Raw genomic sequence first — 72,089 nt, forward strand, 5'->3', positions numbered from 1 at the left:
GACTTCCACTTTGTCTAACCTTTGATTAGGACTTACCTTTACTAGTCATCTAGTCCTGACTAGACTTCTCTCTCCTAAACATCAAGTCCTGTTTGGGACAACCTTTGGTCAAATTAACTAAACTTAGGTATATTGTCAAATATCGAAACCCTAGAGGTCGATTGGACCAACACTTTTTACTCTCTACTAGTTTTTGATATATATCAAAGGGGGAGATAATAAGGTTAAAAGTTAAGGTCCCCTAAGACGTTAATTTCATGGGAAGAGATTAAGTTAAGGGGAGCATTTCTTCTATTTAACTTATTTTCTTTATATATGCTTTATAATTACTTAAATTTAACTAGATTGTCATAATAAAAAAGGGAGAGATTGTTAGTGCTAGAAGCATCATATAATCGAACCTAGTTTTGATATTGGCATAGGGTTTAAAGTTAATTTGTGTTGGGATCTAATGAGCTAGACTAAGTATGCAAAAAGTCCTAGTTGAGGCTAAGTAAAGAAGTTCTGGTCGAGTAGATTTGGCAAGAAGTTATGGTCGAGTGGATTTTGCAAGAAGTCTTATTGAGTGGATTAGGTAAGGAAGTCATAGTAGAGGGGACTAAGTAAAAGTCTTAACAGATCGAGAACATCGGGCAGAAGGCCTAGGGGTTGAGGACCCTAGGCGAGAAGCCCTGGGGTCTTGAACGGCAAGAAAAAGTCTAGGCGGGTCAAAGATAGAACTTCTAGCAAAAAGTCTCAAAGGTTAAGATTAGATACTGAGAAAAAGAATAAATAGGTCAGGAGGACCACATGTTTGGTAATAGATAAACTCTCTTGAGAGAAATCGATGAGAACATATTCTCCATTAAAGGAACAGTAGGCATCAGTCTAAGCTAGGATTTTAGTGAAATTGGAAAGTCAAGACTAGACAATCCTGAGATTGTCTAAACATTTTTGTACTTATAGTTTAAATTATATATATTGTGTTAACTCTATAATGCAGGAAATCAAAGATGGAATTAAGGCATTCCGGTCGCCTAGAAAGGATCCAGGCACCCGGAGATTTGGGCGACCAAAAAGGATCTAGGCACCCAAAATGGCTTGAATCCAGCCACGCGAGTAGCTGAATTGGCACACCCTTGTTGTCTATCACACGTTAAACTCCAAGCACCTAGAAGGGATCCGGGCATCCAGAAATAGATAGAGGTGACTTGGATAGAGGTTCGTCGAGGTGTAGCTACGTTAGTAGTCTAGATGCCTGAAAGGAATACAAGTGCTCAAAGTTAGATAAGTCAGCGATGAAGGTGGATTAGATAAGCTTTCAGGCGCCTGGTACTAATCTAGGCACTTGGAAGAGGCTATAAAAGAATGGTTTGACCAGCAGCTTCAGACACATATTCTATACGACTTTCATACTCGTTCGCTACTCTGAAACTTACTCTACGACGCTGAAACGCTTCGACAACCAACGCTCAAGTTACTACATTTTTTATTTATTGATATCTTTTTTACATGTACTTTATATTTAATTTATCTATATTTAATTGAGCTTATAGTGAATTTTCCAATGAAAGTATTCAATAAGTATGGGCCTTGGATTAGCAATCACCGGATGATGAACCAAGTAAAAACAAAGGTGTTAGCCTTGTATGTATTTTCGCTTCTCTATTTTCGATGTGTGTTCTCATGTTTTCCAAAAAAAAAGTGAAAAAGTGATAAGCATTATTCACCCCCCCCCCCTTTCTAGCGCTATTTTCAATCCTACAAGTTGAAGTCCAGATAGGAGGGTCCACCTACAAGTTGAAGTCTAGTTGGGAGGGTCCATTCTTTATTACTAGCATTAGTCCTATAACGCAGCCAAAATACAAGATGTTACTTTGAGAGAACTTTCAAAGTTAATAGTCATCATCTAAAGCAATTTCATGAAGGCACTAAGGGAATAATGGTGGAGTGGACGGAGTTGTATGTTGTCATCTACACGACCTCAAAGGGAGTACATTCGTTTCTATTTCTTTTTATATATGCTTGTTTTGTTTTGTTTGTCTTGTTTCGTGCAGTTTTGAGTTGCATTTTCCCTATGTGCTCTTTCATAACACTTTGATAATCGTAAGAGCATGTTAAATTTGATTGTTGAATTGTTAGATCATTTGTCATAAAAGAATACATTGCTTGCATAGAGTTGCTAGTGTGGTGATGAATTCTATTTTAATATATCAAGTTTAATAATTTGTTTACACCTAGTAAGGATTTAAGCCATTCTTACTCTTCATCCTCTTGTTGTATGGATTGCACTCATGATGTTTAATACTCTAAAACTTGCTTTATTTCTTTTTGAGTCAATAATACCATAGGTGTGCATGATGGTGATGAAGGCCATCTTTCTTATTTGCCTTTGGTTTCCTTTATTGATGCATGGCTAGTTGAATAACCCACCTAACATTCTTATTGTTCATTGTATTTCCTTTCCCCTACTTCCATTGATTTTTCTTCGTCATTCTTTAGAAAATGAGATTATGGTTGTTCTCATGATGAGTTCATTGCCCAAGATAGTCAAGCTTTAAGTATGGGGAAGAAGTTTGGCATGGAGAGAAGAATACAAAGACTCAGAATTGAACACAGCCTGGTCGTGGTGAGTGTCACAACCATGCTTCTTTCTAGGAATTTTGGGAGTTGGAAAAATTTTCAATGCAGAGAAACACATCATGGCCAGGACATGCTTTGCCTTTCTATGTGAATTCCATGTTTAAGTAGCCTCATGCTCCTAGTCTATTAAAGAAGTGCACGTCATGTTGGGAAAAAAATTGATAAGAGAAAGAAAAAAAATTGGCGCCAAATAAGAAATAAAAAAAGAGAAAGAGATTTTTTTTTGGATATATCATGCATTTTTTAGTTGAAACATGATAACTTGTTGGTAAACCTTGATGTGGCAATCATTAGAAGATTCTTATAAACCAAGAGTTTTATAAAGATTTACATTATGGAGGAGTGATAGGCGGTTTATTACAAGAGGAAGCAGAGTGTTGGAAAGTTTGGATGAAATATTTGTGGGGTATTGCTTGGTTATACTCATCATGTGTAACATTCCAATAGTCTCATGGTCTCTTTCGTTTATTGTCCTACACATATACCATTCTTTTCTCTATTTTGGTTCTTGTTGTTCCATTGCAATTCTAATGAGTCCTTTAGAGTTATGCATTCTATTAGGACCAAAGAATTCACACATCTCTATAATAGTATGATAGTACCAACTTTGGATTTAGACCCTCATAAATTTATTTTAGGTTCTACCCAATTGACCTCATACTAATGCAGATATCTTTCATCTTTTAAACTCATGATCTTTTTCATGTATTTTCAATGTGGGGCTTTGATTATATTTCCAATAATCCTCTCCTCAAATGAAGGACCATAATGTAGGATCGAAAGCGCTAGAGGAGGTGAATAACGCTTATGTATTTTACATTTATTTTTGGGAAAACAGTTGGAGTAAAGTGCGACAGAATAAATAAAGGAGAAAGCAATGCTGACACTTTTTGCTTTACTTGGTTCAGAGCCTTTGACGACTCCTACTCCAAGGCCAACGATTGTTGATCGCTTTCATTGGGCAATCAGTAATAGCTCGAACAAGATTACAAATTTTAAGTACAATAATAGCTATAAAATAAAATTATCGACAATAATAGAATTAGTAGTTGTTTGTCGATTATTGGAGTAGTGTTTGGGCATTGTCAAATCATTCTAGAATAATGTGCAAGAGTGAAAGTTGTTCTGAATGATTGTGTTTTGAAGTTGCTAGTCGAACTCTTTTTAAAGCCGAGTTGAACCTGATCCAGATCTACTAATCTCGGGATCACTATTTTACTAGACGTTGATCGATTGATCTATCTAGCCGTTCGGTCGATCGAACCTTCTAAATCTGCCGAGCTTTCTGTCCAAATTAGGAATGTAATCGAACCAAGCCAAGCCGAACTCTTAAATGTTTGAGTTTGACTCATTTATAATCAAGCCGAGCTCGAGCTTTATTTAACAAATATATTCATGGCTCACGAGCTTATTCAAGCTTTTATCGAACATAAATGAGCTTAATAAATATAAATTATAAATTTAAATATTCATTAAAAATTAAATTATATATTTAGAAAAAATGAATATTCTTATTAAAATCTATAATTTTATTATAATAAAGAAATTTAATATATTTGTCTATATGTTTCATAAGTAGAGTATAAAATCTATAAATTCAATATCAAAACTATTATTTTTTATTTAAAATTTAATTCATGAGCTTAATGAACATGTTCACGAGCTAATGAGTCGAATATTCTGAAGATTGAGCTTGCTTTGTTTATCTTAACGAGCCTCATTAAATGAGCCCAAACGAGCTTTTATCAAATCAAGCTTCGAATAGCTCATGAGCGGCTTGGCTCATTTACACCCCTAGTTCAGATATTGCCGCTTCGGATAAGAGGCTTCATTCGGGCGACTAATCCTTCCATTCAGTTGACTAATCTGTTGATGATCTCCATCTTATCTGATCTAATCAACTTGTTGTTTATCTACTATTCGATCGACTGAACCTCCATGTTCGATTGACCGATCTCTCAGTCAAAATCTCATCACAAGATAAAATTTGATCCTTCTATTTGGGGGTTTCGTCAACCAATCTAGGCATTCGGTTGATCGAACAAGGCAAATTCTGGCCCTACAAAATGTTAGTCTTCCTGTAAAACAAAATTAGAATAATAGTATATAAGAAGAATTAACTTTTGATAGCCACTGGACTGTTCAGTCCTAACTTTGAATTTTTGCTAAAACTATAGGTTAGACAGATGTCTACTGTTCCCTCTTCGGGAAACGTGTCCTTACCTACTCCTCTCAAGAGAAATTACTTTTGCCAGATTGATCATTCAAACCGTCTGAACTTTTGCTCAGCATTCGAGACTCCGAGACTTCATGCTGAACGCCCACTCTATGACCTGTCTAGTCTTCCACTTCGTGTTCGTGACCCCCAAGACTTTTACCTAGAGTCTTTTGTAGGTCCCTTTGGAGGCCGACAAGAGGGGAGGGGTGAATTGCCCTACAAATTAAAACACGAACCTTTCTCAGATTTCAACTATATAATGAACACTTGTAATAAATAAATAAAAGAGACTAAGTAAAGAAAAGCAGACACCAGAGTTTTACTTGGTTTGCAATCAGGGGATTGCTAATCCAAGGAATGTAAGCACACTATCTGATTCTCCTCTGGGCGGAGTAGCCTCTTTACAACGTTGACAGCACAAATGAAAAGAACAGAATTGAAAGCACAGAAGGAATTGATTACAAGTGAATTGTTTTAAGCTTTTGGACCAAGACTATAGTTATAACCTTGGTCGGGGCGCCTGGAAGGGTTCCGAACGCCCTGGGGGGATAAAATTTATCCCCCAACGTTCAGATCGAGTCAAAACTCGATCTAGTCAAATTTACTACTCAGGGCGCCCCGGAGGGCTCCGGGCGCCCCGGACTGCTCCGGGCGCCCTGGAGCCCAAAGTCAACAACGTTGACTTTTTCGCTTCCGGTTCAGCTCGTCTCGGTCCGGGTCTTGTTCGCTCCGGCTCCGCTAGCTTGGGTGATCTCGGCCATCCGGAATAGGGCTCACTCAAACCCAAGTTTTGGCCTTCTCCTCGAGCAGCCTTCCTTCCCGGTTTCTCGTCCCTCGAACGCCGCGCACGTTCTTCTCGTCCACCGGTGTACTCTTCCGCGGTCACCTCGTCCCTCGGACGCACCGAGCCCGTCGGCTCTCTCCCCGTGACGTCCTTTTCGCTAGCCGCGTCTTCCGCTCGACTTCCTGTGTTCCTAAGCTCCTGCACACTTAGACACAAGGGTTAAACAAACGCAGGACCTAACTTAGCTTGTTTAATCACATCAAAACACCTTGGGGTTCCAACAATCTCCCCTTTTTGATGTGAGCAACCCAAGTTAAGTTAGGGTAACCATATGCAATAAAAACAATTTATATTCAAATAAGTCCAAATATTTTTCAATTGAAAAATTATAGTACATCCCACTAGACTTAACATACTTCTCCCCCTTTGATCACATAAAAATTGGGGTTATAAACAAGTCTAAGGTAAATTCAAACAAAAAACTTTAAGTATAAAATATTTAATAATGTCTAAGTAAAGACATTCTTCTTTCGAAAAAAAAAATTAAGTAAAAACAATTTTCAGATAAAACAATCATAAGTGTTTGAAAAAAAAAATTAAGCTTGACACTTATTTCAACATTCCCAATTTTGTTTTTAAATAAGATTCTAAGTTAATATTCATAAGAAACAATTCTACGTCAATTTTAAAAAAAATTATAAGGCAATATTATCATAAAAAAATTATTAGTCAAAATTTTTTTTTAAAAAAATATTTTAAGTCAAGTTAAAAGAAATAGATATTTTCTAACACAAATTGAATAACTATTTTAAAGCATTAAGTAATTTAAATTAATGCTTTTTCAGTTAGTCAATTAAACTTTTCATTTCGATACTTGGCTTCCAGGTCGTGGCGAGGCACTAGGCCTTCTTGGTTATTGGAGCAACAACCACTTCCTTAGACAAAGCCTTATAAAAGAAATTAGTTGTTTAATTTCCTTGCTGAAAATGCTAAGTCTGATTTTAATTTTAAATTAAATAGGTTTTTGGAACCCAATAGACGTTCCTACCTACAGGATTAACCAAGTATTTCCTAGGTATATAGATTTTTGATATATTTCTAATTTGACTTTGATGAAATCTATAATACCAATTTAAACCTCTATAATTCCTAAAAGTAGAAATATTTGAACCATTAGATTTTTTCAATCTTTCTATTTCTTCTTTTAATTTTTAATTTTCAATTTTTAATTTTCAATTTTTAATTTTTCAAAATCCTCTATAAGACATGATTTTGCCAAAATTCTCTTTGTTTCTAAAATTTCATTTTCTAATTTGGCATTTTTATTTTATAATTTATACATGGATTTAGTCATAGCTTTGATACCAAAGTAAAGTTTATTAGGGGGTAAGAGGCATACCTCACTTACCATATCAGACTTGAAGCCTGAATCTCCCCCTGCTTCGCTACTTCCATCTGAGGTCGCTCCCCCTTCATCGATGCTGGGTTCTGATGTATTTTGTCCTTCGTAGCTTGCCATCAGTGCTATCCCGACATATTCTTGAGCTTCTGATTCGGATGAAGAAGTGTCGTCCCAAGTTGCTTTTAGGTTGTGTCTCTTGGGTGTCTTCATTTTGACCTTCTTGATTTCTAGGCAGTCTTCCCTTAGGTGTCTCTCCTTCTGACACTAGTAGCACCGCACCTTTCTTCTACCTTTTTGATTCTTTTTGTTCTGCATTTTAAATTTATTAGATCTAAAAAACTTTTTAAAGTTTCTTACCATGTACGCTTCTTGATCGTCTTCGGAGTCTGACTCGGGTTCATCCTTATTGGTTGCATTCAGTGCCATAGACTGGGTTGTGTCCTTTGATATCTCTGCACATCTAGTTTTGTGTAATTCAAGGGTAGAAAAACATTCCTCTAATGTACTTACCTCCAAGTCCTTTGAGATGTAGTAGGCGTCGATGATTGACGTCCACTCCAGAGTTCTGGGAAACGCATTGAATGCGTAGCGTAAGCTGTCCATTTTGTTATCTTTTCTCCGAGATTCTCGAGATCAGTAATCAGTTCTTTTACCTTTGCGTGTAGGTTGGCTACCTTCTCACCTTTTTCCAGACGAATGTTCATCAACTTGTTCCGGAGGATGTCTCTTTTAGCGAGCTTCGCTTCGGACGTGCCTTCGTGGAGTTCCAAGAACTTCTCCCAAAGTTCTTTAGCAGATAAATAGTTTCTGATGCGGTTGACCTCTTGAGACGGTAACACGCTCAGCAGGTGATGTTCCGCACGGCTGTTTGCTACCGACTCATTCTGCTCCTTCTTTGTCCAATCGCTCTCTTCTTTTTCTTTTCTATCTTTATATATTGGAGCTACAAAACCGTATTTCATAATAAACCGAATTTCAAAATCTGTTTTTAGGAATACCTCCATACGACGCTTCCAGTCTGCGAAGTTCCCCTCGAATTTTGGTGGGACGATGCTTGGTCCGGCCATCTTGTTGCTTCGATCGGCGGTTAGTCCTCCTGAAGCGTCTTGCTCTGATACCACTTGTAGGTCCCTTTGGAGGCCGGCAAGAGGGGAGGGGTGAATTGCCCAACAAATTAAAACACGAACCTTTTTCGGATTTCAATTATATAATAAACACTTGTAATAAATAAATAAAAGAGACTAAGTAAAGAAAAGCAGACACCAGAGTTTTACTTGGTTTGCAATCAGGGGATTGCTAATCCAAGGAATGTAAGCGCACTATCTGATTCTCCTCTGGGCGGAGTAGCCTCTTTACAACGTTGACAACACAAATGAAAAGAACAGAATTGAAAGCACAGAAGGAATTGATTACAAGTGAGTTGTTTTAAGCTTCTGGACCAAGGCTATATTTATAACCTTAGTTGGGGCGCCTGGAAGGGTTCCGGGCGCCCTAGGGGGGATAAAATTTATCCCCCAATGTTCAGATCGAGTCAAAACTCGATCTGGTCAAATTTACTGCTCAGGGCGCCCTGGAGGGTTCCGGGCACCCCGGAGGGCTCCGGGCGCCCCGGACTGCTCCGGGCGCCCTGGAGCCCAAAGTCAACAACGTTGACTTTTTCGCTTCCGGTTCAGCTCGTCTCGGTCCGGGTCTTGTTCGCTCCGGCTCCGCTAGCTTGGGTGATCTCGGCCATCCGGAATAGGGCTCACCCGAACCCAAGTTCCGGCCTTTTTCTCGAGCAGCCTTCCTTCCCGGTTTCTCGTCCCTCGAACGCCGCGCACGTTCTTCTCGTCCACCGGTGTACTCTTCCGTGGTCACCTCATCCCTTGGACACACCGAGCCCGTCGGCTCTCTCCCCGTGACATCCTTCTCGCTAGCCGCGTCTTCCGCTCGACTTCCTGTGTTCCTAAGCTCCTGCACACTTAGACACAAGGGTTAAACAAACGCAGGACCTAACTTAGCTTGTTTGATCACATCAAAACACCTTGGGGTTCCAACATCTTTGACTTTAGGATTTCATCCAAATTCCTCGACTTGCCAAGACTTTGCTCAGTTCTCCAGACTAAGGCTTCATTGTCCAACCGCAGCTAAGACTTTCCACTTGCCTAGCCGTTGCTAGGACTTTCCTCTTACCTAGCCTCAACTAGGATTTTTCTTTACCTAAGATAACTTAGGACTTTCCTACATACTCAATTCCACTTGTTAGACAAATAAGAAACCTTAACTTTGAACCCTTTACCATAATCAAAACTTAGGTTTAATTGTCTGATGTTTTCTGCACCAACAATCTCTCCCTTTCTGATTATGACAGTCTAGTTCAAAGTTAAGTAAAACATAACACAATTTAATATAATATAAGGAATTTAAGCATGAGCATAAGTAAAATAATTTGATAATTTTTTTTAAAAAAATGCTCCCCCTTATCAAAAAATGATGTTTTGACTTAAGTTAACTTTGTTGGACCCTGTGGTTGTTTTGATGTGATCAACCAAGTTAGTTAGGTCCTGTTGGTTTTTTATCCCTGTGTCTAAGTGTGCAGGAGCTTAGAAGCACAGGAAGTCGAGTGGAAGACGCAGCTAGCGAGAAGGATGGCACGGGAAGGGAGTCGACGGACTCGGTGTGTCCGAAGGACGAGAGAGCTGCAGAAGAGTACACCGGTGGGTGAGAAGAACATGCGCGACGTTCGAAGGACGTAAAGCGGGGTCGGAAGACTGCTCGAGGAAAAGGTCGGGAATTGGGTTTGGGTGAGCCATATTTCGGTTGGCCGCAATCACCCAAGTTATCGGAGCATTGAAAGCTAAAATGAAGACTAAAGGAGCTGGAACGCTAGCTTGAGGCGCCCTCAATGGAGTACTAAAGGCGCTTGCGCTGACCTCAACCTTGGAGGCGCCTCCAAAAAGTGTTGAAGGTGCCTTAAACAATGGAGGCACCTTCAATATTGCTTGAGGCGCCTCCAAGCTGGTCAACTCGACCGTTTGAGCGCGGATAGAGTTTTATCCGCTTGACTTGGTTAGAGGCGCCTTGAACCTTTGTTAGAGGTGCCTTGGACCTTCAAGATAGAATTTCCAGGAGCTATTTAAAGGCCCCTGAAGCTAGGAAATGATCATTCAATCAAGCATTCAATTCCTAGCAACTTGTGAACTCTTATAGTGTGTAAAAAGGTTGTTCCGCCTACAGTGAAGGAGACATTCTAGTGGAGCTATTTAACCGCCTTGGATTAACAATCATCTTGGTTGTAACCAAGTTAATTTCTTATCTCTTATTTTAATTCTGTCTTTTTCTTTAATTGTTGCTATTTATTTTGAGTTAAAAAACCAAGAAGGGTATACTTTTATTTTACAGGCAATTCACCCCCACTCTTGCCGGCCCCGCTGCACCTACAATTGATATCAGAGCCCGACCGCCTCAGAAGGACTAACCGCCAACTGAAGCACAAAGATCAAGACGATGGTCGGAGTGAGCATTCATCCCCTGAAGTTTGACGGAGACTTCGCTATGCGGAAACGCAAAATGGAGATATTTTTTAAGACCGAATTTGATATTCTTTTAATAATGAAATATAGATATACCACGTCAAAAGACAAAGAAGAATGCAGCTGGACGAAGAAGGAGCAGACCGATTTCGTGGCCCACGGAAAGACGGAATTTCACCTGCTAGTGTTCTGCCGCCCCAGGAGGTAAGTCAAATTAGAAGCTACGACTCCACCAAAAACCTCTAGGATAAATTCCTGGACTTCCATAAAGGCACCTCAGAAGCAAAGCTAGAGAGGCATGACATCCTCCGGACTCAGCTGACGAATCTTCGGATGAACACCGGTGAGAAGGTAGCACAACTCCAAGTGAGAATCAAGGAGCTGATAATGCAACTAACAAATCTTGGCAAATCAGTAATAAACTGAGATTCCATTCGGTATGCACTCAATGCCTTCCCAAGGACTCTAGAGTGAGCTTTCTTAGTAGATGATTACTACATCTCTAAGGACTTTGAGGTAAGTAGTTTAGAAAGTTTATTCTCTACCTTCAAACTTCACGAGTCTCGACTTGTAGAGCCTCAACAAGTAGAAAAATTGAACCTCAACATTGCCCTACAAGCCGAAAAGGATGATCCTGACTCCGAAGCATTGATTGACGAAACCGAAGCGACACTACTGGTAAAACGTTTCAATAAATTTTTTAAAACTAATAAATTTCGATCACAGTCGAGAAAGCATCAACACAACAGAAGAATGGTCCGGTGCTACAATTGCAACGAAGAAGGGCATATCAAAGATGACTGCCCAAAAACAAAACAAAAGACAAAAGATAAGGTAAAGTACAAGTCAAATTCCTCCAAGCACAAAATCCTGAAGGCCATGTGGGACAATTCGACGTCCTTCGAATATGAAGCCGAAGCCTTCTCGGGACTAGCACTGATCGCAACCATCTGCTAGAAGAAGAGTCAAGCTCAGAAATGAGCATAGATGAAGGGGGAGGAACATCAGAAGAGGAAAGCTATGATGAAGGGGGAGCATCACAAAATAAGGTAAGTAAGGTACGTGCTCTAAACCCTAAAGCTCTTTCTAAAGACTTAGCTGAATCAGAAAAAGAAATTGCTAACTTAAATAAAATGTTAGATAATTTGAAATCTGAAAATGGTAAATTGAAACTCCAAATTGAAAAGTTAAAATCTGATGGATGTTTAAATGCTAATGTCTTTCAAAAATAAAAAATTTAAGGTTTATGGAAAATAAAATTGGTATATAAGAAAACATCAGGGTCAACTTAGAAGAATACCTAAAGGCTATATACCCCCTAAGTTTTTAACTAACCTTGTAGCAAGGAATCTACACTAGGTTCCAAAATCTTTACTGGATTAAAATCTCTTTAAGTTAAGGCTTTCAGAAGAAAATTAAACATTAAAATTTCTTTATGAGGTTTTGACTAAGGAAGTGGTTGTTGCTCCAATAACCAAGAAAGCTTAGTGCATCGCCACGACCTGGAAGCCAAAATATGGAAAATAAAATGTTTAATTAACTTTCTGATAAAAGTATTAAAATTAAAAATAAATAATACTTTGAAAAGTTTTTAAATATTTTTTTTGAAATTCTTCAAAAACATTTTTTTCTAGAAAAATGTTTCTTAGAAAAATTCTCAATTAGAATTTTTTTTCTGAAACTATCTTAACTAAATTTTTCTGAAAAAGATTTGTTATTACTTAGCAAATGTTTTAAATTTTTTTTTTGGTACTTAAAATATTTTAGTCAGATCTTGTACTTAAAATACTTGAATTTTTCTCTTACTTAGAAAATTTTTAACTTAGAATATTTTTCTCTTTTTGCTGTGATCAAAGGGGGAGATAGTTATACAAGTTTAAGTTTAGGGGGAGTTAGGAAAATTATAAAAAAAATTTCTAACTTATGTTGCAAATTCTATTATTTCAATTTTTGTACTTAAAATGTTAGTTTAGTAATTTTCTTAAAATTACTATTTGGTTGTTTTTTTCCTAACTTGAACTTGGATTGATACACATCAAAAAGGGGGAGATTGTTGGACCCTGTGGTTGTTTTAATGTGATCAACCAAGTTAGTTAGGTCATGTTTGTTTTTGATCCCTATGTCTAAGTGTGCAGGAGCTTAGGAGCGCAGGAAGTCGAGCGGAAGACCCAACTAGAGAGAAGGACGGCACAAGAAGGGAGCCGATGGGCTCAGTGCGTCCGAAGGACGAGAGAGCTGCGGAAGAGTACACCGGTGGACAAGAAGAACATGCACGATGTTCGAGGGACGTAAAGTCGGGTCGGAAGACTGCTCGAGGAAAAGGTCGGGAATCAGGTTCAGGTGAGCCCTATTCTGGTTGGCCGCAATCACCCAAGTTATCAAAAGCTAAAATGAAGGTTAAAGGAGCTGGAACGCTAGCTTGAGGCGCTCTCAATGGAGTACTAAAGGCGCTTGCGCTAACCTCAACCTTGGAGGCGCCTCCAACAAGTGTTGAAGGCTCCTTAAATAATGGAGGCGCCTTCAACACTGCTTGAGGCGCCTCCAAGCTGGTCAACTCGATCGTTTGAGCGCGGATAGAGTTTTATCCGCTTGACTTGGTTAGAGGCGCCTTGGACCTTTGTTAGAGGTGCCTTGGACCTTGAGATAGAATTTCCAGGAGCTATTTAAAGGCCCCTGGAGCTAGGAAATGATCATTCAATCAAGCATTCAATTCCTAACAACTTGTGAACTCTTTTAGTGTATAAAAAGGCTTCTCTGCCTACAGTGAAGGAGACATTCTAGTGAAGTTGTTTAACCGCTTTGGATTAACAACCGTCTTGGTTGTAACCAAGTTAATTTCTTGTCTCTTATTTTAATTCTGCCTTTTTCTTTAATAGTTGCTATTTATTTTGAATTAAAAAACTGAGGAGGGTATACTTTTATTTTGCAGGCAATTCACCTCCCTCTTGTCGGCCCGCCACACCTACAAACTTAACTTTAATCTTTCTCTCTCCCTTTAGACATATATAAAAAATAATACTAAATAGAGAGAGAAAAAATAATTAAAAAAAAATTAAATTTAAGAATCTAACTTCTAATCTTTTTCCCTTAAGCTCCCCTGAACGGGTCACTTAACTTTCATTTGAAAAAAATATTTAGCTTTAAATGAGCTTCTTTAAAAACCTAGCTAAATATATAGCTCTGAAAAGATTTTTCTTAAAACTTAACTTTGAAGAAGTAACTTATTTTCTAAAATGTACTTACTTTTTTTTTAAAAAAATACTTTAACTAAGAAAACTAAACTTTAAAAAATTTAACTTGAGATTTAAAAAAAACTTTAACTTTGAGAAAACATTTAACTCTTTTTTTTACAAAAGAAATGTTTAGCTTAACTCCCTTTTTCTCCCCCTTATTAATGCTTCAAAAAAAATTTAAGTTAATTATTTAAGTTTAAGGATCAACGTGAGAGAAAAAAAATAGGATTAAGAACATCTTTAAAATAATTATTTATTTATTTTATTTTCTATCTCATCTTTTATAAGTTATCACACATATTAAGCTTATAAATTTATGTGAGATGGAGTTCATATTGAAGTTAATTTTAAGTTTGAGAACATCATTTCTAAATTTAAAGAAGAAAAAAATTAATTTTGAACCTCAAAATATTTAAGTTTGAATTTTAAAAATTTAAGTTTGAACTTTAATTTTAAAAATATAAATTTGAATAATTAAATTTGAGTGGGTGTGATAAGTCTAGTTCTCTTAATGAGTTTATATCAAAATTATTTAAGGTTGTACATATTTTAAAAACTTACAAGATACATTCTAGACTTTGAAATTTAAGTTTGAGAGCATGACCAGACTTAGGAGGATGAAAAGAATAGACTAGTCTTAGTTTGAGTCAGTTTTGAGGCGGGTAGGACCATCAATGAATTTTAGTCAAAACTCACTAATGCCTGTACATAATAAAAAATGTTGGTTTCCATTCTCCAGCATCACACACACATCAGCATCATCCTTGCCGTCTCCAAGTAAGAAAGTATTTAAATTCTTTCTTTATTCTGCTTTCCTTATTAGTAACTGCAGTATAGAGTATTTGTTTTTGAATGTTTAAGTAAGATAGAAGATTTTGTTTTCCCTTTTCTATATTCATATATAAGTATGATTAGAAGGGTTAGAGAAGCTATCAAACCTTTTCCTCTGCATAATTAGAGGTCAAGAAGAGGACGTCCCTGTACCGTTCGTACTGAGGACCGAGTTCAGGAGAACGAAGAGCCCAGAACCCCTGGGCCTACTCTCTCTGAAGTTGTTACTCAACTTCAGAGACAAGTAGCGAGTAGCAGCAAGTGATTGCCAATCTAATGGCCAATCAGAAGCCAGCTCCTCCCACTCCCCCAACCATTAATGTGGAGACCCCAGTGGTGACTGAAGTCCCATTAGTTGCCCTGGAAGTCGCCACAACACCTAGAAGACAAGAAGCATACCTCAGCCAGTGGCTGAAGCAGAAACCAGAAAGCTGAGCCCTAGGGTGCCCAGGCTTGGTTCAAGACACTTGAGAGCACAATGGAGCTTCTTGACTGACCAGAAGTCGAAAAGGGTAAGTGTGCCTCTTTCTTCCTATCTGGAGGTGCTCGTATGTAGTAGGAGCGAGTTAAGAGTAAGAGAGCAATCAACCAGATGAGCTGGGTTGACTTCGAGATAGAGTTTTACGAAGAATTCTTCCGTCAACGGGTCATTGGAATAAACAGTATGAGGAGCTTATATAATTCAGACAAGGTGACCTAGCAGTAGAAGAAGCGGTCAAAAGATTCAACAGGCTAGTTCGTCTTTGCCTAGAGTTAGTAAGTACAGAGAAAGAACGAATCAGATTGATGCTTCGAATGCTGAGACCAGAAATAACACTTAATGTGAGTAGTGAAACTCACCGACCATAGATTGGTGAAAAGTTGGTCAGCATAGCATTAGTGAGCACTATCTGAACAACATCAAAGCACAATGAGCGCAACACAAGCCAGTCAAGATAGAAGACAAGACAGTGGGGAAACAAAGACCCCAATCAAGTAATCAGAACTGGAAGGACAAAGATAACAAGAAAGACCCAAGCAGGAAGATGTTCGAGTAGTCTGTGAGTACCCAAAGGTATTTCAAAAAGGGCCACCTGGACTACCTCACAACAGAGAAGCGGAATTTGAAATTGAATTGGTTCCTGACGCCAGGCCAATTTCAAAAGCTCTGTATCAAATTTTTCTAGCAGAGCTAAAAGAGTTACAAGAACAATTTCAAGAGTTACTTGACAAGGGTTTCATCCTCCCTAGTCATTCACTCAAGGGAGCTCCTGTGTTGTTTGCCAAGAAGAAAGATGGATCTATGTGAATGTGCATAGATTACAGAGCTCTAAATCAAGTGGCCATCAAGAACAAGTACCCCCTTCCCAGGATCGATGACTTATTTGATCAGCTGAGAGGGGCAACAGTGTTCTCAAAGATAGACCTGCGCTCTGGGTACCATCAGCTGAAGGTGAAAGAAAGATATATACCCAGAACGACGTTCAGGATCAGATATGGACACTACGAGTTTGTGGTCATGCCTTTTGGAGTGACTAATGCACCTGCGGTCTTCATGGACTTAATGAACAGAGTGTTCAGAGAATATCTTGACGAATTTGTCATCGTATTCATCGACGACATTCTAGTCTATTCCAAAACCCTAGAGGAGCATGACACACACTTGAGAATAGTCCTGCAGACCTTACAGCAGAAACAGCTTTATGCTAAATTCTCAAAGTGCGAGTTCTGGTTAAGTCAGGTGGCGTTTTTTAGGCCACATCATTTCTAAGGAGGGTATCCAAGTGGATTCTGCCAAGATAGAAGTAGTCAACGATCGGCATAGACCCAAGAACGTCAGGCAGATCAGAAGCTCCCTTGGTCTAGCCGGGTATTACAGAAAATTCGGAGTTTCGAATATCAAACAGTGGAATTCTTTATCAGGGGAGCCGCCTTTGTGTCCTCAATGATGAAGAACTAAGAAAGAAGATTTTAGAGGAAGCTTATAGTACACCTTATTCCATGCATCCTGGTTCTACCAAGATGTATCAAGACGTGAAACAGAGATTCTGGTGGTCTGGACTCAAAAGAGATGTAGCTAAATATGTCAGTACCTGCCTGACATGTTAGAGGGTCAAAGTAGAACAACAGAAACCAGGAGGAGTTCTACAGCCTCTTCCTATACCAGAGTGGAAGTGGGAAGACATATCCATGGACTTCATAACAGGTCTTCCAAGAACCACAAATGGATACGACGCAATATGGGTAATAGTGGACGGATTGACCAAGTCTGCGCATTTTCTATTCATCAAGGTGTCCCACTCTATAGAGCAGTTGGCACAAATGTACGTTAAGGAAGTGATCAGACTTCTTGGAGTTTCGAAGTCTATTGTTTCCGGTAGAGATGGACGCTTCACCTCTCACTTTTGGGAGTGTGTTCAGACTTCACTAGGCATCATACTCAAGTTCAGTACAGTCTTCCCTCGGACCGATGGACAGACAGAGCGAGTAAATCAGATCTTAGAAGATATACTCAGGGCTTGTGCACTAGATTTTAAGGGAAGTTGGTGCAAGTATATGTGCTTAGTTGAATTTGCCTACAACAATAGCTATCAAGCCACTATCAAGATGACACCTTATGAGGCGTTGTATGGCAGAAAGTGCAGATCACCCATTTGCTGGCAAGAAGTAGGTGAGAGAAAAAATGGAAGTAGACGGGCATTCGGATGGGCGATAGATGAGACTACTCGGTATCGGAAGATCGACAGAGAATCGGGGCGCGGAGTGAGCGGAAGAGTTATCTTGACACATGGATCTTGAATTCAAGTAGGGATTCGGTTTTCTCAAGTCGCTCTATGAAGGGAGTGATGAGATTTGCAAGAAGGCAAATTAAGTCCTCGTTATGTAGGACCTTACCTGATCAGAAAGGATTGGGAAAGTAGCTTACTGTTGGATTTACCACAAGACATGTCAATGATACACAATGTATTTCATGTCTCCATGCTAAAGAAGTGTCTCCATGACCCGAGCCAAGTGATTCGACCTCGGTCGGTGCGGATCAAGAGGATCTTAGTTATGAGCGGACTACGGATAGTGGACAGGCGATCGAGACTAAGAAATAAAGAAGTGCCACTAGTGAAGGTTATCTGGCAGAACCAGAAGCACGAGGAAGTCACTTGGGAGCGGGAGGATAGTATGAGACAGAAGTATCCAGAGCTATTCTAAGTTCGAGGACGAACTTTTTATAAGGTATGGGGAATTGTAACGACCCAATTTTCCCTATTTCAGGTTTTAAAAGTCCATAAAAATATTTGGAAATACTTTTAAAATATTTTAGAGATTTTTAGGAATTTTTAGAGTATTTTTACGTAATTTTTGGAGGTCGTTTAGTATGTTTACAAAAAGAAAAAAATTTTGACAAAAAATTATTAAAAGTGAGACTCGAACCTATGACCTCGGGTCGAACCCGACCTAACCGGGTGCAGCCAACCAACTGAGCTACGCGGGTTTTGTTAATCAAATAAGTAGAGATAGGTATTTAAGCTATAATTGTAACATTTAAAATAAATTGGAGAAAAAGAGGCGCGGCTGAGAATCGAAGCACAGATCTGTGGCTTCGAGCAAAACCCAACGAACCAACTGCGCCAGCGGTGGGTCTTAGTCAGATATGCAGCGACAAATATTTAATCTATAGCTAGTTATAGGAAACCTAGTTATAAAGGGATTAAGTTTTCCCTTTCTCGCGGAAAAACCCTCGTTTCTTTCTCCCAACGTGTGCGACGGCGCTGTGTACGGGCGAAACCGCAGCCGCAGCTAGGGTTCCCTCCCTCCGGTGGCCGGCGAAGGCTTCTTCCGGCAAACCTTGCGGATCCGACCTCCTCCCGTCGAAGAGAGCCCGCGGACACAGAAGAAGCGCCGAGATTTGAGCTCATCCGAAACCCTAGAGGTTTCCTTCGGTTGTAAGTCCAAGAACAGCGATGTAAGTGCTTCTCACCTGCAGTAGGAGTAGTTCCGAATTTTCGTTCTTCTTGTTTTCGAGTTTTCTTCTCGATTTCGAAGCGTGCGGTGAAGATTGGTGTATTAAAACTTGCTGCCGTGAGTCTTATGAAGAAAAAGGGAATTGTTTAAATGGGCTAGAATTGTTGTGGTTCTGGGAGGGTTCAGTGGATTGCAGTGCTTCATCTAGACCTGACGTTTTTTTTATTGGTCAACCTGCTGTTAGAATCTTGTGTGGTTGGTCCTGTACATACGGTTTTAGATCCATTGATAGTGTAGATTAGTATTTCAATTTTGAGATTCCTTTATTAAATCTGAGCATGAAACCAATAGAAAGATTGTTAACCTACTATCATGCACAAATAGATTTTATGCTCTAGATATCACAGGCCATAGATGAATGTAGTTAGTGAAAGAATCGGATAGTAGATTTGATATTCTATTCCACTTGTTAGTTGTAGATTCTGAAGTTTAGATTGTATTTATCTGCTGTTAGATGTACAGCTTTCGGTTTCTATTAGTTGAACAGTTTTAGTTTCATTGCTATCAGTTGAGCATGTGTAGCAAATTTAGTTTATATGGATACTCATGAGCAGTAGCAAATTTAGTTCGTATAGAATAGCATGAGCATGATTCACTTGCAGTAGTTGATCTTGTAATTGAATTTAATTTCCAAGATGTATTAGTTCTTAATTCTTTAGTTTTCAGCCTTTAGTTATTTACAGTTTCAGATTTCATTAAAGCATTTAGCTTTAGTTTTCTCTATATATGCAGAATTTTGTTAGCTTGATATGCAGAATTTTGATTAGTATAGTTAGCATTTCAGATTTGATGTATTTTAGCATGAAGAATTGATATACATGTGTTAGTTAGCTTTTAATAGTTCTCTAATCTAAAGCATACCGTTAGATGTCTTTGCTATTTCAATGAACCTGAACAGCCATTAACTTAAGCATGCACGGTTTAGCTTTCCTTGCTACTTAATGAGCATGCACAATTTGGTACCTGGCATGTTTGGTTAGATCTTTTATGCTATGCATAGGGCAAGAACAACCCTCATTTTTAAAGTATGCAATTTAGATTTAAGTTTCTTTACTACCTCATTTAGCATGAACAGATCTACTTTTGGATTTAGTTATGATTCTCTACTGAATTACCAAAAGATAAGTAAAAGAAAGATAAAGAAAAGAAAGGAAAAAGGCTAAGGCCTTAAGTAAAATCTCGAAGTCAAGACTTTAGGGATTTTGGCACACAAGGTGCTGATTTACTCGCTCTGTCTTATCATTTAAATGATAAGACATATAGTCATGCTCAAATAAACTCATAAGGAAGCAAATGAAAACTGATACTGCATGCTTCAAATAACAAGAAGCTAAACTTTCTAATTCTAAACATATTTGATGTTTGTTTCATTTGTTTCCAAAAACTTTTACTTTTATACTTCAAAATAATAATCAACTTCTCCTGGGCCCGGCATTGTACCACTTTGGTATTTTACCAATTTGCGCGCATCCTTAATAAGAGTCGAGGTAGCTAATCCCGAAACTACTAAGGTACTTCTAGGCCTTGTGCCTAGGGACATCTTAAGTATGAATTAAAATTATTGTGTTATCATTCTAACACATAAAATGACATCATGGCATTAGACGTCTTTCTCGTAGAAAGAAATATATCAATTGAAATTATTGTACTATGGCAATAATTTCATAACTAACTACGTAGCAAGCAGTGCTCTCTTTGCTTCCAACATTTTTACTAGAAAACACAAATAACTAAACACCAACAATGAGCAATAAAATTTTTGGTTGAGTATAAATTTGATTCTGAAAATGGCATAACCATGCATAGATACTTTAGTGCCTCAGGTGTAAAACAGGATACTGAGACAGTACTTCCTACAATAAGAAATTGTGACCTAAAAAAGTTTGGAATGGTAAGGGAAACCTCTTCTCCAACTCCTCCTCAGCTTTCTTCTTCTTCATGGGTGCATGCTCTGCTTCCAAGGACTTGTCGACCACCATTTCTCTGCTATGCACTTTGAGAATTGTCCCTGAAAAGATTCTCCTTCTTATGACTGGATACTGATGCTGCAAAGGGATTCGAGGAAGGCAGAGACCGTGATGCTCGCTATATCTGCGATTCTCGTTCTTGACAATAACTTGATCCCAAACAACAACAACAACAAAGAAACGATTGATCAATCCCCAGACCTCCCCAATAAAAACACAAGCTCCTACAGAAGAGAGCGATCCTGAAGAGGAGAATCGAGCGCCAGCGAAGAAGGGGAATCGCCCGATCCAGTGAAAGAAGAATCGCAGGGAAAAAGAGAGAAACTCGCGTTGAGGGAGGGAGGAGGATCGCGTAGCTGGATGGGAGAGGAAGCTTGGGGAACCAGTGAAGATCGAAACCGAAGGGATCTCCGGCGCAGAACAGAGGCACAAACCTATAGAGCTAAATTCCAAAGCCCTGCTAGCTTGAATTTTTTAACATATTAAAATAAGAATTATAATATAAATATTTTAATTATAATTTAACATATAAATATATTACGATAAACGGTAAAAAAATCTCAGATGATAATTAAATTTTACTCTCAGTCCAAATATTTATTCTTACCCCAATTAAATATAATAAACATCAATTTATCTAATTATCTTCCTATTTTATAGATAAAAATATTTAAAAAGAATATAATTCTTTTTAAATTCAGGACATTAAAATTAAAATTTAATATATTTTTTTATTAAATTTAGTCTTTTTTTTATTGATGAATCGATTAGGAGTCCTATTAATCGATTGATTTAGATTGAATTGATTGATCAATTGATTAGTTAGGCGAAAAAAATCATACATTATATACTAATTTAAATATGTTAAATTTAAAAAGAATTATATCTCATTTTAAATTTTTTTTCTCCTTATAAAAAATGAAAGGTAATTATATAGATACGTATCAGGGAATTAGGGGAATGAGAATAAATCTTTTTTTACATGGGTACGGTAAAGGAAGAATAGTTTGGTATTAGTGAATTTTAAATCATTTTTCAATGAATTTATGATTAAGAGTAGTTAATAACTCTAGACAAATTTTCTAAATGGGACAACACACCTAACGATACTTACCGTTTCGTGAACGGTGACATTTAGGATGAGTCAGTTGGATGTTTAAAAAAATGAATATATGATTAAGTTGAATCAAAGAATAAAATAATTAATTATATAAAGTCTTTATATACGTTAATATGTGCAAAATTGAAAGACGCCTTCTTTCCTTAATCACTGAAATGCCATATACCTCATTTTACTTTTCCTACCAAACTTACGTTTCTAAATTCTATGCATCGAGCCAAACCAACATTATGTCAAAACTTTTATATGAATTATAAATTTAAAAATATTTTAATCAATCGAGCATCCAACTTTTAGTATTACTCAAATCACTTATCGCACTTTTGTGTTTACGTCCGAACCACCGCAAGCATTCAAGACACTTTTGAAATATTGAAATATAAGAAGGATTTTAATTTTTTTCACTCACTCACTCAATCGATTGTCAGTCATTTTTTTAATCATAATTTACGTTTGTGAAAACTAAAAACTCTAATCGACTTTCGACACAAGTTGTGACTTTGGTTCTCTCAATCTTCTTCCTTTGACTGTTATTTTCGACTTCAAAATGATTGTTTTACATCTGTTTCCTAGAGGTGAGTTTTTTAAGATTAAATCATTGTGGTGTAGGTCTGTCACTCCCCTTCTCCTCATTCTAAATATATTCTTTGTTTAAGAAGTCTTACCGACCATGATTCCTTTCATAAAATGAAAGGAATCATGGTCGGTAAGACTTTATGAAAGGAATCATGGTCGGTAAGACTTCTTAAACAAAGAATATATTTAGAATGAGGAGAAGGGGAGTGACAGACCTACACCACAATGATTTAATCTTAAAAAACTCACCTCTAGGAAACAGATGTAAAACAATGATTTTGAAGTCGAAAATAACAGTCAAAGGAAGAAGATTGAGAGAACCAAAGTCACAACTTGTGTCGAAAGTCGATTTATTCTTTGATTCAACTTAATCATATATTCATTTTTTTAAACATCCAACTGACTCATCCTAAATGTCACCGTTCACGAAACGGTAAGTATCGTTAGGTGTGTTGTCCCATTTAGAAAATTTGTCTAGAGTTATTAACTACTCTTAATCATAAATTCATTGAAAAATGATTTAAAATTCACTAATACCAAACTATTCTTCCTTTACCGTACCCATGTAAAAAAAGATTTATTCTCATTCCCCTAATTCCTTGATACGTATCTATATAATTACCTTTCATTTTTTATAAGGAGAAAAAAAATTTAAAATGAGATATAATTCTTTTTAAATTTAACATATTTAAATTAGTATATAATGTATGATTTTTTTCGCCTAACTAATCGATTGATCAATCAATTCAATCTAAATCAATCGATTAATAGGACTCCTAATCGATTCATCAATAAAAAAAAGACTAAATTTAATAAAAAATATATTAAATTTTAATTTTAATGTCCTGAATTTAAAAAGAATTATATTCTTTTTAAATATTTTTATCTATAAAATAGGAAGATAATTAGATAAATTGATGTTTATTATATTTAATTGGGGTAAGAATAAATATTTGGACTGAGAGTAAAATTTAATTATCATCTGAGATTTTTTTACCGTTTATCGTAATATATTTATATGTTAAATTATAATTAAAATATTTAGTAACATATTTATATATTATAATTCTTATTTTAATATGTTAAAAAATTCAAGCTAGCAGGGCTTTGGAATTTAGCTCTATAGGTTTGTGCCTCTGTTCTGCGCCGGAGATCCCTTCGGTTTCGATCTTCACTGGTTCCCCAAGCTTCCTCTCCCATCCAGCTGCGCGATCCTCCTCCCTCCCTCAACGCGAGTTTCTCTCTTTTTCCCTGCGATTCTTCTTTCACTGGATCGGGCGATTCCCCTTCTTCGCTGGCGCTCGATTCTCCTCTTCAGGATCGCTCTCTTCTGTAGGAGCTGGAGTTGGAGAAGAGGTTTCCCTTACCATTCCAAACTTTTTTAGGTCACAATTTCTTATTGTAGGAAATACTGTCTCAGTATCCTGTTTTACACTTGAGGCACTAAAGTATCTATGCATGGTTATGCCATTTTCAGAATCAAATTTATACTCAACTAAAAATTTTATTGCTCATTGTTGGTGTTTAGTTATTTGTGTTTTCTAGTAAAAATGTTGGAAGCAAAGAGAGCACTGCTTGCTACGTAGTTAGTTATGAAATTATTGCCATAGTACAATAATTTCAATTGATATATTTCTTTCTACGAGAAAGACGTCTAATGCCATGATGTCATTTTATGTGTTAGAATGATAACACAATAATTTTAATTCATACTTACTTTCTACAAGGTAGATGTCTGATGCATTAAAATGATACAAATGTTCTCCTAGTATAATAATTTCAATTGTTATGTTTCTTTCTAGAAGGTAGACATATGATGCCATGATATCATTTTATATGTTAAATTCTTTCTTAAGTTATCCGAGCAATAGCTTGCCCGGTCATAGTAGAAGTGATGAAACTACATTCCAAGGAACATTGTTTAAAATCTCATACCGTGTCAGACAAAATGATCAAAATGTATCATTATGATAAATTATTGAAACTCGATACTACTAGATGTTACTTAGTACGGACCAGATTTTATGTGTTGTGTCAATCATGTCGATAAGTATTGTTTCATGCCAATATTTAACACCTCTTAGCATGATACAATACAAATTAAGATGAATTAAGATTATGTTATTATTCTTTTTAGCTTGTCTCCCTACAATAATGGAAAATGGCAAAATTGTATCATTCCAAGTGGAAAACAAAATTTAAATTTAAGTATATAGTTGTGTTTTTCTTTTTTTGTCTCCTTACTCCTTTCATCTCCAATTCGTCACTTGCACTACATGATATTAGGCAAAAATTGAAGCTTCGGCGCATCTCAAGATTTTGAAGCTTGCCAAGGAATAACCCTTATTTCCATATCCTTATGTTTATTTTGTACAACTCAACAACATCAGAAAAGATTGCTGAGTCTTATTTGAAAGTTTACATAGTTGTGCGATATGCACCTTTTTTACTATATTAGAAGATGTACCATGGTATAGTGATGGAGCAAGAAAATATTCTAAGTGGGTACATAAAGGTGGACAAAAATTTGACATATCCGACTTGACCTGACAAATCGAATGAATCCAATCAAAAATATCAATTATTTCCTAGTTCTGGTTTACGTTATGAATTTCAATTATGTTGAATTTATTACTTCAGATGGATTTCGAGTTCTTAAAAAAAACTTCTGAGCCAGAACCAGTCTTCCATATATATTCCATTTATATGCCATTTCTTTTTGTAATGTCAAAAGGGTATATTTTGTATATATGTAGATATATTATAAGAAGCATATAATATTTATCATCTACCATAAATCAAAATCCTTTCATATGCTTACAATTTAGAACCATGTATTTCACTTATTGTTTGAAACCAAAAGAATTTTAAAATGCTTTAAAATCCCAGAAATCATGAAAACCCAAAACAATAGGAAACTTGAGCTGAAGCAACTAGAAAAAATATTCATTTTTCTTACGAAATTTAAAGCTTGAGCTTCAGGTTGGATTTTCTTTCGTATCCTTAACTCTTTTGATTAGGTATCTTGATACTCTTAACTCTTCAGTTTAGGTCTGTTTTTTTTCCTAAAAATCCAATCTAATTCCTAGATGCAATTATATATTAAAAATAATTAAACAAATTAAAATGTATTTTATTATTTAAAAATGATTGATCAAAACTTGTATCTATTTGATTTAGTCGATTGAGTTGGCCATGCTAATTGAATAATGATTATCTAGTTTAATCTAACCAATCCAATAGATCATCTAAAATGACTAGGTAAATTCAGTTCGATTGATTGAATAAATTTGACTATCTTGATTTTATAACAATAGTTTGATTGTAAAAAATATAATTAAGGTACGATTATTGAAATTTGACCTCTATTCATTTTTGATCATGCAAACTTATCATGTATAACCAACTGTTAAATTTGATAACAAATGCTTACTATACTATGCTAGTTGTTGTCCTTTTTTTGGTGTTAGTTTTTTGAGCAAATGGTGTCAACATGTTTGAAATAGATGAAACATAATGTTTTTGTTTCATCATCATATGGCATATTCAAGGGTTCTTTTGTGTCAATTGGCACCACTGTCTTGAACTTGGCTCCACCATGGCCAGTGTCCATTGTTTTCACACAGTATGCATGTGCTTAATCTTAGGATGCTATTTTTGCATTCTCCTTCCAAGTTTGCATGGCCAGACATGTGAAGCCAAAAATGGAAATAACATCTGCTCTTTTATTTGAATTTTCTAACATTTCTAATAAGGATTAAATTAATTTCGTATCTTAGATAGTCTCATTTAACAACCCAACATAAATTAATAGTAGAAAAATGTGCATGACTTCTAGAATTTAGTGGTGGAAGTTAAAGGATGGAAAATAAGATATATATAAGAAGAGGGTAGGAGTACAAGTATTAAATATATGGTGACTAATACAACATGTGATAAGCAGACATTAAAATTGAAAATGGTAGCCAAGACTACTTAGTGAGTCAAAGGATGCACACTACCAAGTAAATAGTTTTGATGGTGGAATGAGAAAATATAAGATAAAGGCAAAACGAATAGTCTATAAGGATTATACACTTGTAAAAATGAAGAAAACATGAAAAGTATATAGTAGCAGAAAAAGAGGCCGAAGAGGCCGAAAAAAGCTGTGAATGAAGTTAAGAATAACGATAACGGGATACAAAAGAAGGGGAAAGAGATATTTATAGAGTAGCTAAAGCGAGAGACGTTTTATGCAAAATAGATGGTTGAAATGGAGAGCGTCGGTGTTCTATGTGATCGTAAAGTACTTTTAAAATTTAAAGGGAAATTTTACAAAATGACGGATACACTTGCTAGGTTATGACTCGAGTACATAAGCTAAAGATAAAAGTTGTAGAGATGAGGATGTTAAGGTGGGTGTGTGGACATATGAGGATGGACAGGATAAGAAATGTCCTTAGACATGTACTTAGACAATCGGGGTTGCACCTATTGAGGAAAACTTGGGAGTTACGTTTAAGATAGTACATATATGTACTTAGACAACTATTAGACAATGTGAAACTATGACAAATATGTACATTAAACGAGGAAGATGAAGAGGAAGACCATAAAACATTTGGTTAGTAACAATAAAATAAGATAAAATTTATTTAAATATCGATGATGATATAGTAAAGGATAGAGTCCAATGCTGTAGAAGGATCTATATAGCTGGCCCCACCTAGTGGGATAAGACTTGGTTGTTGTTGTATCCTAGAGAGTCTCATTTGGATGTCACTGAGTTCTTGTGGTAACTGACTTCATATTTTCTACTTAATAGGAGAAAAAAAATTACTCCTGGATGTTTGATGAAAGCAATTATCAGATCAGGAGATGGCAAAGCAAAGCCTGCAGATGGAGATCAGGTACCACTAACCATTATACCTTTTTTTATTCTAGATTGATATTTGATTGCATCATGCATACTTAGATTTATGACTTTTATTTTCCAAGCTATACATTTGAAATACATATTATTCTGTTACATAAATGGTAAGTACTTATCTTTACTCAGTTCTCTTGTATTGATAGGAAAGTCTCAAGCAACTATTTGCAACAAATTTTCCTTATTATACAAAAAAATAATAATTATGTTGCAGGCAATATTCCACTGCACCACCAGAACTCTAGATGGCATCATTGTTGATTCAACTAGATCAGAACATGGAGGTGAATACTTAGTGTAGTAAATAAATATTTGTCTTGTTCTCTTCAGCAAAGGAAGTTAAATCTGCTTCATTATTTTCTGAACTTTTCATTTTTTGACCTTGTTTCCATTTTTTGGTTTCTCTACCTGAATGTTACATAAAATTATGAAATTCATACCCTTTGTTATGCTTGTTGTTTTTAGTTCTGTGGTTGGCATTTGATTGATGCCTTTTTAGCTGCATGAAAGATTGCTATTTTCTAACGTGGTTCCTTTATAGGATGGCATGACTCCTTGTTTTCCAGTCTAATATTGTTGATTCTGTTCAGAAAATGCCCAAAGTAGCCTTGACGTATTGTTTCCACTCTCAGATTAACTTATGAAAGTTGTTGTGGCTGATGTTCATTGTGATTTGTCTCTTATATAGTTTGGAAGTAGATGAGTTCAATTTGTTGCATCTAGCTGGATACTTCTGTTGTTTGTTTGCCATGCAAGTTATATCTATAATCACTAGGTTCATGATTTTTTTAAAGATACTTTGTCTTAGCTATCTGAAACTTAAATATATCAGTAAGTGTGGCCTTTACACTTGTACTACACAGTTACCTATGCGTCCGTCAAGTACCCATCACTATCAATTTAAGGTATAATGCCAGTTTGAAAAACATTTTAAATTCTGATGGTTGCTGATAAAATATTTTAGACTGTTGAACCCTAGTAACACGACCAAAACACTTTATCAAGTCAGCTGTTTCTGGTTCAGGATACAACATGGGATTTTAGAGTGACTTAGCTCAACATTTTCAGCTCTTACATCTCTTATCATGAGAAACATAGTTGAGTACTTGTGTGTTCACTTATTTTGTTTCTTTGACAGTTTGAGTTTGGAATATCTTGCTTCTCACAATAGATAATTGGTGAAAAAACAGCCATGCTTCTAGGGATGACAATTTTCTTCGAATCCGACAGAATATTTGATAGCTGAGCCGAATGGAGGAGGGTATAGGGACTACTGATATCCGACATCCGACTCGAATACTTGATTAAATAATATGTATATATTAAAGATTTTTTTTTTTTTCCCAAAACTCACTAACTATTTTTGTTGATGTTAGGAGTAGGCTATATAGATATTTAATCTATTTTATATATATATATATATATATGATGTTAATTCTAATATGCTTTTGTTGAATAATGATAGTTGGATGGAAATAAGAAAAATTGTTAGTATAGAAGATAGTTGATCCCTTAATGAGTATGAGTATGAGGATAAATATCCGATCCCCGATGGGTATGGGGACGGAGAATATGGAATCCAATTTGAACCCGGCCCATTGCTATCACTACTTTCTAGTCATTCAAAAATATTTACACCTTTTTCCTATCAAGAGAAATTAGGTTTCTGAACTTGGATTGTTTGTTGGTCTTCCTCAGAAAGCTTGCAATAATTTTGCACTATGTTTAAGCAATCAAAAGGCTGTTTCCTTTTATCTATTACATATCTGGTTGCAGACCAAATCAAGCCTTGAAATTTTACTTTGAGCTAATATTTTGGTCCACGACTAGAGCAAGATGTGTCAATTTGATACCGATAGTGCTGAGATGTGGTGTTGGAGATACCCTCGAGGAGGAGGGAATCAATGAGTAGAGGAAGAAGAGAATCAAGATGCCAAACCTTAGCCTTTACTTCATTGTTTCCTTGCCTCGTGCTCTATCACCATTGTCGCTGAAGGCTTAGGTGCTCAAGATAAGCTTCATACCTCATTGCGGAAGCATGTGCCCCAAGGGGAGCCTCTGATTCTGTTGTCGTCATCATGAAAGCTTCTCAAGTATTATCGTCTTAGGATAATTCGCATGTTGGTTGACAGGTGGAATGAAATATTTTACCTCTGTTCACCGACACAAAATGAAATTCCAAACCTCGGTCCAAACACAACGTAGGTCATCTTCATCTTACCAATTAGTTATTCTAAAGGGAAAATGTACAATGACTCAAAGAGGTTGATCAAGTGAAAAGGTTCAAGAAAAAAGTTTCTCTTAGTTCTTTTTCACAACATATAACAACATATTAAAGTTGACTTCTGTTATGCTTTCTTGAGTGTATTGAATATTTGTTATTATGCACGTTTGTTAATAATCTTTATTGAACAACAATGTTCTAGTATCTAAGAAAAATTTTATGCTTCATTTTTGTTTGACATAATAGGCAAAGACAATCCTATAAGAAATGTTTTGGGGAAAAGCAAGATGATTCTGGGCTTTGTTGAAGGAATTCCTACTATGACAAAGGGTGAAGTAGCAATGGTAACTCCTCTTGGTTGGCTGTGGTTCATTGTTATTTCATGCTGAGGTCGTCTGCTCTTTTGTTTATTTATCGAAAGTCACTCAGCATTTGTTTTTAAAGATATGCTTTTGAACAATCTTTTCCATTTTTGAGAATATTCAATAATGAATTTTAACTTCCCTACTAAGAACTGACCTGGATGAGTAAACTTGGCTTCTCATTAGCTCCCTAAAATGAATAGAGAGCTCTATAAGTCGTGTTTAAGTCTTTTCTTATAGTTTCCTTGGGTTTTTTTGCAAACATGATACTCACTTGTTTCTTCCTCTTATGTGCTATGAAATCTCTGCATCTTGTGCTAGTAATTTCAGTCTACTATTTATTGTACAGAAGATAACCATGTGGCTTTCTTCAAACATTTCAAAAAACTATCACCAGCTCATGTTTTACTAAAGTTAAGCATGTGGTTTTGTCATTGCTTCTGTTTAGTTGGATGTAAGCATGTAAGCATGTCGGTGTTTTTTTATCACAAGTATTCTCTCATAAGATCCTGGTACATCTTACTAGTTGTTTCTTTTTTGTTTGGCTGTGTTCCATTCCATGCAATTCCTTCTTGTTAGCGGAAGCTCTAATCTATTTTCACCATTTCGTTTGGCTCTGATAAGAATGCAATGCCCCTTATTTTTCTAAACTTTGATATCTATTTTATTTGTTTGCAGTTCAAAATGAAACCTGAGATACACTATGCTGAGGAGGATTGTCCACTTACGGTCTCGGAGACCTTCCCCAAGAATGACGAACTTCACTTTGAAATTGAGATGATTGATTTCCATAAAGTCAAAGTATGAAAAATGAATCAAGTGCCATCCATATTAGTCTCTTTTCTCTAGGATGTCATTATGAAAATTTCTTGCAATTCAAACATCTCTTTTGTTCATCTTGTGTTCATTATATATATTTTAGGGAAAAAATTTTCTGAAGAATTAATTTCTATATTCTTAGTACAAATCCATGGTCACGTAATCAACAATTTTCTCTGGAGTTAATTTAGATTTATATGGATTATCTTGCATGCACTGCTTTGTGTTATCTAATGTGAGCTCCTCTCCAGGTCGTCAGTGAAGATTTAGGAGTTGTGAAGAAGGTATGTAAAATGATGCAAAGTACCATTTTGAATAAATGAAATTTCAGTTCTATAGTATTCATTTAGATGGTATTTTCCACTTCATTTCCCTTTGAGAAATAATTATTCTGTTTATAAACTTCTCAAATGAAATCTTTGGTGTACCATCTCATTCAAGGATTGGAATCTTATGCTATTTGGGTTGGCACAATCAAACTTGCCATTCCACCCACAAACAGAAGCCAACGTTGTGTTAGTACAGCATTCTTTAAGTGTACCAGCATTGCCCACTTTTATTGGATGACATTGAATGAGATTCTCCATGTCTTGTAGGTATAGGTCAACAAATATTCTCCATGTTTTTCAAGTATGGTTAAGATAGAGAATCTCAATGTTAAAGGTCATGGTGCAAGTTTTTAGTGGTGAGACTAGCTCCTTGTGGTTTAGGTTATGATAGAGAAAAGATGGTTTTTAGGGAGAACTAAGAAGGGTGAGGAAGCATGATTTGGTGCAAGCTCATTGCAAAGCATAATAAGCGGTTAGGAAGTAGGGACTTCGAGTTGCCATGCGAATATAGAGAATTGGTTTCGTGAAGAAACGGGATCGAGTTTATGCCACTTAGTAGAGAGGAGGAGGATAGGAAACAATAAGATTTTAAATAAAATATTAATTTTATATATTTTTTAAAAATTAATGAAATTTAGGAGAATTATATAAGATTTTATTTAATATTTTAAAAATGGGGGGAAAATTAAAATAGTTTTTTATCTTTTATTTTAAATTAATTGTATTGGTGGGCAATGTGTGTGGTCAGAGTAAACGGTTTTTTCCTCTAGTAATAATCATCAACTTTACAATTGTAATTTTAAGGTATTTAATAGAGCTTTAATTGAATTACTAATTTAATGATCTATAACTTCAATATAATGTCAATACTTTTCTAGTTAATTTTATTAGTTACTATTTATGTTAATTATATATTATTAAAACATGGTGAAATCAAGGTTCAAAATTTAGAAGTGTGTCGAAGCTTCGATCTAATCAAGGTGTCGGGAATGGATTGGAATTGATGGAAAGATATTGTTTTGATTCATGGTGTCGGGAATGGATTGGAATTGAAGAAGTAAGGAGATGAAGCATAGGAAGGAGACATTTAGAGTCTTAGCAAATGGTGTCATTTAATATCTCAATTCAATTTGAATATCAATAGTCCCTCCTTAGACCAATATGTCAATGTGTATCCTACTGAGACTTCGTATCCTACCAACATAATTTGGGTTTATTGGTTGCACTTTGCCATTTATATTTCATCTAATGTGATTCTAAACCCTCTTTTTGAGCATGTACATGTTTGAAAACAATGTTCACAAGTCTAGGTCTACTTAGGTTTGAATAGCATTCGCATTCACATTCACATTTTGTAATGTCAATTTGTAGTAACTTTGTTAATTAAATAAATATCATCTAAAAATTAATATAAAATAAAATACTAATTTCTGTGAGGAGTTGGAGTCCTACTTATATCAAAAGGAATAATGTGACTGGGATGGTAATCCACTAAGGTTGATGTTGTGTGTATGAAGTGTACATTTAACAAACCATCAGTTTTTCTTAATTAGCCAAGTTAACATAACATGTTTGGGTAGCAATAGGAACTACAATGAAACTAGTTAAAAAGGTATGTGTATGGTGAATAATTATTCTTATGCACTTATGCGTAGTTTGAATCATAGGATTCATTATTCATACTATACGATACCTTACAATTACGTTTTTTAAAATGATACAATTCTTGAAATGAAGAAGCATGAAGATTTAGCTTATACAAACCTTATACCATTTTAAAAATAAGTAAGAAATTTCATTGAAATCTAACCATCTAAAAGGAAATCTCATTAAGAAATTAAATTAATTCTAACATAATCGAAATTAAACCAAATTCATTAAAAAAAAAAAGAAGAAAAGGAGTAATACAATTTATATTTAACTATAAAGCTTCAATAGATTGGAATCTCAAAGTCAATGATAATGGAAGATATGAAGCCGTATATTTTGTTATGAATTAGCATCATGTTACTCCATCTATACTATTATGCTATTAAATGAAATATTATATTATTTTTAATATTTTTAGATTTTAAAGCTATCTTGAATAAGATAGAATTATTTTTTTAACATATTATATCTTTTTTTTTTGTCTGAATCTTACAATTCACATTTGAAATTTCATTGATGGGGTGATAACGGGACCCACTAAGTGCGGGTCAAAGGACGGAGATAACAACCAACGTGAAGGTCAAAGTCAAGGAGGTCAACATCAGAGAACCAAGGGGCTCACCGAAGAGGGGCCTAGCGGAGCTCTCCTGCAGTGGTCGATCGGGTATGAACCGCTCGACTGACAAAGGTTTGGTCCAAGCAGAACGCTCGAGCAGCCGAGATCATCAGGCGCTCGTTACGGAGCAGAGGAGCGTTGGGACGACCGGAGCGTTAATCCTATTGGGCATAACCGAGCCACTGCACCAGTTACCGCAAGGAAGAGCAGCCAATACCGACCGAGCGGAGGTGTCCCCAGCCGAGCGGCTTCCTCGCTCGGTCGAGCAGCGGGATCCTTGATGTATCTCTCAATATCCTTTTGGGAGATAGTGTCGCTGACACGAGACATTGGCAACAGGCGGATCGTACGATGGAAACTTCTACTGTCTTGTTAGGGAAATGCATGCTTTGTTAAGGTAGGGTGTCAGAGGTACTTTCCTGACAGATCCTTTCATAGGATAAATTGGAGAACGTGTCCACGACCAATTGGAGAATATGCCCATGCCTTGAGAAGCGCGCACATCGCCCACCAAGGCACTATATAAAGGGGGTCTATACACCGACAGAGATACGCGTTATTCGCTATTCACTCCTGTGTCTACTATTGCTCCGTCTTTTTCCTCTTTCCGGTGACTGACTTGAGCGTTGGAGGGTCAATGTCGGGACCCCTTCCCTGGCTCAGCACTGACATTTTTTGTGTTGCAGAGCGGAGCGGAGTCTACATCCCGTCAACGCATCAGCCACATCTCCAACTTGCCATCTCCACGATTTTCAGACAAGATCATATTGGCGAGGTAGCCTACATCCGAAACACGAAGATGGAGGACGCTGGATGACTCACCACGACGACTTTAACAAAGGAGGAGCCGGATATGCTAATATAAGTCCGAGCGGCAAAAATGGTGGAGCAACAACAGCAACAGGTGTTGGCCGAGCGCTAGGTACAGGAGCTCGCGGCCTTAGAGGAGCTAGGCCGAGTAGATAAGAAATGAGGATCCTCCTTCAACGACCCGCACGCTCGGGATACACTTCGTTGACGATCGGTGAGTATAACGGAACGATCGATCCAGACAACCACCTGACCTAGTTTGATAACGCGGCCACACTTTATCAGTACACCGACAGGGTGAAGTGCCGGGTCTTCCTCACTACCCTTTTCTCAGCACAACGCTGGTTTAGAGGAATTTCGATCGGCTCGATTCATAGCTCTAAAGACTTCTGAGCGATATTCTTGCACCACTTCGCTAGTAGTCGCCGCTACCAGAAGACGAGCGTTAACCTGTTTTCCTTGAAGCAAGAGCTTAAGGAGGCATTGACGGCCTACATCAAGCGGTTCAACTAGGTGGTCATGGATATTCCATCGGTTTCCTCGGAAATATTAGTGAACGCCTTCGCCCACCGAAGGAGAGTTCTTCTGCTCACTCATTCGGAGGCCGTCGAAGGACTTTGACCACCTGCTTAGGAGGGCCATGGTGTACAGAAACGTGGAAGAGGCCTAAGCAACAAGAAGAAAGGAGGCGCTTGCCGAGCCCGTAGGAGCACCTGAGCGGCGGCAACCTAGTAGTTATCAACCACCCAAGAGGCCCCAAGTTGGAGGAGCCCAAAACACACATCGTACAACATGTGGCAGCCGGTCGCCCAAAAGTTGCAAAAGGCAAGTCATGGATGCCAATATTCTGCTCCATCAGTCGGCAACACACAACATGCGTGATTGCTATGACCTGACACTAATTGCTAGCAAACCAGCTTTGTGGGGATATCACCATCTCCTGATTGACGCCATAAATGTCGATCAGCCGACCGAAGGGACGAAGAGAGAACGACAGCCGAACCACGTCTTCATCAGCCTCTGCGGAGGAAGAACACAAGTCCCGCCCGAGTTTTTGCTGAGCGGAACATACCCTCGGCTCGAGAGGAAGAAAACAGGAGCAATTCCGCTCGGGAGAAAATCGGAATGATCGCCGGTGGGCCGACCGACGGTGATTCAAATCGAGCTAGGAAGTTGCACGCGTGGTGGCTAGAAATACATTTTGTTGGATGCAGCAAGGAGAAGGCCGATGATCCTGAGATTAGCTTCAATCCCCGAGACTTAGAGGAAGTGGAGATCCCTCATGACGACGCCTTGATCATCCAGGCGGTAATCGCTAACTATACCATCCACCGAACTTTTGTTGATACAGGTAGCTAAGTGAATATAATATTTAAGAAGGCGTTCGATCAGCTGTAAATTGATTGAAGCAAGTTGTGCAGTCAATGACAACCCCGTTCTACGTGTTCATAGGCAACGAAGTATTACCGATCGGCCAGGCTCGACTGCCATATTGCTCAGAGAGGAGCCACTCAAGAGGATGAGGACCATAAACTTTATTGTGGTGGACGCGCCATCCGCCTATAATGTTATATTGGGTTGACCGGTCCTTAACGAGTTCCGAGTGGTGGTGCCCACTTTTTGCCAGAAAATTAAGTTTCCTGTAGACAACGAGGTGGGTGAAGTTAAAGGCGACCAATTGGACGCTCGGTGATGTTACATCGAGATAGTCAAGTCGGAAGTAAGAGCCGTGCGGAAGGCCCTGCGCTTGGAAGTGAACGTCGTCAGGGAAGAATCTCTCGCGCTGATCTACGAGGAAAAGGAGGAAGTCTAGATTCATCCCAATCGATCGGAGGCCACCACTTTCATCACTACTGACTTGACAGAGGAGAAGAAGGCAGAGTTGGTCACCTATCTTAGGCGAAATCACGATGTGTTTGTCTGGTTGACCCACAAGTTCCCGGACATCTTGCCAAGGGTAGCTCAGCACGAGCTTCCGTCCGACCAGATGCTCGGTCTGTGAAACAGAGGAAGAGGGACTTCAGTGCAGAGCAGAACTAAATCACTTGGGCGGAGATAGAAAAACTGCTGGAAGCCGGTCACATCCGCGAGGTTTAGTTTCCAACTTGGCTTGCTAATGTCGTGCTAGTCTCCAAACCGGATAACAAATGACGAGTCTACATTGACTTTCGCAATCTGAACAAGACTTGCCCGAAGGACTTCTATCCCATATCCAGGATAGGGACTCTATGGCTAGTTGCAAGCTGATCTGCATGGTCAACGCATATTAAGGTTACCACTAAGTGTCGCTCGCTCATGAGGATCAAGAGAAGGTCAACTTCATCACTGCCAACAGAACTTATTGTTACAATGTCATGCCATTCAGATTGAAGAATGTTGACGCCACCTACCAAAGACTAATGAACAAGGTGTTCCAACGATAGATTGACCACAACATGGAGGTATATGTTGATGATATATTAAAAAAATCCCTCTGAGCTGTTGACCTTTGTGCAGACATCATGAAACTTGCAATACTTTAAGGGTGTACGGGATAAAGCTGAACTCGAACAAGTGCCTGTTCAGAGCAAGGAGTGGCCACTTCCTCGGATACATCGTCGCCAAATAGAGGATCGAGGCAAATCTAAGCAAGGTGAAGGCACTGCAGGACATGCCCCCGCCCCATAACTTAACGGAGGTCCAACAGCTGACCAGACCGAACACCGCGCTATCAAGGTTCATCTCCAAGTCATTTGACAGGAGTCACCCGTTCTTCAAGATATTGCGCCGAACGACTAAGTTCTAGTGGGACGCAGAATGCGACAAGGCGCTAGAAGAGCTCAAGGAGTACCTTACCTCCTTGCCTGAATTAGCCAAGCCCATCGCTAGCGAGTCGCTAATGATTTACTCGCCATCCACTGATTATGTTGTTGGCTCGGCATTAGTACGGCAAAACAACTATGAGCAACAACTTGTATATTTTCTGAGTCATATATTAAAATATGTAGAGTGTCGCTACACCTGTCTCAAACAATTAGCCTATGCGCTATTACTCACCGCTCGAAGACTCTGTCCATACTTTCTATTACATCTGATCATTGTGATGACCAACAGAACCTTGGGAAGAGTTCTTCTAACCCAGAGGCATCCGGACGCCGAGCCATACGCGATTTGAAAAATATACGTAGACGGATCATCCACTCGGCAAGGTAGTGGGATTAACATTCTCTTGATTTCACTTCTGGAGGACAGGATGCAACTGTCCATGCAACTAGACTATCGGGCTACAAACAATGAAGCCAAGTACGAGGCCTTAATAGCCGTCTTGCAGGCAACTCGGCACGTCGGAGCTGCAAAAGTCATCATCCATTTGGATTCTCAGTTGGTCGCTCAGCAGCTATTGGGGGCGTTCGAAATAAGTATCTCTTGACTCAGGCTATATGCATAAGCTTTTGAGAAGTTGAAGGCAAACTTTCAAGAAGTTGTTATACAGAAGATTGCCCGCTCGGACAACCAGATCGCGGATGAGTTAGCTAAATTAGTTAGTTCATTGTCACCGATCATGATAGAGCAATTGATCGAGCAAGTCTCATTGGTGGCTCACATCGATAGGATGGATGGAATAAACTTCCCGAGCGACTGGAGGAGCCCATTGATAGAGTTCCTCCGGTCGAATAGCATTCCAGCCGATCAGGAAGAAGCTCGCCTTCTAAAAAAGAGGGTCGGACGGTTCACTCTGATCAGAGACCAGTTGTATAAAAGAGCTTTCTTTAGGCCATTGCTCAAGTGTGTCGGACCGGAGGACGTCGAGTACATTCTTCAAGAAGTGCATTAGGGCTCCTGTGGAAGTCACTCGAGCGGCAAATCGTTGGCCCGAAAGATCCTGTTGGCGGGATATTTTTAGCCCACACTGCAAGATGATGCCTCTCGGACAGTGGCCACCTACCTATCGTGTCAAAAATATCACAACATCCAACACCGACCGACCGAGGAAATGAAGGCATCCATGGTATCTTGTCAATTCAACCAATGGGGCATGAATATCGTTGGACCATTTCCAATGGCGACTGGTCAGTGCAGATTTCTACTTGTCGTACGTAGTATATTATTTCTCAAAGTAGGTGGAGGCTAAGCCGCTAGCCAAGATAACTGAACACATGGTCATCAAGTTCATATGACAAAATATCCTATGTTAGTTCAGTATCCCTCGCCGGCTCATCTTAGATAACGGAAGGTAGTTCGCCGGACGGAGACTCAAGGAGTGGTGCGAGGACTATGACATAGCTCAGGCTTTTACCTCAATGGCCCATCCTCAGAGCAACGGCCAGGTGGAAGTCACCAACCGGGGAATCCTTAGGGGCTTATGGGCTCGGCTTAACCATGCTAGAGACAGCTGGGTCAATGAGTTTCATCTGGTGTTTGGAGGAGAAGCGGTAGTTCCAGTGGAGGTTGGAGCAGAGTCCGATCAGGTGCATCTCTAGGACGAGGAGAACACTGAGTGGAGACTCATGGGGCTTGACTTGGTGGACGAAGCGCGGGATAAGACCGCCATCTGGATGATGGCGTACAGGCAGTGCATAAGGCAAAATTACAACCGGAGGGTGTTCCCATGGTTATTCCAGGTCGGCGACCTAGTGTGGAAAAGAATAAAATCGGTCGACAACGTCACCAAGCTAGAGATTCCCTAGGGAGAACCTCTTAAAGTCGTTCAGAAGCTCCGCTCAAGAGCCTACTACCTACTGGATGAAGACGGGAGAAAGCTCGAGCGACCCTGGAGCGCGAACCATCTCCATTCCTATAGGGTTGGGTGAGAGGTGCGTGGTTAAATCTAGATGTACTTGTATAAGTGTGTGTCTTGTGAATGCAGGAAGACAATGAATAAAAATCCAAAGTGTTCCAGATTCTTGTATCATTCGGCCAAGTTAACAGTTGAGCAACCACTATAAATCCTGGTTTTCATCAACAGTCGAGCGACGACTATAAACCCTGATCTTCGTCAACAATCGAACGATGACTATAAACCCTTGTCTTCGTCAACAGTCTAGCAGCGACTATAAACCTTTATTTTCATTAATAGTCGAGCGACGACTATAAACTCTAGTCTTTATCAGCAGTCGAGCGGTGACTATAAATCCAAGTCTGCACATCAACAGTCGAGCGGCGACTATAAACCCAAGTCTACGCATCAACAGTCGAGGGGTAGCTATAAACTCAAGTCTACGACGAATAATAGCCGAGCGGCGGCTCTAAAACCGAGTCGGCGATGAATAAGGCCGAGTGGCTTCCTAAAGTCATAAAGTAAGGTTAACAGGTCGAGTAGTGACCAAAGCAAGGACGCATCACTATGATATAGCCGCTCGACTTCTATTGGAATGAGCATGCGGAAATCTCTGAGAGTAGCTACACTGACGAGAAAGCGGGGAGTTACACTTAGAAAAATTTCATAAAATGCTAAGTGGTACAAAGTCTCACCAGAGCCGAACGGCGATGTATCGCTTAACAATGGTAAAATCTAACAATGTGAAGAAATACTGAACGACGATGCATGAAGGAATGCTTATAAAAATTAACAAAAGAAAGATGCGCCGAACGGGCGATCATGCATTGACACTTTGAAGATTTTTTTCAAAACATCGAGAGGCATTACAAAAAGAAGCCTGCGGAGCAGAGATGGGGGGTCACTCGAGGTAATCCAGCACGTCATCCGGCATCGACTCGGTTAGATTCTCCCTGTTGATCACCTTGTTGGTTAATGCAGACGAAAGATAACCGTCGTCCTTCAGCTGGTCAAGAGTCCCATTAATTCTGAAGTTGAAGAGGCAGAGCGCTCGGTTGGTGAACCGGTTGTTGAAGGCGTCCAAGCGGAGATAATCCCACTTGAGGACTTCAAACCGACTAGGCTTTGCATTTTGATAAATTTAGAGGGCCGATCGGGATGTTTCTAACTCGGCTTTCAACGATTCCAAGTCAGCATCCTTGGCGGTGAGCTGGGCCTTCGCCGCAGCTTGCTCCGATCGACTCTCTTGCTTGGCACTCAGCGCGGCCACAACCTCCTTAAGATTCTGAGCCAAGACCCGGGCCTCCTTATTCTTGATATCTAGGTCTTTGATGGCTCGGAGCTTCCGAGCGTTGGCGAAATTGATCTTCAATTCAAATGAGCTGGCTTGCTTGTTGAGCCTCGCCAGTTGCGAAACCTGCTCAGCACTCTTGGCCTTCTCCTCTTGCAGCAGCTCGGAGCTCTTCTACAGATCGACCTTCAGTTGGGCCGCCGCAGCTGTTGGACTTCATGCTCCAGAAAGACTAGCCTTTGGCACATGGCTAGGCTCTCGACCCAATACTACATCAACAATAAGATTGTAAGTGTCGAATGGATAAAAGCAAGTAAATATAAAGACAATATACATATCCAGTGACCATATGGGTATGGCTGTTCGCAAGCTCCCTTGGTGAGATGACTGAGTAGGTATGAAATTTCTTTTTTTAAAAGAAAAATGCTCATGGCAGATGCAAGTGCATAAGCATGTATTTCATGGATACCTAGCACCGATATAAATCTCTTAAATGCACTCAACAACCTCTCTCAATAGACTTTGAAGGGTGGGAAGGGGTAGGCAGAGGAATCAATTTATTGGTTGATGATTTTTAGCCCATAGATGACTTTAGAAGGACAATTACCCATTATTTGATTTACAAAATTATTAGGAAAACTTGGCAATGGATAAGATGGAATTACATTTTTTTTTCTCGCTATCGGAGACATCTAAGTTTTCTAAGCTTAGGTTGACTATCTCAGTTTCATTGTTGATTTGGGGATGAAATACTATTGAAAATTTTAGCTAAGTTCCAACTAGTTTCTATATTTTTTTTCAAAAGCAAAAATTTAACATCCCTATGAGACACTATTGATATGAATAACTCATGCAATGTAATAACCTTCTTGGAGATCAACTTGTTTATGTGAGATTCCTTATTTGTTTTCTATTGGCGATGGAATGGCCATTTTATCAATTTGTCTTTGGCAACTAAGATGTAATTGTTACGTCTATTAGTTTAGGGCAATCCTAAACTAAAGTTCATATCCTTTTAATTTTCACAAGAATGTAATAGTTGTGTATCCAAGCATGCGTTTTACTTATTAGTTTTGGCCTTTAAGCATATACAACACAGAGATATAACCAAATAACGTCTTGTCTAAGGGATGACCAAAATGATCCATCTATGATAAGGATTATGGTCCTCTCTTTTATAGAGCGTCTTGTGAGGCCATTTGTGTGTAATTCCTAAACTAAAAAAAAATTAATTAATGTCTGAGAGATACATAAGTGTGTATTAAACATATAGTTGTCCCTAATTGTGAAGTTAACTAAATTACAATGATTCTTATCTTGAATATCTTTAAAAATATCAATATTTTGAGTTACTACTATTATTCTAAATTATTAGCATCTGTTATTACTAATTAAGATAATCTTCAATTATCATCATTTAATCAATATCTATGAAGGTCTATAAATCAACTACCAATAAATCCACTAAGAGGTGAACCACTGAAGTCATTATTCTTACAACGTAATGATTTTTCTCTATTTAACTTTAGATATTCTAGTATAAGATTATATTAGAGTTTTCACTTTTTAGTATTTCTTTTCTGCATTGGGCATTTTTATTATTTTAATTTTTTTTACCACAATTATTCTATTTTGCATTCACATCTTATCTATTACTTGTACAACTGACTTGACTTTCTAGTATAAATTATGCTAATTTAATTATATATCATCTTAGGATTTATAGATAAGAGATCTATAATATAAAAATAGATCATCAAGTAGCATAATAGGTCATGCTTTAGAATATCCAATTTTTATAACAACTCTTTACATGTTAATTCTTATATGAAACCCCCCACATGTGAATATGAAAGAATATCAATCTATTTAACCCTCTAATGGTTTAATATTTAAAACTCATTTCACTATTTTAATTATTATATTATATTATTATTTTTAAAAATATAATCATTTTATTTATTTATATATGCACAAGGAAATGTTTACGAGTGCAAAGATAGATTTTTACCCACTTCTGTGTATAGCCAAAAAGTCTAAGCATCAGCAAATCAATATGCTCTACTAAAACACGTCTACAAATACAAAAATAATGATCAAGCCTTTTATCCCATTAAATAAGGTCAACTATATAGATTTTCTTACGCCAATCAGGACTCGATCCCCGACTATATCTTAATTTATATTAAATGAATTTTATTATGTTTTATCATTACCAATCAAATCTTCTTTATTCTCTCTTTTTCTTAATTAATGTACGTATTTCTCAGGGTCGTACATCACCTAACTCTATATCATGTTAAATGAATCTATCGGAGTTTTCATTCAATAGGTGCAATTTTGATTTTCTCTATAGTGTTATCATTTCTTATTTTACTCATTTTTGCATATCTGCACATTTACTTTAGCATCATCATCTATACGACTCTCATCTTTTGCTCTTGATTCATAACCCAACATTTAGTTCTATATATCACAGCAGGTCTTACTGTCATTTTGTAAAACTTCCCTTTAAACTTTTGATGTACCTTACGATTGCAAAGAATATATGATGCACCTTTCCATTTTAACCATTTTGCTTGTATCCTATATAAAATATCTCTATCAACCTCTCTATCCTTTTGCAATAACGATTAATACTTAAAATTTTAAGTTACAAGTAGCTCGTCATCTCCTATTTTAACAATTATCTTGCTACGTCTACTATTACTATATTTAAATTCCATATATTTGTCTTGACTGTACTAAGTTTAAAAAAATTTCAATAAAAGTGTTTTCCGCTAAGATTTGAACTTAACATTTAATTCTTCACGTGTCTTGTCGAAGAAAAGGTTCCTGCAAACAACATTCACGATGATAACATGCCTTATATGTGTCGAGTAAGTTCATCTATAACTAATGTAAAAAGATATGGACTTAGAGTTGATTTTTGATGTAAGCCTATTTTTATGGAAAATAATTCAATTAATCCGCTTGGAGTCTTTTATCTTCTCATTACTTACTCATACATCTCCTCCATTGTTTTAATATATGCTACGTTAACACCTTTCTTGTCATTATATCTTATCATTACATCCCTATACATTTTCTTTAGACTCTTATGATAAACTCATCCTATATTAATGAACACACCATGTGTAAATCTCTTAACTTTTAGGATCACGGAAAATCTCATTTCTTCCTTGCTCATTAAAATGATCCACTTGCAATAAAATTATTATGAAAAAATATATATACAAGTTACAATCAATAACAATAACAACCAAGTCTTAATCTTATTAAGTCGGGTGAGCAATATGCATCCTCATACACCATTAGGCTCAATCCTCTACTATATTCTCATCTATATTAAATGAATTTTATCTTATTTTATCGTTGCTAATTAAATCTTCTTTGATCTCTCTCTTCCTCAATTAATATGCGTATTTATCAAGGTCTCACATTGTTTAACTAGGGCATTTATTAGTCGTCTAAGTACATGCTTATATCATCTTAAACACATCTCCTGAAGTTTTTCTTTAATAGGCGAAATTCCAACTCTCTCTATTGTTCTCATATTTATCCTACCTTAACATGCTCGGCAACTCCCAACTTTTACTCATGTGCTCGATTCATAGCCTAATATTCAGCGTCATATAACATAGTATGTACTTTACGATTACAAAGAACACTTGATATCCGCCTCCATTTCAATCATTTTATTTTATTTAGGTAAGATTTGTTATTTTCCTCTCGCGGTTTATCTACTGTCACGCTCTACAAAAGTTAGATTGTCGTAAAGTTAGCTTCTCTCACCATGTATGAATTGCAGTAGTGTCTTAGCAACATAAAGACAAAAATTAACTAAACTTACTAAATTCATACCTATGAAGAGACTCCACCAATGTTGTACACAAATCTCAATAGATAAAGTTGGAGGTCAAAAACTCCATAATGAGCATAAAATACGATATAAGAGAGAAATCTATGATGTAAATAACATGTTATATAAGAAAATCCAATGAAAAAGTAAATTTTCAAGGTTTCAACAATCTCTATCATAAATATTTCTTAAATCAGCTTTTAAACAATTCATCATTGTTTTTATTTTCTCTTTTGTTCTTTTACAAGTATTCATATTTAGTTTATCAAGGAATCCATATATAAACATATTTTATAAGGGCAGTCGACTTGAAAATCTACCAAGTAAAAGATGCATTATATATAGAATGAATGACTCGCAATCCATCAAACATAAAGAATGCATCATAAACATATAAGAATATATATATAGGGTGAGCAGTTCACAATCCATCTAAGATGTATCGTATATACATGGGATGAACGACTTGTAATACATCCAATATGAAATATATCATATAAATATATATAAGGTGAACAACTTGCAATGTATCCGATAAAGACGTATCATATATATATATATATATATATATATATATAGGGTGAACAATTCACAATCCACCTAATAAAGATATATCGTATATACTAGGGATGACAATTTTTCCCGCGGGTTCGGGGCCCCGCGGGGAAAATTCGAAACGGGGATGGAGATCCTCGATTTTTTCGGGGATGGGGCGGGTTTGGGGTGGACCCACCCCGAATATTATTATTATTAATATTAATAAATAATAATAAGATTTTTTTAAAAGTATTAATAATAGTGTTAATATTAATATTAAATTTTTTGAAAATATTAATAATAATAATATTATTAATATTGATATTAATATTAATATTAATATTATCATTAATAATAATAATAATAATAATAATAATAATAATAATAATAATAAAAATTAAATTTGGGGATGGGGGTGGGGATGGGAATTTGATCCCTGTGGGTTCGGGGAATCCCCGAACCCGAAAAAATGAGGAGGGGCGGGGATGGGGGTGACAAACCCGTCCCCGCTCTGTCCCATTGCCATCCTTAGTACATACGTAGGATGAATAACTTGCCATCATCTAAAATAAGAATATCTTCTCATATAAAATGTTTGATGCCTACACACTCGCGAAAAGATTTAAAGGCCCTTTTTGAGCTTGGGGCTAATGCTTTAAGTATCGGTGTTATGTTTAGTATCTCGTTAATTTAATATTAGTAATAATGCAATTCCTTTCTAAGTGTAAACCGTTAATTTAATATAAGTAATAACACAATTCCTTTCTAAGCGTGAACCCAAAGTTCTATACTATAACTGTTGCATTTATTATCTCATCAATTTAGTTAAAATAATTATGTAGATCTTTCAGAGTGTCGTGATGAAGTTGTGGCATCTGTCATGCTTTGAAATCAAGCAAAACGGTCGAAATATATCATTCTAGTAAATCGTTGAAATTGGATACTACTTGACACTAGAGTTCAAAATCTCGAGTCATGTCGTAGTTTCCGTCTTTGACTCAAAAGATATTATTCTAGTATCGTGCCAACACTCCAATACATGTATCGATAACAAATTGGAGGTTGAAGGAGGAAGACGATGAAGTAAAAGGAGGAGGCATTATTTGCGTTGAGTGGTATCAAGTTTTCATAATTTACCGGAATGATATGTTTCAAACATTTTCACCCAACATGGTACAAAATTTAAAACCATGCTCAACATAGACAATATTTCCTTTCTATGCTTCATCTCCTTCCTTTTAAAACTCCAATCCATTATCAACACCATGCATTGAAACATTGATACGATATCGAAACAAAGATCGAAACTTTAGCACAACTCGAGATTTTGAACCTTGGCATCAACTACCTATTACTTTATTAGTTAGCATAATTAATTATATAATTTAATTTGTCATTGTTCTTAAAAAGAGAACAAACAATATAGGTATACAATTATGAATACAAAAGGACAGGCAGCATGAATGAAAGTTGTCAAGCAATAAGAGTAAAAATGAATCATAAATATTTCTACTTTTTACAACTATATAATTGTAACATCTAATTTCATAAGTTTTTGAAGTCATGGTAATGGACACATCAGGTCATCAATGTGTGCCAATTGCAATGGAAGGAACCATTCTAAACTTGCTAGATTTGGACATTAGTCAGGTATTTGTACTCTTGAGGAAATGGCCTTTGCATCCATTAACATTAACTCGTTGCAGCACATCACATCTCTTACGTATGATGGAGTGCAGTGAGAGCTTAGTGGGTTGGTCTCCGAACAGTCAGGGTGGCACAAGGACGATGAGGCCACCGAGAACAATGAAAATCACTAAAGGTGAAAAAGGGGATGAGTGAGATGACAAGAGAAGACGGGAGTGGAGAGAGTTGTGACATTTGCAATGAAAAAGGAAAGAAAAAAAATAAAAAAACCAAAAAACAACTACACCTAGTGGGGAGGAGGTGATTAGGTTTTAATTGACATTTTGCAATTTTCTCCATTAATTTTAATAAAAATTATAATTTGATTCATAAAAATGACTGATGTAACAACTATTCTATAGATGCCCCTTTCCCCTTATTTTGTATTAAGCTGTCAAAACTTTTGAAAGTTTTGTTCTCGGTTTCATTCACCGCTTTCTTTACAACTTTCTTAGTTCTTATAAGTGTTTAATAACTTATAGATGTTCTTTTTCCATCACTTTCTCTCACGCTTCCTCATTTCACCGCCAAGGTTCTATATTTGATGGTGCCTTAACTCATTGATTATGCTCTTGGCTACTGATTTCAAATTTGATGTCATCTTATCTCATGTCCTATGCGAGTCGCTATGTATTCATCCTAATACTTGTGCTCATACCCTCTCCTTAAAGATATTTTATTTCCCATCCTTTAACCTCCCCCACTTGATCCCAGGAGCCACACATGTTTTCTATTAGCTATTATAAGTTTTATATTATTGCAAAATTCAATATAGTTTTTTCTTTTTCATTTCTTATTCCAAAACCATTACCTCCGTATCATGTTCCTCATTTCTTATTCGCCATTTATATCTCTTTCTATTAAAATCATCTTATTTTTTTATACTACCTCATCCTGGTGTTCTCAAAACCTATGTTTGGTGTCTTCATCAAATCTTGTTTAAGGTGCATATATATTAATTATATTAATAGTTTCTTTTGTTATCTTTATCTTGAGTGCTATAATCCAATTTCCTTTTCATACTACTACTATTTTGTTCCTTAACAAATTATTTACAAATATACGTATAACATTTCTCATTTTACTTTTTCTTGTGTACCATAACTTAACACTCAAGTTCTCTATCATCTTTGCATTCTCCCCTACCTATTTTGTCTTATCCTAATTATTGTATCTACTACCTCAAGTGTTTTGCTAATGAGTTTTCTTTCGTTTCACCTTCTAAATCTAAGATAATTGAATTTCCTATAATGCCTATTGTTATCTAATCTAAGGTGTGAGAACTTTTGCATCCGTAAGACTACACTCAAATTCTTATGGAGATGTATTAAACCTTTTCGAGACGTTGCAGTCATCCATACAATTTCAGGTACAACCTAGTATTAATGCAATAGTTTGATGGATTCATACATAGCATTTGTCTATGTTTTACTTGCAATCTAATGCAGCCCTCCTTTATTTGAGCTTGGAACTTGTTATGGCGGAGTTTATTCGACATGGGCGGAGTTATATACATATTATAGATGAGAAAAATTAAAATTTAATTAGTTGCATGTATATTTAACTTTGTAGAGTACGATGATTAAATTAATTAACAAATATAAAGAGAAGAGCAAACATATCTTAGCAATCTAATTAATTATTAAGTAAAAATTTAATTATAATAAAAATTAATTGATATTATTAATAATTTAATTAAATAAGTATCAAAATCATATTAACACAATTTGATACTTTGCCAAAATGGTATCGATTAATATTTGAAACTTTGGGATGATTTGAAATTTTAAAGCTTCGTTCAAGGTTCATATTATTCATAGTCTACCTATTATTGTTTCTTTGCTAAGGTGCACCTAGGAATCAAGAAGCCTTTGATCATTAGATTCATAACATAGTGCATAACTTCCTTATGTGCATGTATTTATTCCCTTGTAATTGTGTCAGTCTAAGTTCAATTCTTAATCTTGGAAAGGTTAGGGATTTATCTCTTGGATGTCAGAAACATGGCTTACGTTTTGTGCTGGGCGAAATGGGCATAATTTGTTGCTCTAATCATCACCCAACATTGGCACCGTGGGTTGTCGCGGGATCATGGAGGTGTCGTGATCCTGCGGCGAACTACGCGGGGTCGTAGCCCTACGGTGAACTACGTGGGGTCACGGTCCTACGACTGCAATCGCGGAGGCCATTGCCACGACGCCACCATGATGCAGGTGGGATGTAGAAGAAAACTTAGGTTTATAATTAAATTTAGAGTTAATAATTTCAATTCTAATAAAATTATCTCATCAATTTAATATATATTTTTGTTTATTTTAATTTTAAAATATATAATAAAATTTTTATTTATTTATTTACCATATGGAGGTGCCATGATCTCTTTTTTTTTTCCTTTTTAAAAAATATTTTATTGTTTTTATTTTTTAAATATTTAGGTTAACTTTTTTATTTTAATTAATATATTTTATATTTAAAAAGTATCATAATTATATCGGCATGACACGATATAGTATCGAAACTGTATTGTTCCGGTCATAAACTAAAACTCTAATGCGGTTGAGATTTTAAATCATGGTTAGAAGAATTAATTTTTTCATCCTATGCACGATACTATTATTTTTTTATTTATTTTTTGATAATCCAGGTGTCCAGACCCCTACATACCCAACTAATCGTGGAGATGGACAACCCTTCTCTTTATTTGTCCACCAAATAAATACGAAAGGGCTCACGGTAGTGCATCCGTAGTCCAATTTTCATAGTCCCTCCACTGTAGGGTTGCTTAGGCCTTGAACCGGGTACTTGAACCATGGATTTCTCAACATAGTTTTTTCCTCCAAATTAAGTGTCCACCCATGTCCGAGGATTGACCTATGGTGCTCTAGGAATCCACCTTGACACTTTACCATTGCCCCGTGCACGGGAGGGCATGCACGGTGCTATTATTGGTATTAATATAGTATCACCATTAGTCAAAATCTTATTATATTTTTAAATTTATTATTTTAAATTGTAACTTAATTGTTTATGTATATAAACTTATATTTAGTGGTATCAAAGCCAAGTAGAAGAGGATTGCAGAATTAGAACTGATTTGAATTCAAACATGTTGATTTTTGGCATGGTACAATACCAAAAATTTATTTATTTTTTCAATCAATGATTAAAACTCCTACATAAAACAAGTTTCAACTTTTGACTTAAAGTGTTGAATTGGCTTGTTGAAGGTGGGGAAGTAATAAAGGCAGGTGTGTATTTTGGTGACTTTAGGGAAAGCTATAAAAAAAGAAGTGTTAATGATGATGTATGAGAGTATGAAGAATATGTTATTGAAAAGAGAAAAATTAACACTTTTTTTTTTGTTATCATAATATAGAGAGGGGAGGTTATACCATCGTATCAAAGTTGTGGCCTTCTCCTAATGAGATTATTTGAGACAATCCTAACTCTAGGACCATCTGTTTAAATACTTAGTTGAGAAAGATGCGTCCGGGGTCAGTATAATCATCTTTTGCTACAACTAAGTTGAGAAAGATAAAATATTCTATTATATTCAGAGAGAAATATCACATCACATAATTGGGACACAAGACATTTATCTATTGGTTCAAGTCTCTTATATATATCCATATACTTGTGTACCATCTATAAAACTCAACTCCAATGTTTCTTGCTAAATACTTCTACTTTTAGATAACTAGAGCACAAGCATTTTATTACATTGGTACTGTTATTCTCCTTGATATCCAATCTTCCTGAGCTTAAACTAACAATGCTGATTCAGTGTTTACTTCAGTTTTTGAACTGATATCTTTTACTAAAATCTTATACTCTCTTCAGGTGCCTGAGGGACTTGAAATGTGTGTTCGACTTATGCTTCCTGGAGAGATAGCACTGGTCACTAGTCCTCCTGATTATGCATATGATAAATTTTCAAGGTAACTTTCTAAATTAAGTCATTTATTTTCAGAAAGTGAGTTTCTGAATTTCATTGTATCATTTCATTTACAGGCCTGCTAATGTTCCTGAAGGAGCTCATGTCCAGTGGGAAATCGAGTTGCTTGGCTTTGAGATGCCCAAGGTAATCTCAATTCTGATCCACAGTTCTCTAGCTAAAGTTACAATATGCCATGATCCTTATGCGCATGTTCATCTCGTTATCATTCTTTGTGCACTTACTAAGTGCATCATTTTAGGAATTATGGAATTGTTGGGTGTTTTTGTGAGATTAACTTCAAATTCTATTCTGCTGTTTAAATTTTACACTTGTTACATTAACCCACATTTGATTGCTGAATACAGGATTGGACTGGATTGACATTTCAAGAAATTATGGATGAGGCAGAAAACATCAAAAACACGGTATTCATTTTTGACCTATACATTCCCTCTTGTGAATTGATATTTTCATAATTCTGTTTAATCATATATTTGGTATTTAATTTTTTTGTTAATCTATCCATCTGTGAGAGCTTTCCTTGTTAGCATTGAAGGATAAGTAGTTTTGATAAATTTTAAGCATATGTTGCATCTGCTTTGTGGCACATCAGTATGATAAGATGATGAGAGACCATTTGCATATTCGTCAACTCTGTATCTACCTTTTTGTACCTGTCTACCACTTCTGTATCTTCGTCGGACATCGAAACTCAGACAATGATACTCCTAGTCTACACATCTCTTAATGATCATGTGTAAATAAATTTAGAAATAATTGTGTTGAACGCTAGGATCCACACCAGTTTCAAGTAAATGTACTGTGTCATCTAAGTGGCATAGGGCTTAGGGATAAAGTGTTTTGGCAGCTACCTGTCTACCTGTTGCACTTTCCTCATTTTATTGTGATGGGCTGAAAATGTTGACTAGGTTTTTACTTTTTTATGTTTGCTGCTCAATATTGTGTTTTTCTAGGGATTCACATGCTTTTTTGTTCTTCCATCTTAACATATGAATTCATTTCGAGTTTGCTGGAGAAAAACCATAAGTACTACTTGTTTTTTTTCCTTTTAGGGAAATAGGTTATTCAAAGAAGGGAAGTATGAACTTGCTAAAGCAAAGTATGAGAAGGTACAACTTGATTTTTTTTCATGTTTATGTTCTTAACAGGTTTCATTGAAATATTGTTGTACTCTGATGGTGTATTTAGTTCATGAAGATGACTAGTCTGTTCCCTTATGAGTTTTCACTAAATAAAAACTTTCACACGTTTGGTTTTTACAAGGACTTTAGATATTATTGAGTTATATTTGAAATGTTGAATGCTGAGTTCAAGTTTTGATATTATGTTTGATGCTTGTTAAGTAAAAGTTAATTTCGGATTAGCTGAAGTCACCAAGTAGGCATGATATGATAAGTAAGTTTAAATTGGATTTAATTTGGATTTCTTTGATCAGTTTAAATTTAAATTAAATTTATATACAAAATAATTTAATCTATAATAGTATATTTTATAAGATTAAAAAATATATTATATTTTTTTTAATATTTTTTTAACAATCTATTTCCTCCATGTTATGGAAGTTGTTTTTTCTTTGTTTATTTTGTGGATAGGAGGAAAAAAATAACTCTTTTAAGAGGGTTTTTTTTTCAATTTGACTTGATACATCATGATAGAGCCAGCAAAGTCATTTAGATTAGGCAGCATGAACAAGTCAAATAGGTCGGTTGAGATTCGAGATTCCATCGAGTTCGATAGACCAATCAGAAAAGGAGAGAGAACCAACAAGTCAATGTTCCTTATTAAGCTAGGCAAACAAGGTAGATTAGTTCTATTGGACTAGGCACTTGTACTAGTTAGACGAGCTAAAAAAAAATATTCATGCATGGTTGTTTTTTTCCTTGTGAGAATTATTCTTTTGTTTATTCTTTATAACATTCCTACAAACAATAGTTAAATGCATGAACCAAACTAAAGAATACTTGTTTGATATCCAATTGTCTATGCTATTTGTTGGAAATTGATTTGTCAAAATATTATTTGAGTGATGGAGGAGACCATGATATTCATCCATTTGCTTTGACTTGATCAAAAGAGGGCATGAGCTCATACATGAGCATGGTCCATGGACTCAAATGCTTGAATGCTAAAGTATGCACAAATGTTAGTTCATGTGTGATTAAAATCAAGGAATTTTTAAGAGGACATTAATTGCACGTGAAAGAATAGTAGTGCCATCCACACTTACTAGCATGGTGCGAAATGACACAATGGAAATTAGGGATGACAATTTCCTCCGAACTCAATCGAGGATGCGACATCCAATCTGAATGGAGGGACTACCGATATCTAATATCTAACCCGAATACCCGATTATATTATATTATATTATATTATATTATATTATATATATATATATATATATATCGATATTAGGAGTAGGTTATATAGATGTTTAATTTAGTTTTTTATTTATATCTCCTTTTTTAAAATATGATATTAATTCTAATATGTTTTTGTAGAATGATAATAGTTGGATGGAAGGAAGAAAAATTTAGTATAAAAGATATTCAATTCTTTAATGGGTCTAATATCCGATGGATATGGGCACGAAGGATATGGAATCTAATCCGAACCCGACCCATTCCCATCCCTATGGGAAATCATGTTGTTTGACATTGTCCAAATGAGTACCCCTTGATTAAGAAAAGAGAAGAAATATTTGTTGATGCAGCACAAGAAGAGAGACTGAATGTTGGAAGGTTTGTGGAGTAGAAATTGGGCAATAAAGAATTGTAGAAAGACTATAGAAACTTAGGTATCACACCTAAGGGTTTTGAGGCATCACATTATTAGAATTACACAACCTAAAGAATTCTCAAAAACTCAATTTATGTTTCATATTCCATCATTACAATAACATACATATTTATACTAGTAGATGAATTCATAGAAATCATAAAAGGACTCCTAAGGATTCACATAGGAGACATAAAGGACTTGTAAAGACTCACAAAGGAAATATAAAGGACTTTTTAAATAATATTAATTGACTCTAATTTTTCAAGTGTTGGAAGTTAAAACACATTAGAATTGTTGGAAATTTATAGATGACTTCTGACTTTCAAACTTTAACCCTTTGGAATTGATGAACTTTATATCATTTCTCAAATAGGCTCATCATTTTCTAAAGTATGTCCAATTAAAAGTTGGGCTTTGGAGTCTTTATTTCCGCGATTATAAATTTTTAATGGAGATTACCACTTGTCTCCATCATTTGGCTTTTCTCTTCCATTAATAGAAATATTTCATACTGCTCATTTACACTTGCTTACACTATTTCTCCATCACTATATACCCTAGGACTCATCTCTCAACTCACTCAATTCTCAAGTTATGATTTCTCCTCTAGAGTTCTTGTATCTTTCTCTACTCTTTAAAGAGTTCTGAGACTTTGAAAGTTCACCAAACACTCAAATTTGGAGTCTTATTTAGAATTGTAGCTCATTGCATCTTGGGAGACAATTACAAATAAATCATAAGCCCATAGGTGGGATAATATTGCCTTTAAGAAAGCAAAGGGTTTTATACCCTCTCACTTTGGCCTTAAATTTTCTTATTTGACTGGACAAACTGACTTAAAAGGATGTGTCGAGAATCAAGTCCATGGTCAACAAGACTATGCTGGTGATGATGGTACCAAAAGAATACCTCCCCCATCTGAAGTGGTGCCTCAATAGTCGAAGGGGTGTATCGAGAATCAAAAGGGGACATGATCCACGTTGTCATACTGATGCTCCATTTATTTGAGCTATTGACTTGCCATTGAGTTGATTGACCAGACCTAACCTATTAGACCAATTTCATTAACTGAGAAAAATTCCAACAACCCTATTGCTTAGCAATAGCTATTCTATTTCTTACCTCTTCCATTCTATGAACCAAGTGCACTATTAGATTATGACATCTTGGTTAGAGATGGGCGCAATGATTTTCATTTGCTCATAAAGTGTTGTTCTCAAACACCATGTTGCATAAACATTTCATCAATCCATAAAGTGTTGGAAAATTTTATGTTGCATACACTTTGTATTGTCATTCCATATTCTTACTTTCCTTGCCTTTCACATTTAGTTTTTTTTTTATAATAATTTTTACAGTGAGGTTTTTATTGGTAACTTTAGAAAAATTAGATCAGTCTTCCACCATCTTACTTCAGCAATATTTTCGTTTCTATTCATGAAAATTAGAATTACACATGCTTCTTGGCAGTGCCTGCAATATTTCTATAAAAAAAGTTCAAGCTGTTGTAGTATTCTTACTTCGGGTCATTATCTTTCACATAGGTGCTTCGGGAGTATAATCATGTAAATCCTCAAGATGATGAGGAAGGGAAAATCTTTTTGAATTCAAGAGTAAGACTATATTTCTTGTTAACTTCTGAAAAGTTGTACTTTAATTGAAATTCACTTCATCAAGAAGCCACTTTATAATCTTATTACTAATTTGGTGATGCTTGCAGAACACATTACAATTGAATGTTGCAGCCTGTTATCAGAAAATGGATGAACACAGAAAATCTATTGAGACTTGCAATAAGGTAAGAACTTTACATATTTTCAGAGTTCCATGAATGTAATGACAAACAAATACAAACAAAGAAAGCAGTCTGTTATTCAGCACCACTGTTGTAGCATTTCAAATAGATTTTTGATCATATGTGATGAAATATCAAAAGCCAAAGGAATTATATACTGACTCATCTTTACCATTCTGATTGCCCTTTTTTTGAGTTAAAGTGGTTAGGAACGATGGAGTGTGTTAAATTACTTTGAAGACTGATTGAGCCAACCAGACATTAGAAATATGGCTTGTTTCCGCCAGTTTATTCCTAAGATGCATCTACTGGATTGACCAACATCACAAGTTAAGCAGGAAATTGAAGAAGATAGATTCACCGATTTGGGTTTTACATGATGAGGGATTAGTAGTCCACCCTCTTGATCCTACCTTGTATCCCGAGCTATTGAATGAGGGGTTTGCTTAGAAACACCCTAATTGGGAGATCAGGGAGGCCATGCACCAAATTCCTTATTCTGTTGAATTTTTTTTCCCTGATGCATTTCCTAGTTTGAGCATATTTATTGGTTGGATACTTTGCATCAGATAACTGATGAGAGTGTAAATGGAATAAACGTGAAGCTTGAAATGAGAGAAATTTAAAAACTAGAGGTGCATTTGGTTATGGGAATGACTCTTGTGTTCCTATGAATCTCATGGAACAAGCATTTGTTTGGTTGCAAAAATAACCTTAGGATTTTAATTGCTGTGGAATTGTTATTCCCAATTCAAAATAGTTGTTCTTTATTCTATTGCATGAATAAGTATGTTGCATTTATTACATCCTTCAAATAGATTGACCCACCCACTTGGGTTAGATGTGCAGTTGAGACTCAACGTTCAATTGAGACAAGCAGACCAGATAGGTTAGTCAAGCAACTCGAGTCAGATATGTGACTGTCGGCTCAGAAGTGCTGATCATACCAGTCACACTAGTCAAGATATGTGACCAGATGGGCTAGCTAGTACTATAATTGAATATATGAATTGCAATTTCATAACTAATAAAAGAAATAAAAATAATATTTAAGATAGATGAATGTGAAATTTCTATTTACAATTTTTTTTATTCAACAAAAATATAATATCATCAATTAGATAAAAAAGTGAACGATTGAAATGAAAAAGAGCTTTTGTAGCTTGTGCAGTTGCCATGTGCTCTCTAGAATAAAAAAAAAGATTGTAAGACTAATATGATCCACCATAGTTTATGCATGGGAGTGTTGTGGGGAAGAGGTGAATAAAAATATTTTAGTGTGGCAAATATGATAATGCTATGTATAAATTGTTTAAAAATATATAAAAAAAATTATTTTTTATTTGAGAGTGATTAGGTGCAAATCAAATACAGAATAAAATGAGAATATAGGTTAAGATTGTACATACATGTTCAAAGGACTAACAGATGCTATAGTTACATAAGTTACACATTGATTAGAATATGTAGATGTGCGGAACTATGGAGATTGAAGAAAATCTTACTTATGGTAATAAAACGGTTTACATATTAGTACTAATATAACCTTACATAGAGTTCAACAGACTGATTTATGTGTCTCGTCTTGAATGATGATTTGGTGTGGATAATTGGGATAAATTGCTTGTGCATTTGCACATTTTTGGGAGTGTTAACATGAGGTAATTGGTGATGCAATTTGCTGATATTGTTTCATTCCAAGGGCAGGTGTTAGATGCTGGCCCTGCACATGTCAAGGCCTTGTATCGACGTGGCATGGCATACATGTTGCTTGGAGATTTTGTAGAAGCAAAGAAAGATTTTGAAATGGTATGTCATCTCCCTTCTGGATTTACATGCTTCATTTTTTTGATTTTATCAGAATTCATGTGCTAATGTTTCTAATTATCTAGATGATGAAAGTTGATAAAACTGCAGAACCTGATGCTATAGCTGCCCTTCTTAAGCTAAAACAAAAGGAGCAGGTACAGGACTCTGTTCTACAATATCTATTCTTAGCCTCTCTTTGACTTGATCATGATTGCCACTTTTTTCCCCCTTCAACTAGGAGACTGAAAAGAAGGCAAGGAGACAATTCAAAGGGCTATTTGACAAGAAGCCCGGAGAAATTTCTGAAGTTGGGAATGATGTAAAAGTTGGCAGCACTCCTGATGACTCAAAGCCTGAAACTCAGAACACCATGTTGGAAAAAGAAACTGGTGATAAGGATCACATTGATGGAGATGCCGCTGAGAGTATATATGAACCAGATAGGATAGGGCTTCTTGGCCGGTTATGGCCTTCTGGGAGTCGGATCTTTGCTGCTCTTGGATTGAACAAATGCTCAATACTGTGAAGTGATGTTCTGTTAGTGAATATTTCAAACTTGCAGATAGCTACTTAATCACCTTGTTTCCTCTCCAAAGTTGACCTTGTTTGGAGCTAGTAATTTAATTTTATTGCAGCTTCTGTTGTTGTTCTGTTGTTTCTCTAATCTCACAATTTTATTGTATACCAGTTAATGATCCTTGACCTTTTGTAAGTCTATGTATCCTGTATTCTATTCACATACTGGCCTTATATTGGACAATTCATGTAGGCAAGATGTTAATAAATGCAGCTATTTGCCTCGTCGGAGTCAAGGCTAACACAGTCAAGCCAAAAACACATTGGCCAAGCTATGCCTGCCTTGTACACGACTCAATCATCCCCGATCCATCTCTATTGGATTCCATCCACCTCAGGTAACTTAGCTAACCTGTGGTCTAGCTTGATTGAAGTGCACTTAACGTCAGACACTGTAAGGTATTCATTTGGCTACGTGTCTTAAATTGAGGTTCAATACATTTTAATAAATAATTGACATAGTTCTATAATCTGTTGTAAAACAACCATAGTATATTTGATGTATGCTAGAACTGGATGCTCGACTCAAAATGGGTGAATAACGATCGTGCAATCTTCATCTTTGATTTTATCTACTCTTGCTACAGATTAGCAAGGCTATAGATATTAGTAGTGGAAATAAAACAAATATTCGATCACGACTTTCCAATCACAAGCACATTAACTTTAACGTGTTGTAGCAGTCTTAGGGCCTACGATATGTTTGGATCACATTTGAAAAGCACCACTGATTTTTTCTTTCTTAGTCAACTATAGGAGGTGGTAAAATATCTTACAAGCCTAAGATTATAAATGAATTACAAGAAGGAAAAACTTAGAGAATACAAAGCTTCTAATAGAGTTTAATCAATTCTATGTCACCAACTTTAGAAGTCTCTATCACTTCTCTTTTATAGTTTTTGAAACCTTGATATAAATTTGTTTGCCACCTAATAATCGTTTGGTCTCTAGTAAATGGGTCTTCACTTTTCAATTTTTATTGTGCTTTAGTGACTCATTTATCTACTGATAACTTATCAACAGTCCACTATTGCCATCAATCAATTTAACGAGAATTATTCTGTTTATTGATTCCTTGTGTTGGATCATATTTTGCATGTATTTATTTCCTCTCGGGATACCTGTGCAGTTGAGGCATGGAGTGTTATTATATGAAGTCTTCAGATGAAATTCGGTACATCTGAGTATATTTTTTCTCATGCCTTGGTCACCTGCACTAATGGTTAGTAGTCACCCGTGATTTATCTTCTCCGTGTTGGTGTAGGGACGGGTTGGCGGAGTGCTGGGACGAGTGAATCACCTTTTGTCATATATTTTACACTTATTTATCAATGCCCCACGGATTGATATAGTTGATAATTACATAGGTGGTTGTTTCAATAGGTCTTAGGGTCAATTCCTAGCGGATGCAAAATGCTCTATTGAGTGTCTGACCTTCCTCATGCAAACGGTCACTATACTACGAGAAAATGCCCCTCCCCTCCCCTCCCCTCGTGATTTACTCGCCTCTAATAAAGGGGTTGATAATACTGGGTCGTCTGAGGTAAGCATTATTATCTTTAAAAAAAGGTGGTATATTCGATTTCTTGATTTATCTCTTTACAGATAGCTGTGAGGTCGGCCTTGTGGGACGCCTGGGGTCAACATATGTCCTTTTGTAGAAATAATATACAATTCAATGCTCCCACGGGTTGGTTCAATTGGTACTTATATGAGTGTTCACTACAATAAATATTAGGGTTAATTCATAGCTGATGTGAAAATATTTTATCGGATGTTTGATCTTCTCTATTCAAAGGATTACTATATTAGAGCAAATATCGCTATGATTTACATTCTTTTATAGTATGTGGGATCGTGTCGAAGGAGTCCTTAACGTGACAGTTTCACAATTCAACAAGTGCACTTGTTGTAGGTTTGTTTGAATGGTTTTTTCTATTGGTGGATTTTGATGGGTCTTATGACTATGAGTAGGTCAATGAAGGGAAATCATAACAAAAGTTTTAGGTTTCCCAATACCTATAATGTAGGAGAGATTTTCTTCTTGCAATATGTATCTTTCTTCTGAGACCAGATCTGTTGATCTATAAAAAAATAGATTAGGAGATGAATTACTTGTAATTGTGATCAATTGTGACTGTAATTCGGTCATGATAGGTTGTGATCCCTCTTTGAGTTCACCGTCCTTTCTATGCTATAATTTGGGTTGGGTGAGCGACTGGAGACCGCCTGGAGGTTGCCCGAAGGTCATCGGAGGTGGGCAAGTGGTCAGACTATAGGGCGCTAAGCGGGGGGCCACCTCTGAGCAGCCTCCAGTCACCCGCTCCTATCTAAACAATAATCTGAGGGGGACGATAAACCCAAAGAGGGATCACAATTAATTATGATAGTATCGCAATCAATTGTGATAGGATCACAGCTACAATCCGATCATAATTACAAGTAATTCATCGTCTGATATTTCACAAAAGAATTGATCTAAAAATACTGAGAGTATTATGACTAAATTACGAAGGGACTCGAATAATTCACAAATAGAAGAAGAAAAGAAAACTATACTTTTCCCACAGCGAAGTGTGAGTGAGTTCCAACAAAGGTGGAAGCAACTTGTCAGTGGCGATGTAGAACTAGCGACAAAAAAGACTAAAAACACTGCACGAGAAGCGTTAGTGAAGTCCAAGCATCAACGACTAATAAGAAGGTGAATTCCAAGCATCCACGACTAATAAGTGATCAACCTTTGTTTTTAGCCTTTTATTTTGTTTTTACCTTATATTTTTAGATAAAAACCAAAAGAGCAACGTCAAGAAAATGTCTTTTTCTAAAAGTTAAAAGGGTTTTCTATTATATTTTTTATACTATATATATATATATTTATTTATTTTAATATTATAAGATGAATAAAATCCTCTTGATCTACATATATATAGAAAGAGGTAAATACAGATAAATATTAGACACATGACAGAGTGAAAGTAGATCGTCAATTTTTGAAAATTAATCATCACTATTACATCAAAAATATCATGCATCTTCTGTACTATAATCATGTAAAATAGTTGTTATAATATGTAAAAATAATAATTTAATTTGATAAAACAATATATATACATAAAGTATTTTTATATTAATTTGATATATTATTTAAATTTAATCAAAATTATTTGAACATTATTGGTTGCTACAATATTTTTATGATGAATTTGATCATATGTGAATAAATTGTGACGAAGGTTGAGAATTTTCGATGCTAACCAGACTAAGGGCATAAGGACCCAAAACAGAGTTGGGGTGGAGCATAACCATGCGTACCGTCTATGCTGGGTGTAAAGTTGGGGTCATCGGATCTTTCACATAGATTGCATGTCCTACTTCTGTCACCTTTTACCGTGATCGTGATCGTGATCGTGATCTTTTGGTCTTCGTCGCATGGCCATAATTGAGTTAGTAGTGGAATGGTAGATTATCACGTAAGAATAAGGATTAAATTTTTAAAGAAACAATCCCTCCCATTTAGAGAGCTCATTTGTGATTTATTATCTTTATTTGACTGTAGGATATATGGGATGAGTGTGTCATCTTTTGTCACAAGTGATCCTTTGGTCTTCCCTTTAAATGTGAGGGGTGGAAGTAAAAATTAAAATGCTAGAGATACCAGGTGCTTAACCATATGTGCTTGTGTTTGCTATAGCGGCTTGTGGTTGGAGGTACTATTATTAGGTACAACTGGAGTGCAAACCAATTGAATCAAATTAAATAATATAAAAATACTGATATTTGAAATCGAGTTCACAAAAGATATGTGATATTTGAATTTGATTCGAAGCTAGCTCATATCGAAATAAAATTTAAGTTGTTCAAACCTTGATTTAAGTAGAATCCAATTATAATTCAAAATAATTTAAATTCAAATTTACTTCAAATTATTTGAATCTTAATTTAAGTAAATTTAAATTAAAATTATATAAAATTAATCAAAGTTGGATTTGAATTTGATCCATAAGTGGCTCATAAATAATCTAATAAAATATTATATTTGAAACCCGCTAAAAAAATTATCGAGCATATTCAACTTGAATTCGATGATTTTAAAGATGAATCAAATATTTCGAACTGGCTCTAAGAACTTGCATACGAGCTATACAACTACCTTCTATAAGACCACTGATGCGGTGATAAGGACGAGCCCCACCTCGCGAAGGATAACTACCATGGTGGAGGTCAAAGTCAAGGCGGCCAACACTCAAATATCATCGTCCGGTCGGGCTATCATGCTCTGATCGGGAGGAGAAAGTTCTGGTCCGACCTCGCCTTTGACACGAGGAGTGTCAAATGATCAACGCTTAATAGAGTATCGGACGTCGGACAGAGGGAAGAAATGGTGTGCAGAAGCTGGGTAGAGCAGCTACCTCGCTCAGCCAAGCAGCGGGACTCGATAGGCAGAGTGGAACTTCGGCCGAGCGGACGTAGCACATGCACAATGAAATTCCGGCTGAGCGGACGAGACACAGGAATAGCGAACCCGCTTGGCCTAGCAGCATACTCTCTCTAATATCCATTGACATCCCTTTGGGAGTTAGTGCTACCGACACCGAGCATGGACAACCAGAAGATCGTACGGTGGAAGTTTCCACTGTCACTTCAGAGATATGCTCGGCTTGTTAAGGTGCTGTGTCAGAGATACTTTACTGACAAGTCTTTTCAGGGAAAACTTTGGGAAGCATGTTCACCTTGGGAAGCATGCATGTGCACTACAAGAGCTCTATATAAAGAGAGGCCCAAGCATCGGCGGAGATACACGATACGTGATAGACACTGTTCTTGCTACTGTTCATTCTTATTGCTCCACCTTCTATTTCATCACCGATGACTGACTTGAGCATTGGATGGCCAACGTCGGGGACCCCTTCCCTGGCTCGGCACTGACGTAGTTTGTATTGCAGGTTCAAGCGGAGTCTCCAGGTGGTCAGTGGGAGTGCCACATCCCCAGCTTTCTATCTCATCGACTTTCGAACAGGATCAACCACAATGATAGGCGCAGTCAAATACAACTTAAAGAGGCAAACAACATAATGTATGACTCATAAGATAAAAAAAATTTGATGTTTAATGAGAGATAGAAGATTGATTGTATGCCTAGTACTAACTTGAATGATGGTAGAGCCAACTAGCTAATTTGGTGATCGGTAATGTAACGTCCGCCCTCCTCCTACTTAGAAAGGTGGGTAGGAAGGGTGGCGCTACGCGAACATACATACATGCATATGCAATCATTGCAGCAGAAGAAATTAAATTTAAGCATATAAACAAAACATGTGAACATGCTAGCATTCATGCATATAACTTGATTTAATATCTATTACTTGAAACATGATATATGATTGTTTTTAACTAGAGCATAAAGCGTACTAAATAAGAGGGAATGAACTACTAAACATGTATATCGTTCTCTAAAGGGGCACTTGGTACTTCTTTAAAGGAAGTTCATGATAACTAACATGATGGAAATATAGGAGTCTAAACACAATTTATGAACAAGAATGTGGGGTTCGAAACATAAACCAAGTATCTAGTCATCCATCACTTAACAATTCAAGCATGATGAGGAGGTTCTTAACAATTCTCTAATTAAACAAGTGCTTAACATTTCAAGGTTTCATGGAAACAAGAGAGAGTATAAGTTCACATTAAGCATCAACCATCCAAACAAGTTCAAGTTAATATCAAATAGCAATCATCAAAAGCATCAAGTAAAAAAAAGAAAAACAATAGTCCACATGCAAAAGCTTAGAACATGTATAAGTCTTGAAACACAAAATAGATCTCTTCCACCATGCCACTGCGACACACATCTTTGCCCTTCCTGCTGCTCCCTTTAGTTTAGTCATTCTTTACCTTTTTCTGCAGTACAAGGAAAATTAAAACTATAAGCACATAGGCTTAGAAGATCATTTCCTACTCACAAAAGTCATACATCATGAATTAAGCATAGAGTGGTGACTTGTTCCTTTAGGCAACATATAGGCATATCACAAGAGTACATCATCTTAAAGCATAATAATCACATAGTATGAAATAAGTGTATGCAAGATGTTCTTTTGAAAACATATATCTTATAAGTACTTAAACATAAATCTCAACATGAGGGCCTGAGATTATACCACATACATGAATTACGCGCATCCCTAAATAAATCCGAGATAGCTAATCCCGAACCTACTAGGGAACTAGGCCCATGCTTCGACCTAGGGGCAATGTAGGAGCCCATCCCCTGGACCATGCTTAGGGTCCGGTACAAGCCATACAAAAGTAAAATAGCATATCATGTTCCTTGTCATATCATGAAGAGTACTCTTAGTCCCAACTTATAGGGAAGCATCTCTTAGGCATTTCATCATATATAAGCCTTGCATAAGCATAACATGGTGGCATAAGGTTCGCACAACATATATCATATCATAGGGAGACATTAGTAAGCATAATTGGAATATTTGCTTTCTTCTAGCCCCTAGTAGCTCTCTTGGCCGAAACTTACAAGGCATGATACTAGGTTTTAAGCCACCTTTAGCATGGAACATTAAACTAGTATCACATACTACATAGCATAACATGAGAGAAAACATAAGCAAGTCTAGTTGGAGTTAAACTTCCCTAAGCCCTTTCATTTCCTTCTTGGCCGAAACTTACAAGACATGGTACTAGGTTTTAAGCCACATTAAGCATGGAACATCAAACTAATATCACATAATGCATAGCATAACATAGAAGAAAACATAAACAAGTCTAGTTGGAGTTAAACTTCCCTAAGCCCTTTCATTTCCTTCTTGGCCGAAACTTACAAGACATGGTACTAGGTTTTAAGCCACATTAAGCATGGAACATCAAACTAATATCACATAATACAAAGCATAACATAGAAGAAAACATAAGCAAGTCTAATTGGAGTTAAACTTCCCTAAGCCCTTTCATTTCCTTCTTGGCCGAAACTTACAAGACATGGTACTAGGTTTTAAGCCACATTAAAAACATGGAGACATCAAACTAACATCACCTAATAGATTACCCATCATGAGGGATCATAAACAAGCATGGTTAAAGCTTTGAACTCCTTTTAAACCCTATTTCATGTCTTGGCCAAAATATACAAGGCCATGGTTCTAGGTATCTAAGTAACCTTAAGCATAGAAAACATTCAAAAACCACTTGTACTGCAGGTGAGGGAGATACTTACATCCTCTCGCTTGGTTTATCACAAGAAGAATACCCTTGTGGAGAGAAAACAAGGAAGACCTTCCACTGCTAGGACTCCCCCTTGCGTATTTTGCTTGTAAGAAGACTCAGGCCTTAAGGACTCCTCCTTGTGAAGTCTTCCTAAGAATGAATTCTAAGCTTGTTTCCGAAAAATGGGGAAGAATAAGGAGCTAGGTTCGGTGGAGGGAGGAAGGAGGAGGAAGAGGAAGGAAAAGAGAAAAAAAATAAACTTTTCATTCCCTTTCTCCTATTTATTCTAAATGAAGGGAGAAGGGAAAACAAACTTTTCATTCTAAGTGAAGGGAGAAAAGGTGTCCCTTCACCTTCCCTACCCTTAACTACAATTTTCCTTTCCTTCCTAACAGCACTCCCCTGCTGGGGCTACTGGTTATCCTATATCACATAAAACTTGTCACTTGCTAAGAGGTTCAAGGTTCAAACCTTAGTCATGCCTCTTTTTTTTCTTTTTTTTTTAAGAAGAAGAAACCCACATAAAGCTCATTCTAATCATGCAAAATTTATATAAAATTGCTAGAGATCCTACGGGTGTTACATGTAATAAGGTGACTTTGTGATTTACGTCCCTTGTATAATCTGGGGACAGACTGTGAGAGGCGTCTGAGATAAGCGTAACTATCTTTTGCTACAATTGAATGATGGTAGAACCGTCAATTTGGATTGGGTCTATTGGGTTGATCCGCCTCGTCAAATAATTTAAGCAGATTGAGTTAAAATTTTATCAACTCATTTAAGGACGGGTCTGAACAGGTCAGCTTGTGCAAATTGCGAGTCCAGATGGGTTGACCCATGGCAGGCTGACCCACCTAAGCTATAAACCTACCTTGGGTTGGGTTGGGTTGGGTTGGGTTGAGTTGAGAATTTTTCCAGTCCGCCTCACTGGATGATGAGTTTTTAACGGGCTAGCCTGTGGCAAGGTGGACCGATTGCGATAGGGGTGGACCGGTCCATTTGACAGCTTTAAATGGTGGTATGAGTCTTAGTGTCCCGACATCAATATCATCCTATTATTAAAGTAAAAATAAATAAATACCCTTGGGCTTGGTGCGATGGTAAGCGATGGGGCAGTATATTTATGCAATGAGGGTTTAATTCCTATGTAGGACATATTAAACACCCGTGGTATTCAAATCACACTCGTGATGTTAGGTCGCCAATTAGGATTCATCTATGCTTTTTTTGAATTTATCTGATGATTGATTTGTGGAATCAAACCGTCCACTCAGGATTACTCAGATATAAGTGTAGTGTCCAATATTAAAAAAAAAATGTAAGTTATGTAATTTATTTAATTAATGTTTAATTTGATTAAATTGATTTTCAATATTTTATGTTATTTATTTTAAAAAATATATTTTTTAGAAGTTTCTATTGGTACAGTTGACACGAATGATCAAACCAAAATTTTGATGAATGACAAATACATTAAAGTTAGGTGTGGTGTGATCTAACATTTCTACTAAGTGTTTAGGACTTGACAGGTCTAGAGGACCTAACACCAGTCTGAAATTTAGCTAGGTCTGGAAGACCTGATAGCTGATGTAGAAGTCCAGATAAGCCCAGATAAGTCAAGGAGTGACGATATCTGGCAAGAAGTCTGGCTGAATCCGTGGGACCTGACAGCTGGCCGAAGTCTAATTAGGTCTACGGACCTGACAATTGGTAGGAATACCTGGTGGGTCAAAGGCAAGTCAAGCGATTTTGCATGATAAGAAAGGTAAATCACTGGAGGAGAGTATCCTAATGAGGACAAGTTCCAATTAGGGACTTTAGGCGCTAATACAATTTAGGTCTGTTCTGAGAGCATGACTAGATCCTGGTCTCGGGAAGACAGAATCTAATATAATTATATTTTATTATTGTGTTAACTTTATTTTTATTGGTTACACTTTGTTCTTAGACTAACACATTTTATAGGACTAAAGAAGCAAAAATCAGCTTCGGATGAACGATGTCCAAGTCGCCACAAAGGTGCTCTGAGGTGCCTTGGATCGGAGCTTGAAGGTACCTTGGATGAGCCAGAGGCACTCTCAAGGAGATAAGAGTGGCAAATAAGGTTTTGCAGTACAGAGGTGCCCAAGAGGCCTTGGAGGCACCTTGGAGGTGCATTGGAGATGCCTCAGAGCGCTTGGAGGCGCCCTCGCGCAGATAGAAACTACAGTAAGCAAAGTTTATCAAGACAGAAGTCATCAAGATCATATTTGATATTGGAGGCGCCCTCATTGGCCTTGGAGACGCTCTCAATGATCAATAAAAGGAGAGTTCGGCCAACGATTGAGAGACATCACTTCTACACAATACTTTGGCATTCCAGTTCCTCCGACTTCGTCCTACTACTGTGCTGAGATGCTGCTATGCCCGACTACTACTGAGAAGTCGTCCGACAATGAGCTCGATCCGATAATCTTCAACTGTTGGGTAATTAAACTTTTAATTAAATGTTTAATTACTACATAAAGGAAAGTGTAGATTGTTACACTTGTTCTTAGTTTATTATTATATTCGATTCTCTCTTCTGGCTGTTCTAGAAGAGGTTTTTAGTGGATTGTCCCTCTATATAGTCTGAGGGATCATGGGTCTTGGAGTAGAAGTTGTTGAAAGCTCTGTTATATAGTTTGCACTAACAGTCTAACTCAAATTTTGATAAATGATAAGTAAGTTAAGTTAGGTTTTGTTATGATCTAACCACTTAATTAAGTGTGTAGGAAATCCAACTAGGTCGACGAGCCGATCGGATAGCTGGTACAAAGTCCAGATAGGTCAACGTACTGACTAGATATCTGGCAAGAAATTCAGCTAGGTTGATGGGCTGACCGAATAGCTGATACGAAGTCCAGATAGGTCAACGGGCTGACCGAATATCTGGCAAGAAGTCCAGCTAGGTCAATAGGCTGACCCGATAGCTGGCATGAAGTCTAGACAGGTCAACGGGCTGACCAGATGTCTGGCAAACTAGTAAGTTAATGTAAGTCACTGGAGGAAAGTGACCAAGTGAGGATGCATCCTGGTTGAAGGGACAGTAGGCGTCGGTCCAGTTTAGGTCCCTTTAGGATCTCTAAGCTGAGACCTTTACTAGTTTCTGGTCCTAGGAGGATAAGAGTTAATTACTACCCTTTATTATTTGTCCTAACACTTGTTTTCCAGGTTATTTGGGCTAACGTTATTTTGCGGGACAAAAGGAGAAAAATTGCCTTCGAATGAACAGTGTCGAAGTCGCCCTCAAGCAATGAAGGTGTCTTTGTACTGTTCATAGAAGGCGCCTTCCATGGCTATGGAAGGCACCTTCCATAGGATAAATTTTGACCGAGGTTGTGGATAAGTATCGAGCTGTTTGGGATCGAATTTGCCTCATTAGAGGTGCCTTCCATGCCTTATAAGGCTGTCTCAAGAAGACGTTGGAATAACACTGATATATAAGCTACTAAGCATCTGTTTGAGCTTTCGACTGCTCCAAGCTCCTACTACGACTCTGCTAGGAAGCTGCTACACCCAACAACTATTCTGAGAACTTTCAATCACGACCGATAGACCGACACTGACACTCGTGTGCTCCTACTTCCATTTATAAAGTGTTAGTAACCTTTCATTTGTATACTTGATTACTGCAACAGGATAAGTGTAGTGTGTTGCACTTGTTCGAACTTTCTCTTGTACTCGATTTCCTCTTCTGGAGGTACCGAAAGAGACCTTTGATGAATTACCCATCGATAGGTCCGCGGGACCTGAGTCTTGGAGTAGGAGTTGCCGAAGGCTCCGAACCAAGTAAAATTCTTATGTCTTTCTCATATCTTTTAAATTCTGATTTTATACATATTTTTCGCTGAACATACTTGTGATTTTAAAACTGACAAAATGAGTTTTTAAAAATCACGTGATTCTACCCTTCTCTCACATGTGTATTGATCCAACAAATGGTATCAGAGCAGGTTCTGCTCTAAATTGGTGCAACCACCAATCAAGCTGGGGGAATCATTTTTTTTTGTTCTTCGCACTCTATTTGAATTGGTAAAACTTTACCTATTCAGATAATTTTTTGTTCAATTTTAAACTTGAAGTTGGTGCAACACCTCTTAAGTTCTTTTATATTTCTTTATCTCAAACACTGCTAATCCAAGACCAAGTCTTGGCACTTTTTTTAGTTTCCTATCTATAGATATGAAATGGCCCAAAACGAAGGATACAACACCGTCCGTCCTCCCCTCTTCAATGATGACAACTTCCTGTACTGGAAGAAGCGGATGAAGGTATGTACTTAAAAATGGACTTCGACCAGTGGTTCAGCATCACTAAAGGGTACAAAGCACCAATGGACAGTGCTAGAATTCCAATGGACCTAGAAAATTAGAATCCGGAAATGAAGAAAAAAAACATAAATTGACTTCAAGACCCTTAACACAATCTAGTGCAGACTAACAAAAGAAGAGCTAAATTGCGTCAACCCTCACAAAAATACTAAAGAGTTATGGGACAAACTCATAGAACTACACGAGGGGACCAACGACGCAAAGGTAACGAAAAGAGACTTATATCTAAATAAATTATTTAATATAAAAATGCAGGAAAGTGAAACTTCCAGTCAGCTGCACTTGAGGATAAAAGATATCCTCAACAAACTTCACACCATCTGCCACCAGATAGAGAACTGAGATCTAATCAAGTATGCTCTAAACGTGTTTCCTCGAAATGCACTGTGGGCATCCATTATGGATGCCTATAAGATTTCGAGAGACTTGTCTAAATTAAAATTAGATGAGTTATTTTATGAATTAGAGATGCACGAACAGACTAATGCCAAAATCAAGAAGGGTATTGCTCTTATTGTAGGGACATCAAAAGAAAACTTTAGAATCAAACCTGAACTTGAAATTGAATCTGACCAAGACTCTAAGGATGAACAATACCTGGTGAACCTGGTAAGAAAGATGTTCACCAAGAGAAAGAAGAATTTTAGCAAAAAGGACCGGTAAAAGATCAACTCCTCCTCCAATTCCAACAACAAGATTATGACCTGCTTCGGATGCAACAAGAAAGGGCACTACAAGACCGACTGTCTGAATCTGAAGAAAAATAAGGCCCTTAAAGTGACATGGGACGAATCATCCGAAGATGAATCAAACGGTGGAGAATTGAAGCACACCAACTACCTCGCACTGATGGCTTACGAATCAGAATCGGAAGATGGGTTCGAACCCGAATTGAGCCATGAGTCTGCACTCATTTCTGAAGGTTCCGATGAGGTATACTTTACTTTAAGAATTTTTTTTTTTCAAAATTATTGCATGTTTAAATAATAAATTTACTAACTCTGAAAATTGCATAATTGAACTAACAAAAGAAAATAATAAACTTAATGAACAATTAAAATCAAGTTCAATAACTGAACCAATTCAAGCTAAAATTCTAACTCAAGTTGCAAAACTTGAGGAGGATAATCTCAGATTGAAAAATGAAATAATTAAACTAAAAGATTACTACAAAAATTCACAACTAAATCCAAGTATCTCGACATGATACTTGGGTCACAAAGAGCTGTGTACAACAAGTTCGGACTCGGATACAAGTTCAGCTCAACCAATAAATCCTTTATATCCTTAGTTAATCAAAATAAGACCTAAATTAAAACTTGGGTTCCAAAAGCATGCCTAACCACATAAGTAGGAATCAACCAATATTATGTACCTAAAAATGAGATCCATTATATAAAAAATCAAATCCAACTAAAACCTTAAATTCAAACCAAAACAATTCTTCAAAACTAAATTCTAGACTTAAAAACGAAATAAAATCAAATAAATCAAATTACCATCAAGTCCACTATAATTATAAAAGTAATTGACACAAATCCAAAACTTAAAAATCAAATTCAACAATTGAGGGGAGGCTCCAAATTAGTTGGCACCTCCAAAATAATAACTTACCCGGTTGGGTAATTAGGACTAGCCAAAATAGGGACAACAGTTTAACTCAACAAATATATTAGTGAAGTTTTGGATGATAGTAGGTTAGGGAATCTCTATCTATACATGTCTAGGAAGATGTGGCTTCGACCTGGTGCATTTGACTTAGTAGAACTAACCGAAGCTACCCCTTACGAATCATAACTAGTTAGACCAAGGTTTTATACTAAGTTTAGTGAATGGAACTATTTGAAAAATCTTGAAGGCATGGTTACTCTAATGATATCCAAGTGATTCACCATAGTCTAGAAGTTTATTCAAAGAATGACTGTTTATTGAACCCAAAGCTAAACCTGAATCTAACATAAAGTTAAATCAAACCCATAAATCAAACTTAACTCATTCCACAAAATCATAGGATTCCCTGATTGAAAACATAGATTGAGTGAGGTGACTAAGGATTTAAAATTAAAATTAAAATTAAAATTAAATGAAAATGAAAATGAAAATTAAATTAAAACTTAAAATTTAAAATTGAAATTAAAATTAAAATTAAACTTAAAGTTAAATTAAAATTAAAATTAAACTTAAAATTAAAATTAAAATTAAAAATAAAAATAAAAATAAAATTTAAAATTTAAAAATTTAAAAATTAACTTTAAAATTTAAAATAAAAAATTAAACTTAAAATCAAAATTTAAAATAAAAATAAAAAAAAGTGGGAAAGGGCGCACCCCGAAGGCGCCTTCTACACCATCGGAGGCGCCCTTAGGAGAGGTGAGAAAAATCCCGCCTAAGCGGTGGAAGGCGCCTTCAGCCGCTTGAAGGCACCCTCCATAACCTATGGAAAGCGCCTTCCATTAAGCTTGAAGGCGCCTTCAAGTAGTATTTTTCCAGTGAACAAAACGCTTTCTGTTCGCGATCTCGAACGTGACAAGGCGCCTTCCAGCCATGATTTCTCAACGCTTTCATCCCCAACACCTCAAAATACCTCCTAGGTATAACCTCAACTTAGTTTATCTTGTCAATCTCTAGTTCTTATGTGTTTTCTTTGTCAATTTATGTTTATATACTTGTATAAAATTAAAAAAAGATGGCATGTTACCCCTATGCCTAGCAATACTCCAGCATTTTTACTCAATATTGCACCCCTATTACACAGATTATTGAGCACTACCAGTTAGATAAACTGGGTTACTGCAGTCATACAGTAAATCATGATTTGTGTGCTCAGTTCTATAACAACTTAAAAAAAAAAATAGATGACCTAACCTACTCCACCAGAGTTAGTGGAAAGGATTTTTACTTTTTCCCCACCTTATTATATGATAGTTTAGGACTTAGGAGATCTACATGTATATTTTTGTGCTACCCTGGTAGGGATCTGCCATTTGGCAAGCCCTACTCCGATACTATACTAGATATTATCTATATGTATTTTTTGGAAGAGGAGAAACTATCTACAGTGACTGACTTTAGGTCACTCTTCCTTAGGGTCAGGACTATATCCTATATCTAGTCCTGACCACATACATTTTACCGATCACATCTCGTGACATTGCGATGATGCGACCCTCCCACTCTGTCTTTTTGTATACTCTTTGTCAGCGCCTAGACATTGATATTGCATTACATGTGTTTCATAATGTCATACATGTATCCAGTCTCGTCACTAGATGTAAGGTTCATATGCCCTATTGTCACATTTTTGACATATATATTTTCGACCATAGGAGTAGATATGACCTAGGGTACGTCTAGTTCTCTCAGTGCATATGACAAGTTTGGTCAGCGCCAACTAGCCTTAGTGCATTTGACATCACTCCTCAGAGGGTTCTAGCCTAGAGAGGTGGGTCGCAACCAACCATACTAGTCGAGATCGAGGATGACTT

General features: G+C 36.6%; 2 protein-coding genes across 2 annotated transcripts; both read left to right on the forward strand.

Moving 5' to 3' along the window:
- The first annotated feature begins 23,601 nt into the window (after positions 1-23,601).
- LOC122043661 (peptidyl-prolyl cis-trans isomerase PASTICCINO1-like) lies at positions 23,602-30,898 on the forward strand. The gene is made up of 6 exons (XM_042604265.1): positions 23,602-23,617; positions 27,066-27,150; positions 27,385-27,454; positions 29,641-29,738; positions 30,435-30,557; positions 30,827-30,898. Exons 2-6 carry the CDS (start codon positions 27,094-27,096, stop codon positions 30,896-30,898), a joined length of 420 nt encoding a protein of 139 aa, XP_042460199.1. The 5' UTR covers positions 23,602-23,617; positions 27,066-27,093.
- Positions 30,899-35,105: 4,207 nt separating this feature from the next.
- On the forward strand, positions 35,106-57,192 carry LOC122043662 (peptidyl-prolyl cis-trans isomerase PASTICCINO1-like). The gene is made up of 10 exons (XM_042604266.1): positions 35,106-35,331; positions 49,876-50,050; positions 50,124-50,193; positions 50,415-50,474; positions 51,123-51,179; positions 54,396-54,464; positions 54,572-54,649; positions 56,354-56,455; positions 56,539-56,610; positions 56,694-57,192. The coding sequence occupies exons 1-10, from the start codon at positions 35,106-35,108 to the stop codon at positions 56,979-56,981; spliced, it is 1,197 nt and encodes a 398-aa protein (XP_042460200.1). The 3' UTR covers positions 56,982-57,192.
- Positions 57,193-72,089: the final 14,897 nt, after the last annotated feature.

The sequence above is a fragment of the Zingiber officinale genome, chromosome 2A (genome assembly GCF_018446385.1).
Source record: "Zingiber officinale cultivar Zhangliang chromosome 2A, Zo_v1.1, whole genome shotgun sequence".
Classification (NCBI taxonomy): Eukaryota; Viridiplantae; Streptophyta; class Magnoliopsida; order Zingiberales; family Zingiberaceae; genus Zingiber; species Zingiber officinale.

What these genes read in the sequence shown, in the direction of transcription:
- LOC122043661 (XM_042604265.1), top strand. Translation starts at nt 27,094, where the DNA reads ATGAAAGCAATTATCAGATCAGGAGATGGCAAAGCAAAGCCTGCAGAT. An exon ending in AGCCTGCAGATGGAGATCAG is followed by an intron (nt 27,151 to 27,384) that starts GTACCACTAACC and finishes ATTATGTTGCAG; the next exon opens with GCAATATTCCACTGCACCAC. An exon ending in TTGATTTCCATAAAGTCAAA is followed by an intron (nt 30,558 to 30,826) that starts GTATGAAAAATG and finishes GCTCCTCTCCAG; the next exon opens with GTCGTCAGTGAAGATTTAGG.
- LOC122043662 (XM_042604266.1), top strand. Translation starts at nt 35,106, where the DNA reads ATGATCGCCGGTGGGCCGACCGACGGTGATTCAAATCGAGCTAGGAAG. An exon ending in CTAAAGCAAAGTATGAGAAG is followed by an intron (nt 51,180 to 54,395) that starts GTACAACTTGAT and finishes TCTTTCACATAG; the next exon opens with GTGCTTCGGGAGTATAATCA. An exon ending in CTATTGAGACTTGCAATAAG is followed by an intron (nt 54,650 to 56,353) that starts GTAAGAACTTTA and finishes TTCCAAGGGCAG; the next exon opens with GTGTTAGATGCTGGCCCTGC.